This window comes from Marmota marmota, unplaced genomic scaffold, assembly GCF_001458135.2.
Source record: "Marmota marmota marmota unplaced genomic scaffold, marMar, whole genome shotgun sequence".
NCBI classification, from domain to species: domain Eukaryota; kingdom Metazoa; phylum Chordata; class Mammalia; order Rodentia; family Sciuridae; genus Marmota; species Marmota marmota.
This window is the reverse complement of record NW_026000068.1, coordinates 22,252,511-22,324,599: the sequence shown is the minus strand read 5'-3', so window position 1 is coordinate 22,324,599 and position 72,089 is coordinate 22,252,511. Positions and strand designations below refer to the sequence as shown.

The window sequence follows — 72,089 nt, the reverse complement described above, 5'->3', positions numbered from 1 at the left end:
TGAAAGTTCAAAAGATAATATATGCAAAGTGCCTCACACAGGCAGATTCCTAGTTTAAGACAGTGGATTAAAATTGTGCCAGGAAAAAAAAAAGGTGTACCTTAAGCTACTGCAACAACCAAATATTAAAACAGCCAATAGATTTCAAAATCTAGTAACCATGAACAAGAAATGCACTGTCTGAAAAGTCATGGCTCCCACACAACTGCCCTCTACCTTCTGCTCTGCACAAAGACAATTCTACTAAATCGGCTGAAGTGAGCGAAAGCCTGAGAATGTTTCCCACACAGAGATGGCTACATCCGCCACCGCTGCCAACACACAGACATAGGTGGTAGGAACCCTAACAGAAGGCATTGAACAAGATCTCAGAAAGAAGCTAATGTCCAAACCCAGCAGGAGAAAGGGCCCAGGAGAGCAGAGGTGGAGGAGGTTGCTTTAGTCTGAACGTTTGAATCACCCTCAATTCTCCAGGTTGAAACCTGATCACCAATATGATGGTATTAGGAAGTGGGTCCTTTGGGAAGTGACTAATTTACCGAAGGCAGCTCAAATGATAATTAAAGCATCACTATGAAATTGGGGGATAACTTAGGAAGGACCATGAACAGAACAGTCATTGCTTAAAATTAAATTACCAACATAATGAAATTGTTTAAGATTACAAAAAGTATAGATGATACAGGGATTTCAGGAATTAAGAGGTTTCATCAGCTTTGAGAGACAGAGAGAGCCAATCCAGCATGCAGATACTAACATTTTTACGATAGAGGGCTCAAGAGAAATAACTTAGCAATATCAGAAGTTATTATCAAATGTTAGTTTACTCAAGCTGGTTGAGTAAACTAACATTTGAGAAAGACAAATACTGAACTTTGTTTACTAGTTTGAGTAGTATGCATATTTATCACACCTCCTGGAGAGTTTTCACTTATTAAAAGAATATTTTTAAATCAATAAGGCCCAAGTTTGTTGTAGGTGATAGAGTAGTATTTGATTTTTGCTTGTTTGTGGTTATTTCTGCTTTCCTGGCTTTTTCAGAATTCTCTATAATTCAGTTCAAAACCTATGTACTGATATCCATGCCTTGAAGATTTGAGGCTAATAGAGCCTTTGAATTTCTTTTTTCGTCAGGGAAGCGCTATTTACCCAGATTCAGTTTTGCTGTTCTCCAAATTGATCATAACAGCCATACAGCTGTAATAATCATTCAACTCAATTGAACATTATATAAGCCTATGAAATAGAAAAGCAAAAATGAGCTATTTTTTTTCCTATAAACCAGGTTGGGGGTAGTTGGGGGGGGTATAGAAAGTTGGAAGAAACTTTTGCTCTTGACCTAATTACCAAATAAGCTGTATAACACTGAAACTCACTGTGGAGCTGAGAACACAAGAAACCTAAGTTAACTATGTTTCAGAAATTGGCATGCCCTTCATAGTTGAAAAGAGACCTATGGATGTTTCTTTCTATATTGGAACAACAGGAGGAAAAATTCACCAGAAATAGGTATACAGAGAAATCCACCAAAATGTTAAAGAGCATTTAATGGCCTCAGATGAGCAGGTGTGACAGGTTAGAATTCCAAGCAGCCTCTGCCTCAGATCTGCCTAGCAGTCTTTCTGTGGTGCTTACTGAGTACTTATGGGTAGTAGTGCCCAAAGGTAGAGCAGGAGGGCTCAGGAGGTACACTGCAGCCCCCGGGACAGGGGAGGAGTATGGAAGACACCCATTCCAGGCACTTAACTGCCACAGTTGGCATGGGGCAGGAAAACTGAGAGAAAGCTCTTCAAGTCATTCTGAGTGGAAGCCGCTCCTCTCCGGAGTTGGCAGGAGGGCAGCAGGGAGGAGAGAGATCTCAAGTGCCTATATCCTAAAGCAGGACTACCAGAGAGCAAGGAGAACTCTCAAGTAATTCCACACATCTGGCATCCTCCTAGCTGGAGGGAGAGAGAGAAGAGAGGAGAGATCTACCAAGCTCAGAAAGCTGGTATGGCAGTAAAGCATGCAGAGAGCGGAGGAATCTCAGTGTTCAGGGTCTTACTCCTACTGCTGGAAAATTCCTGGCTCCACCCTTCAAACATTTAAAGCCAGAAGTGAAGGGAACTGAACCAAACTAATGCTTAAAAAAAGGCCAAATCCCCTTCCCCCCTAGTCAGATTCACTGTGTCTCATTCTCATTCAAAGCAGCAAACAGGAAAGGAAAAGGAGTTTATGCTTATTTCTCAGGGTCTATATTGTTAATTTCTTTCTCTTTTATTCAAAATGTCTGGAATACAATAAAACAAACAGCAGTACTACACACACACATATATACATATTTACACACACACACACACACACATATATATATATATATACAAGCACACCCACATGTAATATCTGAAATACAATAAAACATTAAAAGAGGTACAAACAGAAGACACACACACACACACACACATACACGAGATGGACTCAGTAGAAACAGACTCAAATATGTTGAACTTACCATATCAGGACTTAAAATAACAATGATACAAATGGGGTACATTGGAAAAGGTGGAACACATTCATGAAAAGATGAGAAATTTCATCAAGGTGCAGAAGCTATTGGATAGACCCCAACTAGGGTAGAGAAGCAAATCTGCCTACTTTGTGTTGCTTTGCCCTGAGATATATATCCAGACAATTCCCAGGGAGAGAGGGGATTGTCTGAAGAATGAGAAGAAGGGAAACTGGCAGCAGACTGAGAAGGGGTGGGCGGAGGGGCAGAGGCCAAGGCTGAGGACTGTTTTGTTATAGCTCTGCAATGCTCTGGGGCAAGTGCAGATCTAAAGATGGATCAAATTGAATATCATGCAAGTGGTTGAAGATGTGTATCCCTTTACATTCTTCTTTGGCCCACTGAGGAATTTCAGGGCACTAAAAATAGCCATCACCCAGCAGGACAGTGGTTGGATGTGGAGGGCACAGCAGGTTCCTGAAAGGAGGCAGTGGTAGCTCCTGGCAGGAACCATGATATTTGCTACCTGCTCTAGTTCCTGGAAGAAGCAAAAGTCAATGAACAAGAACCCTGTGGGAATAGAAGTATAGTCAATACCTCGAGATAACACCCTCCATTTATCCACAATGTCCCCTGCATTCTCCTAGGAACATGTCCTGAGGTCTTGTGCAGTATGTTGGGGCAAAAATCTGGGATGCCCAAAATACTACTGTTACTATTATTCCATCCATAAAACAGAAGGATGAGACCTGTTTAAATTTAGGTGTCATAAATTAAATCTGCTTCCCTTGTGGAACTTCTATGACGGGGAAAGTTACCTATTTCCTTCCTGTGTATAAAGTTGCTGAGTTGATACAACATAGTCACTTAAGAAATCAAAGAATATTCAACCAGTTAGAATGAGTGTTATTGATCTGAACCCCAGATGTTGTTCTACTAATGGTTCCATTGGTTCCTTTCTTTTCAGAACTTGGCTTATTGTGTGGGGCTGTGCCTTTTCTATTTTCTATTTTCATCTTATAAAAACCACTAGGAACTGCTTAAGTTATCTGATATTTATCCAGACAAAGTCTTGTTCTCAACTCACCTGGTCTTGTTTCTGGTGAAACTTGCCTGGACTTCATAGAACCTTCTGCTTTAATTAACTACCACCTAGCACCATCTTTCCACTTCACTAGGTTAATTGCAATCAACAGCTTTAACTTCGCTATCCTCAGCTTAGGTTTCCGTGTTGTTATGGTTTGGACGTGAGGTATCTCCCAAAAGCTCAGGTGTGAGACCATGCAACAAGGTTCAGAGAAGAAATGATTGGGAGAGCCTTAACACAATAAGTGAATTAATCACCCTGATGGGATAAATTGAGTGGGAACTGTAGGCTGGTAGGTTGTGGCTGGGGGAGATTGGTCATTGGGGGTGTGGCTTTGAGACATATATCTTGTATCTGTCAAGTAGAGTCTCTGTCTCTGCTATTGATCATTGTGTGAGCTGCTTCCCTCTGTCACACTCTTCTGTCATGTCTTGCCTCACCTCAAGCCCCAAGGAATGGAGCTGGCTGTCTATGAACCGAGACCTCTGAAACAGTGAGCCTCTAAATTTTTCCTCTTCTACATTGTTCTGGTTAGGTCCTTTAGTCACAGGAGGGAAAAACTGACTAAACCACAGGTATTAAACAAACTTTTCAACTCTGACAAAAAGGGTTAACTGTATCCTTGTACCATTCTTCGCTGAGCCTCAATTGAAAGTCACTTTAAAAAAGATTTCCAGGAGGTGAGCAGTCAAGTGTAAAATAATAAAGATAACAACTTCCTTGTACTTGAGTTCAACAGACTTTGATGGAAATATTCAGGCCACACAATATTTGCCATTTTTTATACTGTATTTGCAACAACAGTTGCTTAAATAAGATAAAATATAACAATGGTGATTACTGAATTTGTAGTTATATCCAGAGTTTATAAAAACAAACAAACAAACAAACAAAAAAGGAAACCACTCTGAAGTTTACTAAGTCAAATAAGAGGATTCCTTAATGTTTGATGAAATTGTATGTGCTTTTTGGGTATCGGTGGCTAAATTCATAATAATTACAAAAAAAGTAAGACATATCTTGAACAATCAGACTGCATTATGCGTATATCTTTTGTGATATACAACAAATGCCAGATGGAAATCTGGGCTTGCAAAGCAAACCCATTAGAGGTTGATGATTAATGTCAAAAAGTTGCACTCTTGGATGCTGATCATTTGTAGGTTCTAGGAAGCACTGAGAGCCTGCTACTCATATTGCTAAAGGGAAGGTCTGTACACTTCTGCTACAGTTGAACTGAGCCAGGGGTATTGCAAACAAGTTCTGGGTCTTCTTTAAAGGTAGCCCCATACTCATAAGCTATGTTAAGGAACTTCTAAACAGGTGTTTTTATTACCAACAATAAACCTGGCATTTAACAATGGCTTTGTCTTGAAAGAATGCATTTCATGCATTTCACTGCAGTGGGCCTGGGAGGGTAAAGCTTAGGGTCTCCTGTCTGAGAATGAGCTTCTTTGGATCCTGATTTTCTTCAGCCATTTCCTGCTACTCACAGGTAGCCCCAAGAACAGAGTTTTGTGGCCTTAGGTTTCTTTACAGATGCATTGTTCAAACCCACTTGTGACCTGAGCATGGCTGGATTTTGAGCTTCTGCTACCCTACTTAAGAAAAGATTTGAATGATGAATGTGAAATTAGAAATGAAGAGTAACAACACAACAACATCAACAACAAACTAGTTCTCATGTCATAAACTTTGAGATTATTTGGAAGTGGAATCTCAAAATCAGCTCTCCCTTTTCTCAAACTAACCCAAGCACAATTGTTGATTTTGCTTTAAATCTTTCACTTTTCAATCTCTTTTTTCAAACAATTATATTCAAAACTGATGGAATATTGTGCTCCATTAAGAATTTAAAAGTGGTTTCCTCAAAACTCAAAACTTTTATGCTTCAGAGATGCCATCAAGAAGGTGAAAAGTTGGGCTAGGGCTAGGGCTCAGCGGTAGCGCACTTACCTGGCATGTGTGAGGCACTGGGTTCGATTTTCAGCACCACATATAAATAAATAAAATAAAGGTATATCAACAACTAAAATTTTTTTTTTTAAAAAAGGAGGTAAAAAGTCAACCCACAGATTGGGAGAAGATATTTGCAAGTCTTCTATCTGATAAGGAGGACTTATATTCAGAATATATAAATATCCTAGCTAAACATGGGCAAAGGTTTTAAGTAGATATTTCTTCAGAGAAATACACAAATGGTCAATAAGAACATGAAACAATTATCATCATCATTAGTCATTAGGTAAATATAAATCAAAACCACAAGATCAATTTTTCATCCACTAAAAATGGCTATAACAAAAAAAGACAATAAACAGTGTTGACAAGCATGTGGTGAAATTGGGACTCCTATATGTTGCTGGTGGGATGGCATAGAGAGGCAGCCATTTTTCAGAATAGTTTGTCAGTTTCTTTATAAAGTAAAAAAGATTTATCATGTGACTCAGCAACTATACTCCTAGATCCTGCCCACAAAAAATAAAAACATGTGTTCACACATAGGCTTGGACAGGAATGTTTGTAACAGCATATATAACAATATCCCCCAAACGGAAACAGTGTCACGTTCAAATGTTTGTCATCAAATGAATGGATAATGGGTCCATACAACAGATACAGTTCATCAAGAAGAAGGAACAAAAGCTGTATATGCTACAGCCAGGATGCAGCACCAAACTCAAAAATATCTCTGAGAAAGAGTCTGAGGTACAAGAACATATATTGTCTTATTACATTTATATGAAATGTCCAAAAAATCAAACACACATATATAGAGAAAGTAGATTAGTGATGGCATAGACCTGAGAGAGAGAGAGAGAGAGAGAGAGAGAGAGAGAGAGAGTAAATGGACAGATGTACAACTAGGTGAGTATACTAAAGTTCATTGAATTATACATTAAATGAGTGAATTTTAGGTTGTTAAGTTGTATCTTAATAAAGCTGGTAAAAAAAATGTTTATTGGGAGTTCAGACTCAGATCTTGAGGGAACAACTACCTATCAGATAGTATTATTGACTCTGTTTAAACTTGATTTATTTTACACATGGATTGACCCTGACTTGGATGACATATTAAGAAAAATCTGTCATGGAACTTATTTGAGTATTTCAATTTTGGGGGGAAAGTAGCAGGAAAAGGGTGCAAACAAGGGGCTCTCACATGAGCATCATTATTTGATGATGGCTGATAAGATTCAGGAAGGTGCCTAGGATGCCATTTTCAGGATTATAAACTCTTTCCAACCTTGAAACTCCAGTTACTTCAGGGATCTCTAATGGGTTCCAAGGAGCAAGACAAGATGAACTTAACTGCTAACAAAAATATTTCTTACTGTTGACAAAAAAAAAATAGTTCTTCTGAAATTAGAAGAGAAAGTAATCTTTAACTCTGACAAAACAAGACTCTATAATTTAAAGAGATTTCAATTTCTTCTTCCTATACACCTTGAATTTCTTGAAAAACTTATGAAACACCCTCCAAACAAAGCAAGCAACACAAGCAAACAAACAAACGGAGCCCTTGTTTGTGTTTTACTTCCCAAGAGAACAAAGACTATGCTAGGGTTGCAGTGAACTGTGCTTTCAGATGTCACAGTCACAGTTTTGTACCCCACACCTGTTTTGTTTTGTTTTGATTGCCCAAAGAAATAGAAAATAGACTCTAATAAGCTTCAGGTCTCTTTCCCAACTTATTTATTGAATGAAGTCCAAGTTCCAACATGATTTTTATTCTGAGTGAAAAACTTCTCTGAAAAATATAAAACAGGCCGATTAAGAAGCCAAATATATGTTGGTTACCTGATCCCATCCCCCACCCGTTATTTAAAAAAAAAAATTCTGCATGATGGAGGCTAAAAGGTGGCAGCTGTGCCAAAGTAGTGGACCCTAAATCGCTGAGGAAAAATGAGAGGGGGGAGACTTTGATTGCTCACAGTACAGGAGTGAATATGCGCTCTCAACCGCAAATCAAGCGAGCTGGGGAAAAAAAAAAAAAAAAGGCCCAATCAAGGCAGTAATGGCCTCCACTTCACAATCAGACAAGTGCTTCTTACTTGAAAAATCCTACCATTTATAGCTGATTGCTAACCCTGGCCTCATTTCTAATCTAAAGGGCGAGTAATAATTTAGAAAAGGAATTATAACAACTTCCCAACAATTTAGCAAATTGTTATTATCAGGGGGAGGGAGGGTAGAAAGGAGTTGCTTTTGTAACACGTTTCTCTTGTGGGCTACCATTTTTATGACATCAAATCCCATCACTGCCATGCTAGAACAGCAACGAATAGGTATTGGAAATAGGTGAAAGAAAGAAGAGAAAAAGAGAGAGAGGAAGGCGATATTTTGTGGCACATCATGTTTCAACATGGTCAAAGTTATGGGTCTCCAAAGAACAAAGGAAGAAGTGAAACTGTGAATTCTTTTATACATGTCGAACTATAATATTCTTAAATAAGTTCAACCAACTGTCCTTGGGTATTGCTGTGCTGAAAAGGATTTTGACCTTTCAGAGAATTTGACTTCATAAAAAACAGTATCTTTAAATGCTCCTCTGGGTTTTTCATTCAGTGTTGATGGATTTGCCTCAGGTAAGGTTTCTATTACTAAAAACATGTGAACATATAGTCAATTTCTACATTTCTAGTTTTGAACTTACACATTAGAATGTGTGTATGTGTTTAGAAAGTTAGATAATCATTTCAGGAACATGTTAATTCATAAAACTTTTACATAAGTACTAGTTTGGAGATTCACATGATTTTTTTTCCATTGTGCAAGATACAGACACGTGTGTACATAATATTCTCTTCAGAAAGTAGTTAAGCATAAAAAATGTAATATATAAAAGAGGTTAAGATCATGCTGTTTCCTTAGGGTAGGAAAACTGGCTATTAAGAGTAGAGGACAGAGAGATATACTGACTCAGAGGACAGAGAGAGTAACTGACTCAGAAAGATCATGGAGGCCACCTCTTCAGGCCACCCTCTTCATTCTTACACAGATGAGAAAACAGAGGCCAGGAAAGGGTAGTAATTTCCAAAAGGTCATGCACTGGCAAATGACAGAGATGAAATTTAAACTTTGGTGACCTTATCCCCACTACCATACTTTGTATTATATTTTACTCTTTCAACATATTTCCTCCAAGTGGCACTAAATTAGGCATTTTAAGAAGTATGACACATTAGCTTCAAATAGTGTAGACTTCAGTGATTTGGGAGAATAGGATATGTCAATGTCAACATGCAACTTTGAGCCTATAGTGTGAGTAACAATACTGTTTCAGCGTGCTTCCCCACTTTACATTATCTTTATAATAAACCTTTCCTGTAGTTGAGAATTCTTGTCCATAGGTCTGAGGCCATTAAAATGTCAACTATTGAAAAAAAAAACCCTCAATCTTTTTTGTTTCCCAAATTAAGAATATTAGTAGCAGAACCAAAACAACGTATTGTTGTTTAATTTCTATTTTTTAGAATATTGGCAACCCAATGTAACAGAATTCTGTAGGCAGAACATAGTAGGCCTTTGTAACCGTAGCTCTACACAGAGTAACTGATGTGTCTGGAAAATCAGACACATTTATTTATAATTATTTAAAATCATAATTTTAAGTTGGAAAAAGGAAGTCCATATCATTTTCATCAGTGTAAGCTTAATGAATATTTTTATCATTTGTTAGGTTTTAGTAGACAAAATAACTTTCTTTTGGCATTAGTATACCAAACTTTCTTTTGGTATTGGTATGTTTAGCAAATACTAGGCATAGGAAATATATCTAGTTTTTTAACCAAAGGAAATATTTTTATTTTAGATTGGAAACATTAAACATAATATGTTACACTTTCTGAAGCACAACAGACTTTGAGCTGATATAAAAATTGGATTAAAAAAACAAATATAGCTATCTTTATTTATGTGTGTAACTGGAGTAAGAAGGCTAAATTTTTCAGATACCCAGAAATGATTTATAGCTTGCAATTACACACTCCGTTCAATATAAACAGGATCATAATTCATATTACATAATCTAGAATACATTTGAAAATACATAATGCTATTCTGAAAATAAATATTTTCCTTGCGTCATTTCTCATGTTCAGAACCATGGCCTTAAAGTGAATTTTAAAAAGAAATAAGCAATATATATTATTAAAGCCCAGGGAAGAAAGCAAGAGTAATGTTAGGGAGGAGCCTGGAATTTTTAAAAACTTGTAGGAGTAAAAAATCTGAGATATTGTAATGAAAAGTTATTTGTTTTGATATGGGAAGGACAAAGCTCTGTTCTATCAAGTGCATTTACTTTACTTCACAAAAGTTTGAAAATTAGAGGAAAACAGGTCAGACTTCCATTGTGGCTCTGGAGGATCCCATTGTGAAGACATGCAGAAAAGGTAGAGCAAGTCCAAAGGCTGAGGAACATAAATGGCCAGCATTCGCAAAGCTTAAAATGAAGCCTCAGGTCCTCAGAAGCAGAGTCTGGACATTTTAGTGGAATAAACAAAAATGAACTTTAGACAGGAAACTTAGAGTACCTTTTGGTTTCACAATTTTAACATTAGAAAAAGTACCAGAATCTATTCACAGTTTGATGAGCAGGGGAAATAGGATCCGAGCCCAGGAAAATATTTTTCTAGGATAGTACTTTTCTAGAAAATGTCATACTCCTGACCTTCTCTTTTATTAAAACTAAATATCATGCACTAATTCCACAAGCTGAAATGACCCCTAGTGTTAGGAAATGGATTTTTTTTTACAATGGATCACAGGCACCAAATATCATTTATAACAATAGTAATGTTAGTACACACATTTTGTCAGTATGTAATTCAATTAGCTGCTTTAGTCAACACAAAAAGACACAGTTGAAGAGTATGATAAAGGAAATCTCTCTTGCCCATTACATAAAAGAATATAAAATTCTCAGATCCTCTCAAGCACTTTTAGATTTTTGTATTCCAAGAATGGACTTTTCTCTCATTACTGAAGGTATGTTTATAGCCATGAATTACAGCAGACGTAGCTACAGGGAGAAAAAAAAAGGCAGAAATTTTTCATAAAAGTTCTGGTAGTAGCATCAACAACAATGTGTAGAAGAATTTTAAGACAAGTTTTGTGAATAGTAAAGTTACCTATGTGTGGGAAATCCCAGATTTTATGGACTAAATGGAAAAGCACTCTAACATTTTTTTTTTGCCATGCAGATTATTAGATACATTATAAGCACATGCTAAAATTTATAAGTATTTCAAAACACTTCCATCATTAAACTTACACAAATGAATTCTGTGGCAGACAAATAATATGTTTATCTTAAAGAACAAATTTTGAGGGAGAAATAGAACATTAAGGACAAAGTTCTCATGGGGTATATCTCAGAAGTAGCAAAATAAACTGTAAATGATCTCTACCAAGAAATGCCACTGAAAGAGGGTAATATTCAGCAATTGATAACCAAACGCTATTACTTTTTTTGTACTTTTGTAAATATCAGTCGGTGTGGTTTAGAAAAGAAGGGATTCAAACAAAAATTCACAAAAAAACTCCACTGATTATAATTAATCTAAAATGAAACGTTAAAATATAAAATACAGGCATATGTTTAACCTTTATAGAAACTATCAATCATTAATTAGAGCTGCTTATTTTATAAATAAGTTTTTATTTGTGCTTCATTATTTATAAATGAAAAATAGAACTCATAAAATAAAGACTTATAATACAGGTTAAAAATTAAAATTACTTACCTAATATCCAAACACAATGTAATTAATTTCAGGGAAAAAAATAATAGTACATAAATACACATGTTAAAAATATACAAAACCATTTTCAAATAAATGTTTTGAATCCTACTCTGAGCTTTAATTTGAAAGCTTTTCTGGAAGAAAAACATACCAAGCTTCCCCTGTGCTCAATGCTACCGAGTAATTATCTAAGAAGAATACGGCATGATGACAAACTTCATTACTCAATAACATCAGTAAACACTAAAATATTTAAAGAATACTGTACTGCATTATGGTTTGTTCTATTTAAATCTTAAAATTACAGCAGCTTTTCTACTTGTATTTCTCTATGGGGTGAATTGCTAGGATTTGATAATCTGCCGCTAATGCAAACTGATATTACAGTCATATGACCTAATTAAACATCAGGATTCATATTTTAAATATATAATTACCAGAGTGTCATTTTTATAAATGTAATTACTAGTTTCTACTTTAATAGCAAAAATAGGTGTTCATGTCAACAGACTCTGGAAAGTTTTCTGGGGCATGTTTTTCTTATCCGATTGTAAAGAAACAATGAAAAATCTCAGCATTGAAGTCCATTATTAATATGACTTTTATAGAGTAGGTTCCCTTGTCCTTTATCATTGTGGTAATTTCTGCTTCTAGAATTAGATATGAATTATATGTGTGTCATTTCTTCTTGTCACTTGGAATCCATTCATCCTTTTTTTTTTTAATAGAAGCCTATTTTCATTTTTGGCATTTGAGAAATCTGTACATAACATTAGTGTGTGATAATGTAAGTGAAGCAACAAACTTCCATTATTTTAAAACAAAGTAGATTCAAAGATTTGAGGCTTTGGGAGAAAATCCTTCATTTCTGACTTGCACAAAATTATTCATAATTACCTCTTAGTGATTTCAATATCACAAATCCCTTCTGATTAGCCCTCTTAAAAAAAGAGATGAACTCGCTTCAGAATTGTTTGGCCCTGTTGGAAGCCCTGTCTTAGAGAACGACAGCTTATGTAATTAAATTGAATCGTGTATTTTCCATAGAAAGGAGGCATGATACTGGAACTGATGCAAGTTATATGCTCATTTCTATATTTAGACAGCTCAGCCTCAACAGGGCAGCAGCCCACTGACCAACCAACTGAGTAAAGGGATCATGTGCAGCTTTTTAATTTTAAAAATATGGAAAGACAGAAAAAAAAAGAAGTGACTAAAGAAATGGCTGCTGAAATGTTACCCTTTTAAAGAGCTATGCTGTGTCGCTTGAGTGAAAGAATGTCCCCACAAATAGTATTTTCCCATTTAGAGGATTGATTTACTTAAAGTGCAGTATAGAAAATCTGGAGAAACAGTTAAGTTTAGGCTTCAAAAAGGTGATCCAGGCAAGAAAGCAAAAAACTTTAAGTTCACCGAGGAAGGCGTGCCAAATACCTTCATAAGTTTATAAGTGAAAATACAAATGTGACATTTAAGAAAAATGCTCCTTTGTTTTCTAAATGAGAAGTGTAAAATGGACATTACAGGGATAAAACAAATATTGTGACTACGTGGAACATATAATTATATTATATTAGCAAGGAAACAACTCGCTGAAGATTTCTCAACATTTGATTATCATTATTGTGTGTTAAAGACGATGTTTCTTACCAGCCTTTTCTTCCAGTTTCTCTTAATTTATTTCTACTTTTCTACCACAAAATTACAATGGTCATACTAGTTCTCAGCTGTGCTGCATTTTGAAATCCTCAGCATTGCGCTCTGAGTTGAAAATGTACTATTTACATTTTATTTGTTCAATCACACAGTAAATCAGTATCACAAAGTCCCTCACAACTAAGGGGTCAAAAATTATCTATCAACGGTTGTATAAAATCTAGAGTAAGTTATCATTGAGAATCATGGCACCGTGAGATTAGAATGATTGTTCAAAACTATCAGCAATGGGTTATTTACAGACTTGGGAGTTGAATGTAACTATTTAAATTTTAAGAATTTGTTAAACATAAGGAGTAAACAGGACAGGAATAGGGACATTAAGAGTACAAAAGAATTAGACTTGGAAATCTACAATCTTGAAAAATATAACTATAATTACCCATTCTTTTCTGTATGTGTAGATTTAATACAGATATATTGGGAGAGTAATTTTCTTAGAGGGTTATACATCAATTCATGCAAATGATGTTTATTCTGAATCCCTTACACATGATGTGTGCAATATATTTAAAAATTAGAGAATTATCTTATAATTCTAACTATATGCAGATTTTAGGCTCAAGCCTAAAAATTTGGAGTAATTCTTGTTCTATCTCCTTCATTCTATTCTTTCTATATGACTTCAGTGGCATATTGAAATATTAAGTGAAAAGTTCTAGATAAATAGCTTTTGCTTTTGAAATACTGATTGGCTACATATCATTTGATGTTAGCTGATTGCCTTTTTTAGAATAGGAAATGCAAGTTGTTTTTCTAATGTTACTTTTTAAAAAAAAAATCTTTTAAAATATCCTAGGATTGATTTTATGGGAAAATAAAACGAAAACCCACACTGAGCCACGTCGATCTCAAGAGCAGCTGACTGCTCTGTCTACCATGTGTGGTGCTCTGCCACCTGGTGGCCAGTTGTGGAAAATCTGACAATGTGGCCTTTGTTTTTCTCTTTGATACTTTCTTTTACAAAATGGATGAATTAAACTTCAATTTGACAATATGCTTGTTGCCATAGGAATCATTGACTAGTTTGTGTGACTTACTCGTTTCATTTTGCCTCATTTCAAAGCATCAGTACAAACTAGCCACAAGATTAAAAAGGTTTCAAAAAGTTATTAATTATTAAGTAGAATGAAATTAGCCAAAATTTGTTGATCTCCGCATAGTGCTGTTTTCTGAGGAGTTAAAACCAGTTTTTTTTTAAAAGAGAGAGAGAGAATTTTTTAATATTTATTTTTCAGTTTCTCGGTGGACACAACATCTTTATTTTTTGTTTTATGTGATGCTGAGGATCAAACCCAGCACCCTGAGCATGCTAGGTGAGCACGTTACCACTGGAGCCACATCCCCAGCCCTAAGACCAGTTTTTTAAAGCCTTACTACGTCTTGGAAGATAGGTGGGAGAAGGTATCAAGTCATGCAAAGCTGAGGAACAAAAGGATTCATTAAATGAATATGAGACAGCATTTCAGCGTGTTAACATAAACATTCCTGTAGCTACATTACAGAGAAATGAACTTAGTAGATGTCATTTCTGTCAACACATCTCATGGATGATATAAACTACAAGATCCAACATTTGAATAATGATCATTTACCAACTAATTATTATATTCTGATGAATCGTTCTGTAATTATATTGTCATGAACATACTTAGTGTTCACAACTTAGTTTTTAAATGCCAAACTCCACCAAAAGGAAATGGTGTTTTGGCTGATTCTAGTGGCAGGGGGCAGTCAATATACAAGATGAGCCTAAAATATCTTCTAATGCAATATAACTTTTAAAAATGCCCCCAAATTGAAGGAGATATGTGAAAAATACAGAGGAGCCAACCTGTAGGGACAATATGAGAAAATATGAGCATTAAAATAATGATTGCAATGGATTATAGTTGATTGAATAAAAGAAGAATACATATAATATGCAAGAGACTATGTGTGTGTTTATGGGTTGAACAGAAAGCTTTCACTTAAAATAGAATTCCAGCAAATAAATGTAGAAGGAATAAGGGAGAGAAAAAATTACTATTTTCTAAACACAGTAATAATTTAAATAAGAAGTACAAATAAATGTTAAAATTAGTGGATAAAAGTTGGATGAAAAGCAGTTTATTTAAATATTCTCAAGATATAACACCCCTAATAAAAGAAAAAATAATACATTAGGGTGAAGAAATCAGGCCACTACCATATTAATCATGCAGTCAAAGTTAACATTATCAAGTAATAGAGCAGACTTAAATCATGTGCCTCCTAAGGTGATAATACAGTGACAAAAATACAGGGCGTGTGTGGTATTCTTGCCCATAATACATAACATGAATTTAATCATGAATGGATATGAGAAAATATGCGCTGATCCCTATTTTTAAAAAGTCTGTATTCTTCAAAATTTTCATTGTTATCAAAGACAAAGACTTTTAATTGATTATTAATGGTAAAATATGAAACCAATATGAAACTAAATGAAATTCAGTTTATACAGCCAAGACTATTGTTGGGACAATTGATATTTGCATAAGGTTTGTAAAATATATAGTTATGTTGTATACCTATTGAATTTTCTCATTCTTATAATTACATAAGAATTTCAATTCTTAGACTGTCCTTGTTGTAAAAAAAAAAATACAATTGGCCATCCATATCAGTGGGTTCCGTGTTCATAGACTCAACCAAATGTGAAACAAAAACATTTGGAAAAAAATGGATTTGTACAGAACATGGAGAAAATTTATTCATGTCATTATTCTCTAAGAAATATAGGATAAGAACTATTTACATGGCATTTATATTGTTTAGTTATTGCAAGTAATCTAGAGATGTTTTAAAGTCTGCAGGAGGATATGCATAAGTTACATGTAAATACAATACCACTTTGTGTAAGGGACTTGAGCATCTACAGATTTGATATCTGTAGGGTTCCCAGATCAAATCCCGCACTGAAACTTAGGGCTGAATGACTATGTACATTGAGATATTTAAGAGTGAAGGGGCATGGTATCTTCAACCTACTCTTAAATGTGTATATATTTACATGTAATTATATAAATATTTGTGTGTTTTTATATGCATGAGAGAGATACAATCAGTTTGGGTAAAATATATGCAAGAGTTCTTTGTATGATTATAACTTTTCTGTACATTGGAAATTATTTCAAAATAGAAAGTGCTTAAAAGGCTTGTGAGGACCTTTTACTCTTAGTCACAAAGTGTAACTTGGAATGCTGGGGTCTAGGACTTAGTATAGTTTTTCAGGAATATTACATAATATCATGCAACTCTAAGCTTTTACAACGACCCTTTAGCTTTATTAAAACTATTATCAAGATTTTCTCAACAAATAAATAGTAATAGAATTTGGTTAAGAATTTTGTCTTTAGACCATTAAATTATAAATTAAACAGTTTTTTTTATTCAAATCTCACAGCGCATTTATAAGTCAAAATAGTTTAGAAAGTACTTGTTGAAAACCAGCAATGTGCAAGACACTGGAGATACAAAACTGAGGAAAATACAGCTTTTTTCCTCCATTAATCAAAGATTTATGGTGTTGTTGTGGTGCATATTTATGTATGTGATTAATAAATATGGAGCTATTCCTGGTTTATGTGGTCATGGAGGTATCAACAAATTGCTATGTATATATAGTCATGGGAAAGAGCTATGGAAAAAATATAAATGGAAGAAGTTTATTCAATGGTTATTAGGAAAGTTTCTCAGAAGATGTATTTGAGCTAGACCTTGGGTGATGAGAGAATTTAAAGGGGAACCAAAGATCCTAGGCAAGTGTCCACAATGCAAAGTCTTTAACACTAGAATTCTATTGGGCATGACTTTATCCTCTTCTGTGTAGCAGAAGCATAGTAGGTGCTCAATAAGTATTCTTGAAGTAAATTGTTTACTTGCCATTTATCCATGTAAAAAACAAAGTTTTACTATTTCTTCATAGTAAATAGTAAATAGTTGTGCAATTGTAGATTGTAAATTGTAAAAACTTGTGCAATTGTTTCTTACATGGATAAATGGCAAGTAAACAATTTTAATAAGGAAAGATTTTTCTTTTCACTTGTGTGACATATGTGGTGGTGATAGGGACTTTCTTTTCAATTATTCTTGGAATAGAGAAATTAGGTCACTTCTGTGAAAAACAAATGTGTGAAAAGTTTAGGTTAATAAAATCTACAGAAATATCTGGAAAAGTATATATACACAGAGATAACGTCTCGGAACATTTAAGTAATCAGTCCTTAATTTGAAAAATGAACCTAGCAGAGCTTCTAGAAATAATAAAATATAGTCTTTAAAATGTAAAACTCAGTGGGCCTGTAAGACCAATTAGACTCAGCTAAAGAAGTAGCAAATTAGCTGAAAGAAAACCTGATAAATGACACAGAATGAAGCACATAGAGGTAAAGAGAAGATGGAAAAGGAGAGATGAAATTGTTGAAAGATACAGAGTAGATCTATAGTGGGTCCAATATCAGATGAATAGATCACTTGTGGTTTCATCAGAAACGAGTAAAGATGAAGAGAAGCATGAAGTATGGAGTGCAGTTTATATTGTTATGTCAATGTGGACTCATCAATTGCAATAATAGTACAACACTAATATAAGAAGCAAGGTATATGAAGTAACGTAATAGGGAAAGCTGTGTGGGTATAGGAAGGAATACATGGAACTCTCTATTTCTTTTCCTCACAATTTCAGTAAACCTAACACTACTTTTAAACAATAGTGTGTTAAAACAAATGAATGAATAAAATATACAATAAGTTGCAATTACAGTTTAACTTGAACTGTATTAAATGAAAAAATAAAAAGAGCTGAGAATCATATACTTAGCAAGGATAAAATGCATACCAATCCAAGATATTAAATGGCCATTGAGTTTTAAAACATTAGCACTTATGGTTGTTAAAAATCAAATTGCATTAAAAGAAGCCTTTGTGCTAAAGGCATCATAGTAGAGCAGGAGGAGAGACTTATAAGTCAAAGTCCGTTTTTAAAGGCCAACCCTCCCCGAAAAAACCCTAATAAAAATATCCATTATTATACATCTTATATGAGAGTGTAGATGTATTTCCCTGTCTCCCATCAGATTAAAGCCAGTTTGAGGTCCCATGATAAGAAGGATCAGAGTTGTCATTTTTTTAAGGTTCTTTAACACTTAGGTCAGGAAGCTGCTTTCTGCCTCCTTCCTAATGGGGGTGAGTTAAACACCTGTGCAAGGGAAAAGCACCCATTCTCCTCTGCAGCTCTTGTAGAACCAAGTCCTCCAAGCCAGGACCAGCTTCATGGATGTGGGATATGAGTGGTTGCATAGGTTGGTACTTAGAAGTGTCCCACTCTAGATTTCATGCTCTGTTGTTGCTGTCTTGTAATTCTTGAGCATTTTTTAACAAATGGCCTTACATTTTACTTTGCACTGTGTCCCGCAGATTATGTAAATTACATAACAAGTCCTGCTCTAATATCTTATTATGCAATACTCTACATACTACTATAGTTTAATTCTCCCCAAGATCTAACCAAGTGTTCCTACATTGAGGCTCACAGGGACCCAGATATGACTGGAGTGGGCCAGGGAGCTAGGAGTGAGTGTAGGTCTGCGGTAAACAGGAAAACACGCCTTTTCCAAAGGGGCAATTGGGAGTTGGCTGGCTAACTGTCATGTGGGAATGTGGGCCCAGTGTCGCCAGAACTTCCCTCAAAAGAGCAAACTAGAGACTCGCCTTTTATTTTCAAATGTGAAGTCATCATATTTTAAAATCTTGACTCAATTAGAAAAAAGTATCCTCTGTGTGGGCCAAATAAAACATATCTGCTCCACCCTACCATGGCCAGTGGTTTGTGATCTCTGCCCTAGAGCTTCAAAAACAGAAGCATGCTTCTTAGTTTCCCCATTTGCTTCTCATTCAACCTGACCATTTGTTATCCAGCACCTGCTCCGTCCTCTGTACTGAACTGGGAGGTGCAGAACAGTCCTGCTATGAAACAATGGAAGTGTGTGGTGGTGGGGAACAGGTAAGAGACTTGCAAGATTTTCCTTCTCTCCTTTGGGTTGGAGGAGCTCCAGTAAGCTAAAGGAAGAGCAGCAAAGCACATAGCAGAGAGGTAGAACACACGGCACTAAAATAAGGCACCTATGACCTGCTGGATGAGGTTCCAAAAGTGTTCTCAACAATATCCCATCACTGTGATATTATATATAATTTTAAAAATACCTTAGTCTTCTGATTCTGGGAAGATGGCTTAGTTATTTTTGCCTCTTCCTTTCACTAACTACAATTAAGAACTCTGGATATTATACAGGAAACTAATGTAAGAAATCTCAAAAAGGTAGAAGGGAAAGTAGACCAGCTACAATTGCTATATCTGAAGAGTAGGATAGTAGTGAGTTCCCTGTTCGGTTGGTTGCTTAATTATTATCTTTTTTTTTTTTTTTTTTTTTTTTTACTTCACATATTGTAGACTGGGCACTGGGAAAGTTGGCAACTCCAAAACATCAATGGGCTCAGATAAAAAACAGTCCCCCAAAAGATGTGCTTTCTCTCCCCAGAAAATAAGGAGAGATGTCTAATGAAAGAAAACCTTAAACAAATAAAAGCTCTACTGGAGAGGTTCTGCAAGGAGCCAAAGATTAAGAGACAGGAAGGGCAAGAGGGCTGGGTATCACTGCCTGACTGGTTAAATCTCCTGGAACGGATGAGATGGCTGGGGAGAAGAGAAGAATGCTAAATGAAGGCCAAAGACAGAAATTTGGGGAGGCCTAGGCATTATCCTTTGGTTTAATAGAAGAAGTTGGGAACAATGAAAAAGTACAATGCATTGTAACCCTCCCTAGAGATTCTTGGGTACTTTTTGTATTTTTTTCAAAATTCTAAAGACAATTCAATTCTAAAGTGTATTAAGTGTCGAAAACTTTAAAGGATGAGAGGAAAAGAACTGACAAGGATTCACCATAAGTAGGAAAATGTTTTGGAAGAGTGCATTCAGGAAACCTATAAAAGAGCAATTCATGGATGGGAGAGTGATCAACAGTACCAATGACTGGATAGCAAGAGGTTCTTTCTTGAGCAATGAAACAATAATTCGGGACTGGGGCTGGGTTTTAAGATTTCCTAAATGTTGTGGAAAACTCACAGAAATCAGATCAATAAATAAATATAGTTATCTTATTTTGTAGACTGAAAAAGAGCAGTTCAAAGGAATAAGAGAGTAAAGAAAAACCTTACACTAACTTTAGAACTGCCTCAACATCACCCCTGATTTTATTGAGGACAATAAATGTCTATGAAATCAATCTGTTTTAATAATATAAAATGCTGTCAGAAGACAAGTATCAGGGGTGCAATTCAAATATAATTGACCTAAGACATATAAATTATAAAATTTTAGGAAATGCCAGAATCATTACTCAATGTTTACTATGGTATATAATTTTTTCTTATAATTTTATTTTATGCCTTATTTGTTCTATAACTACCTACTAATTTCTTTTTAAATATATAATTTTTTGAATTGGCATCTTTTGAAATTACAATATAAAATCATCTTTATTTTATAATGAAAATAGTAATATGTGCATTTAATGGTCTAATAGTAAATATTTTCACGTTTTTTAACTTGATCCTGTCAATAGTCCTCTAGTGTACACAGAATTACTATTATGCAGAAGAGGAAATGGAAGTCCTTAGAAATTAGGTGGTTTGCTCAAGGACCTCCAACTTCTGTTAGCAGTCAGAATTCATACTTGAGATGTCTGATCCTTACAATTTTCCATAGTACCTTTGTTTTGTCAGTCTATCAGCATTTCTGATCAATCTTCATGAAAAACTATACCTATGTGTTTCAGAGACTGTGCCAGGGGCAAGCTCTGGTTTGTGAGAAATAATGGGGAAAGAGGGAAAGGGGCATCAGTTGTTCTATTGACACGGTTAAGAGAGAGGAAAAAACCTTGCCAATGGATTCCATGGCAACAGAAACGAACTCTAACCTTCCTCCCAAAGCTAGAGATTTTAAAGTTAAAATTTTTAAAAAGGTTACCATGATTTTTACTCAAATGTCCATGATGGTGAGGTTGTCTCGAAAGGAGACTATACTTAGTTTTCCTACTTTGTAGAAGTAGTCATTGAAACAAAGAAAGCAGCATTAAAAATCATAATTTTATTTTTGCAATGATTATGACTGAAAAATGCAGTAATTCATGAGCAAACATACAAGAAAAAGTCACAGAAGCTTATAAAATGGTTTTCTCTCAAACAGAGAAATTAAATCTTGCTTTTCTGAATGGCTGATATCAACCAGCTAAAATACTCTTACAAAGAGCAACTTTATAACACCTATTAGGAACATTATTTTACTAATACACTTCAGAAACAAATCAGTAATCTTTGGGGAAGATAGCAACATTGATTCCTGGGTCATTGTCATCATCAATTTCAGGTTCTTTATCATTTTCTTCAGGGATACATTTGCCACGTAGTTTTTCTGGGTTTCTCTTTTTCTTAGGAGTACAGAATGGGTTATTTTTCTCTTTGATCTTGGTATGTGAGTTAGTTGTTTCTCTCTCCAAAGCAAGCTGTAGACAGTTGTAAAACCTGTAAAGAATTAAAGTACTACTATTATATCTGTATAGTCTGAAAGTGAATGATGAAAACACACATAGATTTTGTAAATTACACAAATTTGACAATGTCCTAGGTTAGCTTTATAAATATTAAGTAAATCAAAGAAAAAAATATGCTTCCTGCTTTTATCACTGTTTAATTAGGGAAAAAAAATGCTTTCAGTTCTTTAAGAACAATTCTAAAAATTGGAATGGAATCATCCATCTCTCAACACCCTCTATCCAACCTCAATTTCCATTCTATTCTGAATGTAGGAATCAAGCAAAGGCGGTTAGGAACCCTGAATATTATTATTTTATTTTAAAAAATCATACATGTAAGAAGATCACTTTAGAGTTTGAACACCTTTACATAGATATACCGCTATTAATATTTTTTCTTTCCAATTTATTAATGTAGTCTGTATTCATGTATTTAAAGACATAAAACTGTTGCATTTTTACACAATTATATTACATATAAAGTTTTACATTGCTTTTTCAAATTTAACATTTATTGAGAACATTTTCCATTTCATCAAATGAACTACAAAATACTTTTTAATAATAGTATAACATCATGCTATCCAGATATGCCTTTATTTTCAAATTTTTCCTAACACAAACAACAATGTAAAAACCTTTTGGAAAATGATTTGATCCACGTTTCTATCCATTACTTAGAATAGATACCTAAATAATCACATTGTTAAAGGGTATGCACATTTTAAGGCGCTTGATAAAATACTGTCTGTTTTCCAGATGGATGGTCAAAAACATATGCTTCTAATAGCAGTACTTGAGACAGGCCACTTCACTCACAGATTAAATATTACCATCAAAGAACATGCCTTACTTTAATGATAGATTAATATCGTATCTCATTATTTTAATTTTCATCTCTGTTTATTAGTGACATTATTACATTTGTTTATTAGTTATTTGAACATTTTTAGACAAATTGTTCTTTTATTTTCCATTGGAGTTTTAGTGTTACATTTTTGAGTAAATCACTGAGTTTTGATTTCCTCATTTATAAAACTGGATAATATCATGTGCCTAGCAGCGTTGTCAGAAGATCACAGATGAGACAGGTAAGTATCTAGCACAGTGCCTGGCACAGAGTTTTTAATAATGACTATTTTTAAATAATATAGATGTCATGAAACGTCTATCTTGTTTTCTGTTATATTCTTAGCATGCAGTACAGGGTTGGCAAACTCAATGACAAAGTGCTGGAAAAAAATGAATGAATAACTACTGAATAAAAAAGGTAGATGTATATTATCCTAGGTTCCCAATTAGAATGATCTGGAAGTTGGAAATTCCCATGCCATTGCAGTGATCCCATTTTACTCATGTATTCTATTATAATGGGATTACAACTGGAAAATTTTGACTATAGAATATATTATTGTATTGATCAATTTTCTTTTCTTTAATTTAAGGAACAGGCAAGATTCTACTTGGACAAACTCTAAAACTCTAAAGCCCAAATCGATCCAAAAATTCCCAAATGCTCCACACAACTATAATAAATGACAAGATTACTATATGTCCTGTCCCTGTTTTAGGAACACATGCACTCACCACTGTATACTCTGATATCCAGTACTATGCATGGTATATGCATAGTATATGCATAAATATATGCAATCAATAAATATTTCTTCAATGACCAAGTCAATCTCAAAGAAGGAGGTGTAGTTAAAGGAGAAAGACAGAAATATTGACAAATAACATTTTGGGGCCTTGTCCCACAGTAACTAATTTTTATTTAATACACTATTTATATGCAACTGAAACTCCTCCAATCATCATTTCCCCTCCTCCTCCCAAGTGCAGACTGCTTATCTTTCTTGTTTTTTTAAGGTCAGTTAGAGAACCAATTAAAATAAAAAGCTAAAAATTTGGCTTCTGAATTAGGAACACGTTCTTGAGGAAATCATTCAAAAATACAAAAACAAAAACAAAAAACAGTTCTGATGTAGTATGTATTTGAATTTTAACAATTTAAGCAATAGCATTTTACTTAAAAACAGCATAGGTCTGTGGTAGGCCTGTGGCAGGTACTGAAAACACAGGTGAGAGACATATGTGGTCTGTGGTTACATCTCAAGGAGCCCTTGGATCATCAGGAGCTGCAGAGTTGTAAGGCCACATTCAATATGCCATGAGAAAGATAAGATGAAGTAGGAGCACACTGGAAGCACATTGCTCCAACTGTATATGGGATATTACACATTAGAAGCCACAGTCCAGGGGCAGAATCCTGGAGAACAATGTTTAACTAAATGGTATTTAAAAAAAAAAAAGAGAGAGAGAGAGAGAGAGAAATCCACAGGGAAGCTAAGAAGCACCAAAAGCAGAAAGGAAAGCAGCAAAGTGATGTAACAGAAATTCTTCCTCCTCTTATCCTTTAGGTAAATCAAGTCATTCATGGATACCCATTCATGGCTTAGGTATTGCCACCCCTTTTTCTTTACCTGTACTCTGGTTTTCTACCTATCATGCAATTCCCGCTTCTCTACGGCTCCTCATATAAAAATCCTAAACTTTAAGGCCTACCTCACTGATTTCTCCCATAAGGTTTTCTTTGATTACGCTTTTCTGCACAAATGAATTTAACTGTTTCTCTTTTGAAATCCTAGAGTATTCTATGCATTTATTGGGGTACTTGCCACTTTCCAGGTTGAATAGTTTTTTGTGTGCATTCATGAACTCATAATTATGCTACTTATGCTACTTATATAGGCTGTCCAAGCAGGATCCATTTTGGATTCTTCTCTGAATTTCAGTGCCTAGCAGTTCTTCAAATTTTATAGTTCTGTGTGTAATACTTGTTGGAAAAAACTAATACTTATTTATCCTCACCCAATCTATCGCCTTTATGATGGGATAAAGTCTACTCTGGAAATACCTTGTATACTTGCTGTCAAGAACCAAATACATCTACCTGGAAGGGACTGAGAACAGAGCTAGGCTGGGATACCCAAAAAGTTCACATGGAAGAATTGGAGAGCAATTGTGATTTAAAAAAAAAAAGGATGGCCCAATTTCATCAGCCCATTACTCAGTCATTTACTTATCAATATTAAAAATCAACCATTGGTTAACCCAAAATAACCCAAATGCAAGAACTAAAACTATAAAACTCTGGGAAAAATAGGGGGAAAGCTTTATGACACTGAATCTGGAAATGATTTCTTGAGTATGAGACTAAAATCACAGGCAACAAAAGAAAAAATACATACACTGGATTTCATAAAAATGTATAACTTTTATACACTAAAGAATACTATCAAGAAAGTGAAAAACTGAAACAGTAGTTGGAAAAAAAAGTGAAAAGGCAACTCAAAAAAGTGAGTAAAATATGTGCAAATCATATATCTGATAACAGACTAATAATATCCAGAACAGATAAAGAACTCCAATGACGCAACAACAAAAAACCAAACAACTGATTAAAAAAGGCAAAGGACTTGAATAGATATTTCTCCAAAGATAGACAGATGGTCAATAAACACATGAAATGATGCTAAGCATCAATAATTACTAGGGAAATGCAAAGCAAGACTATATGAGATACCACTTCACATTCACCCTACCATGATTACTATTATTTAAATATCAGAAAATAAAAAATATCAGCCAAGATACGGTTTCAATTTCTCATTAATGGTGGTAATGTAAAATGGCACAGCTGCTATCATAAACAGTATTGGGGATCTTAAAAACATGTCAAATTACCATGACTGGGAATTGCATTCTGGGTATATACCCAAAAGAATTGAAAGCAGGGACTTATACAGATATCTGGACACTGATGTTCAGAGTACCATAGCATTATTCACAATAGCTAAAGGTGGAAACAGTCCAAATGTTCACGACTGATAAATGGATTAACAATATGCAGTCTATTAATACAATGAAGTATTATCACCTTAAACAGAAGTAAAATTCTGATATGTGCTACAGCATAAAGACATGAAGACATTACATCATGAAGACATTAGCTAAGTGAAACAAGCCAGACATTAAAAAAAAAAAAAAGGACAAATATTCTATGATCTCAATTATATGAAGTACCTACGATAGTCAAATTCAGGGCCAGAAAACAGATTAGTATTTACCAGGGGCTGGGAGTTTGCAGAATTGGGAGTTATTGTTTAAGTGGTACAAAGTTTCTATTTTGGATGATGAAAAAGTTCTAGAAATGGATAGTGACAACGGTTGCATACAATGTGAATGTACTTAATGCCACTGGATAAAATTGTAAATTTCATGTTATACATATCTTACCACAGTTAAAAGAGTTAAAAAAAAACCAACCACTGGAAGTAGATTCAATTACTCTTTTAGATTTCTTTATTCTTAACAATATTATATGCCAATATATTTAGCTCTTTTATTCTATGTTTTAGCTAACATTTTCTTATTATATAGTTGATGAAAAGGAGAGCATGGTTAATTTCATTCTACTTATAGCCAAATGGTGGTTTCATCTGATCCATGCCCTGACCTCTTATTAACAGACACAAAGAAAGCCTTCCTCTTGTAGTTAGTAAAAAGATCTTCAGGCTTCCTATGTCTCACCTGGAAATCATTATGTATGAAATTATCATACTGTGTCTGGTGTTAGTCCCTGTCTCTCCCAGTCTCCAAATCGGCAGTTTGCTGCAACTTGCAGGCCTGTCTTGCCCAGCTCCAGAAACCACAGGAAGTCAGCTGTTCCTGCTGGATAAATCTCTTCCCACTGACAAGGGGCTTGGGACTTTTTTTTTTTTTTTTAAACAAATAAGATCTTTTTCTATTAAATATTATAGTAGAAAAAAATATTTTCTATTAACTTTGATCTCTATGTTTCCAGAATATCTCTTGCTGCTGAAGTGTTACACATTTTATATATTAGTATATTTTTGAGTTTTTACAATTCTCTTAGAGATATCTGAGTTGCAAAACTGGTCCTATGACAAAACATTTTTAGTATTCCCCATTGATTGCCTAACTCATCACCTCCAGTGTTTATTATTTCTTCTCTTTTCAACATCAGAAGAGTAACTCTTCTTCTGCATTTGGTTGAATGTACAGCTGTTCCCAAGGGAGCTCCCTAATTTGTTCACACTTTTTGAATTCACATGTAATCTTCTAATCAGTATCTTAAGACACTTTTACCCTTCTTTAATTTTTCCCTGATTTTATATGATGAGCATGGCTCTCTTGATAGCAGCATGCATACTATAATCTCAAAACATTTTTGAGTCAATGGATTTAAAGCATAATTTGATTTTATAGTTGGTGAACGTGGCTCAATTAACTTCACCAGGTGTATAGTTAGTTGATCTTGAGCTATATTTATCATCTTGTTGAAATTCAAGTAAGGAAACAGAGAAAACTGATTTGCTACCTCCTACATTTTAACAAACAGTCTCACCAGATTACTATCTATCAAATGTAGTAAACTTTTGGAATGGTACCAATAAGTATCTACATATATCTCAAACCTGTATTCTAGTGGAGTGGGGAACTATTCTTCTGTAGATTAGCTGAAATCATCACTTGAGTTAGAATACTTGCTCTTTGTGGCCAGGTTTTTATGGTCAGATTTTCTCTGCCAGGGTTCAGTTAGAAAATTAAGTCCTAATACTCTAAGACATCACTGTATGTAATGAATCAACTTCTCTCAGTATGTCTAAAATAGTACTTGATACATACCATACCTGGGAGAATTGAGAAACAATCTCTTGATTAATTTATGAATTCTATGGTTCAAATGAGGATCCCCAATTGAGAAAGTCTGGATGGTGGTACTGATGTGGTTACTCTCCATGAGCTAATGAAGAATAAGGGCTATCCTATTCTGAGAGAGTCCATCACATGACAGGGAGGCCAGCCATGTGCACATGTGATCAAATGAATTCTAACAATTGTTCTTTAAGGTACGTACTTCTCTCAAATTACAGATTAAAAAAAAAAACCTCTTTCACTGGGTTACAATGCTACCATTGTCACTTCTAGTCTCAGCTATTTCAGAAAAGTTCTAGATATTAAAGAATTTTAATCAGGCAAGTTAAGCAATAGGATTCCTCTGGACTTCACAGAAATGATTCTAATTATGATGTGGAGAATCACTGGCAAAGAGACATACTAGAAAATGTTGAGGAAAAAAGTTAAAATAAGAATTTCACTTGTCAGAAAGTGAAGTTAAAGAACAAAAGTATATAAGATGTGAATAGACAGCTGTACTCCTTCCTGGCTGTATAATTATGGCAATTCTAGATTGAATCTGTGACAAGAGTAGGGAATTAAACTGGCTAGAGGTGTAAAAAACTTGTCAAACAAAAAACCCAGGCTATACTCCTCAGAGGGAGATTCCAGGTAATCTCTGGTGGGTCACAAGCAGGGCAAGTGAGCGCATCTTTCCCGGCTGCCTTAACTATCAGTTATGGTTCCTGTTGCTGGTGGGCTCTTTCCTAAATGATTACAGTTCTCTCCTTAATGCCTGTTTCTGGTGGTCACATGTCCAGCTGCCTTTATGTTCCATTTGGTTCCTAATCTATTCTGACCTATTCTCATCTATTACTTTGATTGTCTTTTAATTATTTATGATAAGGCTAGACATAGACAAGCAGTTGAGATTATAAAAACTTGAGATATAATGATGGTGTGAATTAATATTTTCAAGGATGACCTAGGCATATTAATAATACCATAAAAATATCTAATTAGTATACCTTTCAATTCTTTTCTTGTTTTCCTCCATTTTCTGGTTTGCTATATTTAACAGGAATTCAATATATTCTTCTGTCACCATCAATTTTCCCTTATGGCTTAATGGAACTTCTAAACCATGTGTACTCCGGACAGCCTAGGGGGAAAAACAATTGAGATATGAAGACTTTATAATCTCCATACAATGAAGATAACTAAAGAAAAGTCCCAATCAGGCCTTAACTAAAGAAAAGTCCCAGTCAGGCCTTAGTTTGAACATAGCTTAGTTCCATTTCAGCATGTAAGTCTTTGGTATAAATTAGCTGAACACAGTTGAACCAAAGAAGATTAAATAGATTTTCCAATCATATACAGTCATTTCTAAAGAAAGCTTTCTACATATTATCTTTCACAGAAGCAGATACTATCAAAGAATCCAATAACTTTGAACAGTTTCAGTCTAACTATGGCTTAGAAAGCTTTAGTACACAATTTAAAGAAAATAAATAAATGAAACCTCAACAGAAGCCTCAAGGGAAAATCTAAAGGGACTGGATGCAAAGAATCTCTTAAGAGATTCTTGAGCCAAGAATGATTAAGAGTAACCCATGGCTCCCCTACCACACAAAGTTGCTTTCCTAATGCCTTAGCGTTGCCAATCTTAGTAACCCTGCTGATGAAACAGTTCACATATTCTAAGTAGATCCTAACACCGGAGAGATGTTAAGAAAAACAGCAACAAAAACTATTACGAGGAGTAAAATTCATTTAATGACTCTTTACTGAACATCTGTACTATTCCAGGCCTCCCATAAGGTGAGAAGAGACCAGAGGATTTTAGTCTTCTAAGGACTCACACCTTAGAATAGAAAATAGTAAGTGAACAAAGAATTGCCGGGAAACTTAAGCGGCATGATAAAGAAACATGTATGCACACATACGAGCTCACACACACAATCAATGCTAGCAAAAAGGTAGAAGAGGAACCACTAATTAAGGCTGAGGACTCAGCTTTATGGAAAAGGGTAAGTGCAATTGCACCAGACATAGAAAAGGGGAAGGGGGTGTTCCAGTCAGAGGAAGAACTTTTCTGTAGGCACTGAGCCATGGGAGAGCCTAAAGCCTTTGGGAAACATCTAATAGCTCCATATGGCTGGAGTATAAGTGTGCTGGAAGAAGATGAGCAAAAATACACAGACATAAGATGACCTGAATATCAGAGAAAATATCTGGAGACCCTGATTTTTTTAGAAGGGGGATTTTGACAGTGTTGGTTGCAGGGACTAGGACAAAACCTGGAATAGGAAAGCCAGTCAAAAGACAAATGTAAAAAGACTGAGGTGAGGAATAATGAGGGCTGAAGCCAGGGCAGAGGGCCTGGGGTGGAGAAATGAGAGGGAGAAGTAACAGGACTCCTAACTAATTAGATACAAAAGACAAAGGAGAGAAAGTGGGAAAATGGCTGTGTGGAGTCAGGTGAGGACACAAACCAGTACAGAGGGCTTTGATTTTCTATTTATTCAGGCTTTGCAGGTGTTTTCTTTCATGGGCCTACCCTATTTGGGAAATAGGCTATTTGTTAAAAATAGATTTTAAAAACTCTAGGGAGCTAGAATAGAGGATAATCTGAAACAATTCAAAAACAAACAAGACATCCCATGCCAAACAGTGAATACCACAGTAGATCAAAATTGGGCAAAATAACTAGGGGTTGGCTTGGCCATGAAAAGATAGAAAATGTGGGACTAAGGGCTTTAAAGATCATCTAGCCAGGGGCCAGCAAATATGTTCTGTGAAATGACAGGGAGTAAATATTTTTGACTTTGTGGGCCATTCAGTATCTGTCACAATTACTCAATTCTGTTGCTGTGGCACAAAAGCAACTTTGACCAATAATTAATCCATAAACATAGTGGAATCTGGCTCTCTGTGGACTAGATTTGGCCATAGTTCAGTAGTTCAATGAAGCTCTGACAAAACTGAGAAAATTCAAATGCTGAGGGATTAAGTGAGTTTGCATGAGTTCATGTGACATAACTGGGGCCCAGTGGTATCAACAGAGAGGACTTTAGACTCCTCTGTGGTTCTTGTCATTATACCATGGTACTTATTAAAGCAGATCTTGACTGCTCAGGATGAGAACAGAAATCAAGCTTAAAGTAAGCAAAGAGAATTATAACATAAGACCTCAAATGTAAATCTAAACTCTGAAATTTGCCATTTAGAACAGAATATGTTCCTGAATAAAATGGCAATAAAATTTGTACTAAAAAACTGCTTTGTGCCAAAATGCATCTTACCAACATAATTTTTCCTCTCTTTCCCACCGTAATGCCAGAGTTTCTGAAACCAGAATCAATTGCCACTGAATGCTGTAAGAAAATAAAACTTGTTAAATTCTGACACTCTAGCTAATCGGATCATCTATTCAGTTGCATAAGTGACAGAAACATAAATGACCCCAAAACTTATTAAGGTTATTTGGCTACATGGACTACGCTTACAAGTCCTAAGAGCATTCTTATTAGATATACCAGAATATCAATTTTGGAAGTGTCATTGAAAGAATAAAACTAGAATTCAATAAAATAGAGACATTTGGCTAGTAATTGTTTATATAAAGCAGAAAATCACATACACACACACACACACATCAATCCTTCCTATAACCATGTCGTTTAAAAGTAAATAAAAAATTCTTTTAAATGAGTTAAATGTTTTCTCTAAGTAAAAACAGATTATCTCAGTTTCATTTCTAAAAAAACTTTGTTGAAATAATATGAGTAAAGCATATAAAGCACAAAAATTTTGATCTTGTGGGTTGACTAAGTTACTTTATCAGTCTCTAAATGTTTCTGTATGGGGCCCTTGGGACTAAATGTGGGCCTCTTCTTTACTCCAGCTCAGGAGTTTAATCAGGAATGATTTTGTCCCCTGGGGTAAGTTTGACAGGGTCTGAAGACACTGTTGCTCCTCTGAGTTCCAGAATTCTACCCAAAAGCCAATTTGAAATTTTGATGTGTTATTATGGACTGAATTGTGTTCATAGAGTTTAAAATTCATATGCTGAAGCCCAAGTTCCCATTGTGACGAGATTTGGAGATAGGGCCTTTAAGTTGTTAATTCAGGTACAAATTTAATAGGACTGGTGTCCTAATTTAATAGGACTGGTGTCCATACCAGGAGAGACATGCCAGTGGTATACACTCACAAAGAAAAGGTTATGAGAGGTAATAGGGGGAAGGTGGCCATCTACTAGCCAAGGAGAAAGGCCTCAAGAGAAACCAATCCTGCAGGCACCTTGATATTTTTACTTTCAGCATTCAGAAATAAATTTTCTTTGTTCTAAGTCACCCAGTCTAATATTTTATTATAGCAGCCTAACAGACAAGTATCTGCATCTAAAACCAGTATCTCAAAGACATTTCAAGTAATTTTTGATTCCCACCCTAACCCACCCTCCCAGGCAACCTCAACAGTTGATTCACTAAAGTATATTTGGAATGTATCTTTTTCCCCTATTTCAGTTCTGTCATTTTAGGCAAGCCACCACCATTTCCCACTTTGATCAATGTGACCAACTGCTAATTTGTTGGAACAGATCTGAGGTTTCAGAACAAATCTCACCAAGCCAGAAAACAATCCAAACCCTTTCTACAAGGCCCTAAGTGACTGGTCCTAGTCTACCTCTCACCTTCTCTTGGTATGCTCTCCCCTTTAGACTTCATGTTCTTCCTGTTCTGTGAATACATCATGCTCTTTTTTGCTCCTGAAATTTGTAACTATATACTTTAATCTGCTTGGAATATTCATTTACCAGTTAGAGGCTTAGTTCTTTCTGTTCCTTCTAAATCTTAGCTTAAAGAAACCTCTTCAGAGAAGCCTGTGCTAAAGGCCATTCTTTTTATAAACTATTCTCTATCACCAGCCTGTTTTTTCTTTCTGAGGACATTTTGCACCTTGCTGTTACTTTCTTTATTTGCCTGTTCAGGATTTTTTGTTTGTTTGTTTTGTTTTTTGCTATCCCCTCCTCCTTGAGGGAGGAGCCAATGGTCTCTAATCATGTGCCCGACACACTGGGACTCAATGCATTATTGCTAAATGAATGCTTACAACACCATTTAATTTTATATATAAACATATAAAAGGTATAAAAATGAATAGGGAGATGAAACACTTCTGTGTAGCACAACTGAAAAGACGTTTACCTAATACTCAATTAAATGATGAGAAAAATTAAATATTCTTTAGGATGATTTTTAATGTAGTTCCATGGTGTTTTGTCTAAGAACTCAGGAAGCAAAACCAAAAGATACAATGTCGAAGTAAAAATTATAAATAGAAAGGTTAAGGAAGAAAACAGGAAGAACAATTTAGATATTATATTTTGCAAGTGATTATTATGTACTCTTTTTAATAAGAAATAAATAGACTGATCAGATAGATAAATAAATTAATAAACAGTTAAATAAACTACCATCATTATATTTTTATAGGAAGCTGAATGTTTAAAATTCAATCTACCCAGACTTCTAAATTAATTTAAAAGTCTTACCAGCATCTGTGCATCCTGCAACTGCCGACACTGCACATGAAGAACAAATGGTTCAAATTTGAAAACGGCATCACCGTTTGCTTTCTTCAGAGCTACCATCTACATCAATAAAAAGTGATAACATCAGACTCAACTATAGGATCAATAGGTAACACTTTATCTCACATGTAACTTTAATTTTTCCTAGAAATTTTCAGACAAACTCTGCATACTTTGTTTGCAATAACTTTTCATCTGCTTTTTTAATTCTTTCAGCAAAAATTGATTAAATTGCTTATTTTCTGTAAAGTCTCAATTTCCAATTCTCCCATAAACGTTAAAGTAGTAGCTTACTTTATTGAATTCCACAACAGACTTTTTTTTTTCTTTTTTAAAAAATGTGATATATGAAAGCTGTGCTACAAGAACTATTTGAATTTGTTTAGATTGAGACAGGACCATATGTGTTCTAAGAGAAGAGTCCAAGCAAATTTGACATCTCCCAATAACTCTGCTTCATATAGAATGTGCTAGTGAACTCACAATTGTATTGCACACATACACAAAATTCAGAGCAAATCCAATATATTCCAGTTCTCTCTGTATTGGGCACAAGTAAACTTTTCTTTCTTGGAATTGCTTAGTTACATATTGTATCAGTGGCCCTCAGGCATGTTCAAAATTTTCTGGATTTCAGACCCCATGGGGCAAGGGTCAGGGTCCTTTTACTTTAGCACAAAGTGGGATATATGGCCAAAATGCCCTGGACAGCTGTGTTATAGATCTGTTAGCCATGGGGCATAATACATGGCAAGGAGTTGGATCTTATACTGTCTTTCTTCTCTTGCTGTAAGTAAACATTATACTACTTAAGTCTACTGTGTGTGTTGTCTGTTCTTAGCAACCTTAAATCATGCACTAGTCTCTTTCCTGTGTGGTACCTATCTGCCTTTTGACCTTGGCTACACTTGTGTTACAGTCTATCCTGCAGCACAGCCTGACCACTTAGTGAAACATGTAATACTATGTCTGAGCTAGAATTTATACAAGAGAGTTATTATGTCTGTCTGTCAAGCATTCCTAGGTAGCACCCTCCCTCGTTTTCACCATTTGATTCTGGTATGACTGTCAATCATGACCCTGTCATTCATTACTCTCCCTACCATATCAAAGATGTCAAATGTTTATGTTTGATCAAGGACATATCATTCCACTAGCAAAAATAAAATTGAGCTAAAAGGGAGAACACAGGACAACTCAAGAGTACTTTTCTAGGACTAACATACAAATTTTAGGAAAAGAAAGTTTTTTTCTGCTGGGGTTGCTGGCAGCTCTCATTTCTGCCACAAAGACCATCTGCAGCAGAAAAGATATGGACAAACATGCAGAGAACCAGTACCAAAAAATGAAGACAGAGGGAGTGTCCTGAAGGTAATATTTGAGTACCTGGCCCAACAGTACCTGATTCCATCTTCACCTCTGTCCTTTCTGGATAAATAGATTGTGATTTCTGCATAAGATGGAATTGGATTTCTAAATTCTCTGGATATGAAAAGTTCCCGACTAATACTAACTTATATGAACTCATCTAAACACTTCAATTTAGGGAACTAACTGAGCAGATTTAAAGATTTTCCAAAAGCAATCCTAGTAAGAAATGTATAATTTATTTACATCAGTGAAGCCAGTAATGCAGGGTCAGGGCTAATCCCCTTCTCCTTCTACAATTTGTTCCAGGTTACACAATTATTAACCAGCAGAATTGAAAAATTTGGATCTAACCTGTCCAGCATCCATAAACTTTCTATTATGTCCAAAAGATTATGTTTTATTGAGCCACAGGAAGTAATGCTAGCATACATATTTATACTTCTATACTTTTATCTCTTAGGACTCAAAAAAGCCATTGTAATGAAAGCTTTCTAATCTTCAGCCATTATAATTATGCACATAAATCACCTTGAAAGTTATGTTCTTTTCATATGTATTTAAAGTAACTGTGAATTAAAGTTTTTCTAAATTTGTATATAAGAACTTACCACATCATCTTTTATGCAAGGTATGTGTGTAACTAGTAGCCAGCAACAGTTTTGTTTCTGAACCCCCAAACCATTTATATCCTAAAATAACAAAAAACAGAAATTTAATCCTAAAATATTTACAAAAATAATAAGTATACTGTGTAGTATATTAAGGGCTTTCTTAAGTTAATAATTTGTAAATAATTACTGAAAACAATTCAATGTGTTTTTGGGTAAAGTTAGCCATAAACAAAAATGAACCCAAATAATTTGACCTATGATTTGAAAGGTAAAGGTACTTAATAATTCTCTGACACATTTTTGTGAGAAAAGGATTACAATCAGTTTCCATTAACAGCATCTGAGTTGTGTGATCTTATTTGGCTAGCACTGTATTAACATTTTTTAAAAATTCCTTTTGCAGGATAGTGGTGCTTCAATAATACAAAAGACCTACCACTCTTTACTGATGCCTATGCTGTTCACATTTATAATATTTCCCTGGTCTCTATGGGCATAAATTTATTACTTCTGTAATAGACTTCATGTGCAGCCCAAAAGAGACGTAGGACTGAAATGTCAAAGTTTCAAGAAGGAACACATTTTAACAATGACATAAGTAGACAAACTTTTATTGCAAAATCCTATAAGGTATATACATATCCTACCCTTAAAACACTGCAAAGAAGAGATAGGAAACCACATACACAGAAATCACAGTACTTCTACAAAGTCACTATTTTTTCTTTTTAAAGAGAGAGAGAGAGAGAGAGAGAGAGAGAGAATTTTAATACTTATTTATTTTTTTAGTTTTCGGCGGACACAACATCTTTGTTTGTATGTGGTGCTGAGGATTGAACCCGGGCCATACATATGCCAGACGAGCGTGCTACCGCTTGAGCCACATCCCCAGCCCCAACAAAGTCAACTATTTTACAGTGGGTCTACAGGAGATTGTTCTCTGGCCTTGAACCAGGAGGCAGTATATTCTGAATAACTGTTTTGTTTTCATTGTAAAACTTTATGTGTACAACCTTGTTCCGTACTGGTTGCTATAAATCTTCCCAGACAATGTACGATCCATCTTCACTAAGTTTACAGGATCTAATTGCATGATATGAGCACTAATACAATCTCTGATTTATGTTATCTGTATTTCCTTTATTCAGATTTCCCACTTTTCATTTTTTCTTGTTTCCTTTAGATAAGTTGCTCCAAACCCTTTCTAAAATAAGGCAGAGTAAAAATAAATATAATACACAAAATGAAAAGAGATTCACATAAAGCCTGAGCCAGTCCAGAAGCAGTCATTCCTTAAGTGAGTAGTGTGTATGTGTGTGTGTGTCTGTTTTTGGGTAAAAAGTGGAAGTTTGGGGAATCATGTCTCAGATTTGTAGAGATGGGGAAAACATTTCAGAAAGAAAAACATGAGTAAAGGCAAAATTGGTAAATACAAAACAATAGTTCGGTTTCTGGGATTAACTTAATATGAAGAGGCATTGTGGAAAACAGAGTTGAAAGGTAGAGATTTGTATTCTCTGATATAAAAAAGTGTGCAATAAAGTTTCAGCATAAATAAATGATAAAAATAATTCTGCTTTAAAAAAGTTTATCTAGCCAGGTATGGTGGCCCCAGACCTGTAATTCCAGCAGCTTGGGAGAATGAGGCAGGAGGATAGCCAAGTTCAAAGCAAATTAGCGAAGGCCCAAGCAACTTAGGGGGATCCTGTCTTAAAAAAAAGAAAAAATACACACACACACACACACACACACACACACATATAAAACACGGTTTGGGGGAGAAAGGAAAACATTGGTTCAGTGACTTGTTTGGAAACTACTGCAAAAATCTAGGTGAGATAGAGTAATAGAAAGAGGGGATGAGAGAGGGTGTGTGGGCAAGAGTGTCAGTGTCTGCATGCAATGGAAGCAATATAAAAACCAACAGGCCTTGAAAACTTGGGAAAACAGCAAATGATCAGTCTATGCTGGACCTAAATAATGAGCCTATGAATATTCTATCTTCGATGCTCTGAATTCAATATTACTAATAAAATGAATACACAACCAAATTTTAAAGCACACAATATGGGTGCGTGATGCTAAATATTTCAAAAGAGTTCCCAGTTCCTTCACACAATTCCTTTAGAGCAGACACTCTATTTTCCTCAGTTCACGGAACAGAAAGGGGCTGAGTTTAAATAGCTATCCTAAGGTCATACAGCCAATAATTCCAGAAACTGATTTGGATTCTAAGTAGCATCACTCCAAAGCCTGAGAGCTTGAACCTCCTACAATATACTCCCCCCACCCAATCCCTATTACAAAATTACCAGGGCTGTAATAATGCAGAGGGCCGCTAGGAGGCAGTGAGCTCCTTAAACCTGATGACGTTCAACCACGCAGGAGCAAGGATTTGGTAGACCCAATGAGTGAGGGCTCAGGCTTCAAACTCTCCAGGCCTGGAGAAAATCAAATTCTCTAACCCTTTCCACTCAACATAGTTTTCAGGCCATCATTTGTGGACTTGTTACAAATGCACAAAATCAAGCCCTACCCTAGACATACAGAACCAGAATCTGCTTTATTAAAAGACACCCCTCCGCCCCGCGCTGCAGGAGATTCATACGCAAAACTGTCTTAGAAGCTCTGGTCTGATACACACATAAAGAAACCGAGACCACCCACCAGAGGAACACGGACTGGGTGTTCCATTGAATGGGCACAGGGCTTCTAAAGTTGGGTACCAGAGGACAGGCGCTGGAAGGGCACAAAGAAGCCTCACCCCGTCTAGGAGGAGGATGCGGCCAGCGCAGGAGCTGGTGGTGAAAAACTGTTCTCGAGCGTTCAGGAGCTGCACAAGCTCGATCACATCTTCGTCCACACTGCCCTTCCGGCTGAGATCTGCTTTACTCAAACACTGTGCCTTCCATCTCTTGAATTCTGCGCTGCGATCCATGCGTGAGGAATTTAGAGTCCCCGCTCTCCACTTCGGCATTCATCGCTCCTCTCCCTGGAGGCAGCCATATTGAAGCGAACGGTGGCCGGAGATGACCAAACTTCCTTGTCGTGCCGCCCTCGGTAGATTCTCCGGCCCTCCCCAGCAAGTCAAGAGAAGCGCGCCGGCGAGGCGGAGCCTGCAAAACTTGGAAACTGCCGACCCGCCCTCGTTGTTTTGTAGATTCTGAGGGCGCGCGGGCAAGTTTTAATCCCCACTCTAAAGGCGGTAAGTGGTTTTTAAAAGGCCTCTTAATTGTTCAGCCCGAGAATCCCCGCGACTCTCGTCCAAACTGAACGGTGCTGATTTTGTCTGCACTTTTCTCCTGCCTTGTTCCCTGACAATCAGTGCACCGGGAGCTCGACAGCGAAGCCGTTCCTCTCTAGAAGCCGCAAGTTTTCAGCTGAAAAATCAACTGGGGAGTTTTACCTTTTGGTCCTGGCCGTCTGGCCTGGTTTCCAGTAGGATCTTCGTTTGGGATGCTGCACCGCGGGTCGCTGCTGCCCGCCCCCAGCCTCCAGCTGGCCTGTCCCTGGGCGGGTGCTACCCTGGGGGACATCTGCAGCTGCGCGCGCCAGTCGGCACAGGCCCTCTGGCACTGCGCGGCTACAGGAGATTGCTCTCCCTAAATTCCCGCAGCTGTAGGTTTCTTAGCGCTCTTAGGGAAGTAAACCTGCTGTCAGGATTGCAGGCTGCCGTTTAGGAAGAAATATATAGTTTTATGTATAAATACATAGTTTTATGTAACCCTCACCTAGAATAATCTTCAAAAGGAAAAAAAAAAATCCTATTAACACTTGGCTGTATATTTACAGTTTCAAGAGGAGACTCATCTTAGTGACCCGGGAAGTGACTCGGGAAGGTTCATTAATGATTGAACCATTCAAAAGCTGAAGTCTGGATTCCTTGTCCACAGCTAATGAAAGTGGCAGTGTGAGTGCCATTGAAGCCACTGTGACTGGTTATTGCATTAGAGACTTCAGTAGCAGATCTCATCTCACACAGCTCTATCCCAGCACTGGAGAGCAGCCTGCCCTATTCCATCCAAGACCTTGGAGGGGTTCTGAATTATTAACCGCCTCCCCACTTTACCTTTCCTTATCTAAACGGACCCAGAGATCTTAGTGACAAGATCACACATCTGAAAAAAGAATTGCTGACAAACCCCCACCACCCTCCCCACCCCCATTTCTGGGATAAGAAAAGTAAGCAGTATATTTACATGAGTCATTCTTGATCAACAGCAACACGTTTTGTAATAATTGGGATCTTTTTCCAAGTTTTCACTTTTAATTTTTTTTTGCCAGAATTCTTACTTAATTTTCACCTCTGCTTTTGTCTCATAATGTGCCTTTATTCTGGCTTTATGAATTGCTGTACTTTAACTTTCATTTAAACCATGTGGAAACCAGCATAGCCTGAACACGACCAATGCTAGAAAGAGAATTTTAAGTTTTGTACATCCTAGATTTTTGAAGTATGATTGGCAACTAGTCAGAGGCAAAAATCAGAACCAAAAATTACACTGAGGTAGTCCAAATAATTTTTAAAAGTAGGCATTTGATAAATAGAAAGGCCTGTTTGAGGCACACTTTAATGAAAAAACAGAAGCAGTGGAAAGCCATGCCTGTCCACTGTGAGTCCACAAATGATTTGCTCTGAATATTCTAAAACTTAGCATATGCAAGGCTTGTGTAATGGTTAATTTGAATTTTCAACTTGATTGGATTAAGAGATGCTGAAGATTAAGAGGATTATGGGTATGCCAGTGAGGGTGTGTTTAGGAATGCTTGGCATGTGGGATAGGCACCTAAAATGGAGACCATTTCTAAGCATGGGCAGCACTGACCAATAGGATGATGGCTTGAATGGAATAAAAGTTGGAATAGCAAGGAGGCAGCAGCAGACGCAAGCTCCATTCTTCTTGATCAGGTTCTTGATTGCTGCTGCAATTAACTGAGGCTATCAGTTTCTAGCTTCTTCACTCTTCCAAAGCTGATTCTCCAGAAGCCTTTGGTCTCTAACTAGGGTAGCACTATTGATCCCTCTTGTTCTGGGACTTTAGCCTCTTGGACTGCGCAGCTACTGGTTCTTCCAGCTCTCTAGCCTGCAGAAGGCCATCAGGGACTATACAGCTTCTGGTCCTGTAAGCCAGCCTAATAAGTCCGCCTTTTATAATTATACTTCCTGTTGATTCTGTCCCTCTAGAGAACCCTTGACTAACACAGCATGCCAGAAGAACTCTGCCTGATTAGTTGCAGTTAATCTTCACAGGAGCCCCATGCTCCGGAATATTATCTCTATTTTCCAGATAAGGGAATTATTAATTTTCCTAATAGAATCATGTCTATTGTATTTCTGCTGAATTTCTTGACTTACAGGCATTTGAGAAATTTCAAACTAAGTAGATACTTAATCATAAAATATGTAATCCTACCTGAAGTTTAATTAAATTTTATATTTCTAACTCAGTCTCTCACACTGTCAACATTATGAAATTTATTTCTAGAAATTGAGGGTAATCTATGCCAAAATTTCTAAGGTTGAAGGTTAAAGGATTATATAATAAGGAAAAAGATCTGTAAAGTGTAGGACTTGGGTTCTAGCTTTGTTTCTGTGTGATCCTGGCCAAGTCTCTTAAGCTCCAGCAATGTTTTCTCATTCATAAAAATTATTTTTATGATTATTGATTTTATTTTTACTTCCACATAAAATGACACTTTTAACCACTGTTGTTTCTCTGTTGTGAAAATATTTTTATAGAGTTGAAAGACTCATGCTTTTTAAAAAAAAGTCAAATATTGTGGGAGTTTCAGAATTATCATAATTTGCTATCAATATGTCATATTATTTTATTTTTATTATAATTTCTATTGACATAGTACCTGTATTATGAAGCAGATGAGGAGCCCATAGTTGATTTAAAAGGCAGAGACCAGATTGGAGCCTGACCAATCAGAATGGCCAAGGCTCTGGGGAAATAAGATCAAGAGAAGCAGATCAGAACAGAGTGCTGTCAAGGTCATGCATCCCATCTCTGTATAAGCTCCTATGGAGGATGTGGTAGTACTGGGCAAAGCAGGTGGGTCTTCTAAATCCAGTATTAAGGATGAGTCTTCTGTCCTTTGTTCCTCCCTATTTGGCGGTTTCCAGAACATAGGGGAAACAATGTATGTTAGATATAAGGTACATATCCTATTTTAGAGCAATTTTGATTTTTATTATTACTACAGTTTTTTTTTAAGCTAATGATCTCTGCTGATGGAAAGATGTGAGCACTTGAAAGAAACAAATAGTAAATAGGTCCATACTGAAAATGGAAAGTTATGCATCTTACATGGGGTGTATGAGAGAGAGTGAGAGTACAGAGTGCACAGGATCTGCAGGAGTAGGGCATTTTCTGTGTGTCCTTTGTATTTTCTGGGTTTAGTATAATACTTCACGTATATTTAATGTTCAAAAACTACTTGTCAAATAAATAAGAACCACTTATTGGTATTAAAATTTTGTTTAAATGATTATCTAGACTGGATTCTTTGGGGATAAGACCTTGTTTTCCTAACCAGGTTCTATAAATGTTGTTATATTGAAGATGATTATAGAAAATAGAATGAAGTATATTTTTATGAATCAGAAAGAACTAATGCTATGTGCCATATCTACTGTGTAGTAAATCTGAGTGGAAACCCAGTTTTCAAATGAGAACACAAGCTCATAATGTTAACTGCCTTGCTCAAGCTATGAGGCTAGTAAATGATAGAGCTGGGATTCCAACCTAGGGCTATTGGACTCCAAACACACACACCTTCCATGGTACCATGTTGAAAACAACATTAGCAAACAAACAAACAAACAAAAAGGATAGGCAAAAGCTGTGTTCTTTTTTCTACCATTCTACCATGGGAAACTCTGATCTTTTTCTGTTTTATTTTGTACTCTTTTGTGTCTGTGAGGTACTGGGGATTGAACCCAGGAATATTCTATTGCTAAGCAACATCCTTTTATTTATTTTGACTTTTTTATTCAGAGTCTTGCTAAGTTGCTTAGGGGTACACTAAGTTGCTAAGGCCACCCTCAAGCCTGCAATCCTCCTGCCTCAGCCTCCTTCCTGAGTTGCTGGAATTACAAGTGTGTGCTACTATGCCAAGCTCTGCTTTCACTGTCTTGTCTATGAAAAGTCCCAGTTTGAGTGAAAACCTGGAAAGAACTGTAGTGAGATTGCTGGGTACGACTGTTTACCTTTTCTGGGTCCTTTGGAGTGATCCATCTACCTGCAAAACTGTGTAGCTGCTGTGCTGTCTGTGCAGCTCTGTTTATACCCTGGGTCTGCATCTCCCCCTTTGGAAAATTTCATATTTTCCTTTGGAAATTTCACGTTTGCCTTTGTGCTAGGTGCTGTTTTATAACAGATCATTTGAACTAAGGATTTTAAAATGGTAAATTTCTTATTAATTATATCAATAACTTTCCATTAATAATACTACCAAAATGCTTTTGGCCCTCCTTCCCCCACTCCAAGCACACATGGAATGACACTTTGTAACCAATATAGGCCCTGGGCTGAGTAGTCCTGTGCTGAGCTCTGATAAAAGTCTGAATTCTTTGATCACAGGTCCTACTTTTTGCAGCTCTTTCAGATTGTAGTGTTTGTGTTTAAGGAGTATGATTATTGCAGAAGTTAGCAAAGATGTTCTAAGCAGTAGCATAATCTATAACAATATTTGATTTGCTTTACTTCAAGAAATTATAATAACTCACAACTAAATTTATGGAACTGTAGTCAACACCTTTTCATTACATCTCTACAGGTACAGAGAATTTCCCAAACTTACATGATTTTATATCCTCATGCTCTTTGCCTAAGAGTTTATTTTAACTCTCAATTTTCATTTTATTCTAATATTAACAGTGGTAAGACATAAAGGTTAGCTAAGCCCTTGTAATTTACAAAAGATTGTAAAAATTGCCTAGTGTTTTTTTAGTTTTTAATGTTTTTTCCCCTTTTGTTAAAATGATCTACATAAAGCCAAGTGCTTCAGTTTGATACATCTCAAAACTTAATGCTAAATGAAAAAGCAAATTGCGTAATTAAGTACAAAACAACTTAAAGTTTGCAAAACAACCTAAAGTTACAAAATAGTAGCACAGATTGCTTACTACTGCACATGGGTGTGTTAGTGGTAGAATGTACTTGGGAATGATTAGTACTGGATTCATTAATGAAAGGTTCAGAAATGGTTTTAGGGACGAGCACAACAAGCTTCATGTTTTTAAAGATTTAGATTTTTAAAATGTTGAGGTTTGTTAAAGTTAGGTATGAAAGTGTTTAATTATATTCTCCATATTTCTCTATGCTTGACATATTTCATAATCTTATCAAAATGAAGTCTATTTATCTAATAAATCTTATATTATCTCCTAAAATTTTCAAGATGTTGCAACCCAAGCTTATACAAAAGAAAGCATAAGATATGGTATCATGTTGTCTATCCAGATGTTTCTGTTTGCATGTTTGATTACCTTGTTGAAAGCACTGAATCCCCACAGGAAGGCTTTGTAGCTGAAGGATTTGTAAGATGAAAGATTCTTAAACATGAAATGAGATCAGTGGTAAGCTCGTGACTTAAATTGTTGTTTGAAAAATTGTTTGATCTGCCCCCTCCAGGGTGGAGGTGGGGGAAGCCTAGTGATAGCCTAAATACAATATGACAATATTTTAATTTTTTTTTAGTATCTAGGTCACCATGGCAACTGGACAGAAGTTGATGAGAGCTATTAGAGTTTTTGAATTTGGTGGACCAGAAGTACTGAAGCTGCAGTCCGATGTTGTAGTACCGGTTCCAAAAGAGCATCAGGTGGAAATAAAACCCTCATTCAGGCAATGATTACACAGAATGTGAAACCCTAGCACATCAAGTTAGTGTTCAAAAGCAGCAGACTAACAATGATTTATAAAGACATTGAATTTGGACAAAGTTTACACTGGTTATATGCATGAACTCTGGCAAAATTAACATAGAGCTAAAAATTAGTGAAGTAAACATATGAAAAGAAATAACCTCTGGTTTTAAGAAAATTTTTGAAGTTGAGAATCAACTCACATAATGTAATAATTAGATTTTTCTGAATGGAGTCATACGTAGTTTTGATACCTTTTTTTTAATCAAAAACTTCCTTGGTTTTTATTTTGCACATGATGGGGAAAAAAATTCCTTCTGCATTCATACTTTTTCACTTACGAATTAGGAGAGTTTAATTGTAAAGCTTAATCATCTCAAGTGACTTTAACAATATCCTTTTGATTCAAAATCATGTGTTTTTATTATTGTACCTTCCATAGCTCCCTAGTCTAATTTCCTTAGCAAGCCTTAGAGAGTTTTCACAATTTGGCTTTAACCTACCTTTATTTATTTCTTATCACTCCCTCAATAGACAGTGCTGTAACAACATCAAACTTTATTCATTTCCCCAAGAAGCCCTTTCATTCCTTTTGTCTTTGCATGTACTATTCCTTTTGTCTAAAATGATCATTTTCCTCCCATTCCTATAGAATCTCTACTCATCTTTTAAGACTCAATTCAAACACTGCTTCCTTCTTTTGGTTTTCCTTATTCCTATCGCAGAGTTCATCACTTTGTATTAAAGAAAACTTGGCTTCTATATTAGAAGTAACCTCAAAATCTTAATGTTTCAAAAATAGAAAATTATTTCCCACGTTTTAAAATGTTTGTGGGTAGTCCTCCAGCAGTGACTTAGGAGGACACAGGCATCTGTGCTCATCGGGCTCCACCACCTTCAGCACCTGAGTTCTGAGGTTCCCAGGAAAGGATATAGAAGCACAGTGTGGATTGCCTAGGAAGGTTTTGATGGGCCAGGCCTGTAAGGGGTTTTCATCACTTCTGCTCACTGTCTGGCACTCAGGCCCCTCACTCTTCTTAACTGATAAGGAGGCTAGGAAATAATGTTTCCCATGTGCCTAGGAAAAGGAGGAAGTAGATTTGGTAAAATATAGGGTCTCTGCCACACATATCTTTAAATATTTCTTCTAGTGTTTTCCCAAAATCTTTTTAATATAGCACATAAACCACTCTGTTTTATTTTGTATTTACATATTGGTTCACAAAATTAGAATGTGAGCTGCTTGAGGGAAAGGATTAGTTTGTTTTGTTTTCTCCATTTTTATAGCTCCCATAATCCATTTGGTTATAGCATAACCTTAGACTAATGCCTAAATGCTCTGTGTAACTAAAATGCATTGTCATTTCAGGTTCTAATCAAAGTCCACGCTTGTGGTGTAAACCCAGTGGAGACATATATCCGCTCTGGTACTCATTTAATTAAGCCGACCTTACCCTACACACCTGGCACTGATGTGGCTGGGGTAATAGAGGCCACGGGAGATGAAGTATCTGCTTTCAAGGTATCACATTTTAAATTATTTCCATTTTGACTTACTTTAAAAAAAAAACATTTTAGCATATCTTTAAAACATATCTGCATTTAAGACTTTCAAAGGCCCCATTACCCAATTTCTGCCACTTGGGGGACTCCTCTAGTCAAAAAAGAAATGTCTTATCCAGAGAGTTTGTTTGTTTGCATCAGTCTGAGCAAATGCTGGATGATTTCTATATCTAACAACTCCACAGAAGGAACTGTGATCTTTTTAGTTTAATAAAAATATGTAAGAACACAAATAAGGAAATTATAGTGTTTCCAAACTCTTGGTATTACATAAGCCAGTTTTATAAATTTAGTTTTACAAAATAAAGGAAAATTGAATTCTTTTGAAGGATGAGAAAACTTGAAAACATGCGAGGTCATTGTACAGTTTCAGAACTGAGTCAGAGCAAGGTCAATGGAAATGTTTTGGTCAGGGCTTTTGTTATTTATATGCTAAAAGACATATAAAGCAGATAGTATATTCATAGCATACTCATGTTCTAGCATCTTTTCTGATAATTTCTTGACCTACTCAACTTTGGCAGCACATTTACCAAAATTAGGCTGGGATGGAGAAGATTAACGTGCCCCTGTACAGGAAGACGGGTAAATTCATACAGCTTTCCACTTCTCAGCCTGTGGCAATCTGGCTTCTGCCCCCACCGCTCCACTGAAACGATTCTTGCTAATGTCACTAATGGCCTCTGTACTGCGGAAGTTAATGGGCCCTTTTATGTCATTATCTTTCTTGACTTCTCAGTGACATTTGACACTCTTAGCCACTTAAATTTTCTTAAAAAACAAAAAACAAAAAACAACTTTTTTCTAAAGCTTCTGTAACATCATTTTATCCTGTCCTCTCTTGGCTTTCCCCTCTGAGCATTCTTTTTCAGGACTCTTTTTCTCTGTGTCCTCCTTAAATCTTTGTGCTGCCCAGGGCTCTTTGTCCCTGTTTAGATCTCGGCTTTTTGTATTTGATGTCTTTCCTGATGATCTCAGGCCCTCCCTTTATTTCCTTTATCATATGTGTTATCTTAACCTAGAATATTCTACTGAGCTGTTCAAAACAGTAGCCACTGACCCTATTGACAATTAAAAATTCCAAATCAAATAATTTAAATTCAGATTGAAAGTGCAGTTCCTAAGTCATACTAGCAGCAATTCAAATGTTTAGTATTCACATGCATCTAGCTGCTACTCTACCAGTCTTATTGTAGAGTATAACCTAGACACAGTAGGACAATATATTAATTTTTTTCTTAGTATCTACCAGATAGTACAGATATCTGAATAGATTTCTATCAGTACAGAAGTTCTGTTGAATAGCCCTGGACCTCCATAGCCAGGCTCTGGGAACCTCTTACTCAGTGAATCTACAAGAAAGCTCATCTTTTCTCACTGCAGATCTGCTCCTCTCTTATGTAACTGCTTTGGCAGCTTCTAGGGTTTGAGGCTCATCTTAGAACTGCATTCTCTCTCCTCTTTCCATACCCAGCACCTATAGTTTAGTTCAAGCTATCTTACCTACTTAACTACACCTCTGACCTGGGATTCTGTGGTAGACACTTAACTTACTACCCTCTCTCCTTTCCTTGAGAATCTACTCCTACTCTAGAATCTTTTCCTAGCATGTAATTCTGAGCATTTTATACCTCTGTTTTAATTCTTGCATTAATTCCTTATAGATTTCAGGGTATGGATGAAACTCATTGTTATGGGATAAGAGGGTTTCATGCTCTCTCCCCCTATCTTATCATTTTTATCTCCTACTCCTTCTCACTCTACAACTTACTCTTTACTAATGAACTATTGTCCTTCCCTGCACATCCCATGCTCTCTTATGTCTGTGTTTTTGTTCATATTGGTTCTTCTGCCTGGCAGAAGAACTAAACTGAAAGTTATATACATAGAGTCAAGTAACTTCATGTTACTTTTGTAACTTTAATTTCTTTCCATTTTATTCCTGAAATCATTACATACCACACATGAAGTATGTAATGCCAGTACTTACCTTTTTTTTTTTTTTGGTACAGGGGATTGAACTTAGGGGTGCTTAGCCACTGAGCCACATCCCCAGCCCTTTTTTATATTTTATTTAGAGATAGGGTCTCCTTGGGTTGCTAAGTACTTCACTAATCTGCTGAGGCTAGTTTTGAACTCGACATCCTCCTGCCTCAGCCTTCCGAGTTGCTGGGATTACAGGCATGCACAACCATGCCCAGGTTTAATACTTACCTTCCTATTGAGAATTGATGCTTATAATGTCTCAGCATTTATTCCCGCCTCTATTTCTTTGCTATCTTTGTTTTCATGACTCTTGTTGATTATTCCCAATTCTTGTTTTCAAAATCTTGTCCTATCCTTCAAGTTCTACCTCAGATATTAGCCACTCGATGGAGCAGTTCCTCCATTTTCTCAACTTAGAAGCAATTCCTTTCTTTTTCTTTTACCTCTCTTTGATGGCTCCTTGTGTTTGTTTTGCTTTACAATTATTTCTGTTCTTCTCTCTCCTCCTAGAGTTTAGGGTGCTTAAGATTAGAGATTGTGTCTTGCTATTAATTTTCTTTGCAGAACTCAAAATAATGCCTTCCAAATTGTGAATTCTTAGTAAATGATTGAAATTGAAATCAGTTCAACAAGAGTTTAAGCTGTAAAAGCAGGATTAATCTTAACCTAGGCATGCTTGACCCTTGCAGGTGACATTATTAAGTGGTAATGCTTGTCTTTGACTCTCAGGTACCTTTTGGATCTTTTCTCATCTCCATCCCACAGCATAATGTTGTTACTTTTTCAGGTTTCTTTATTATAGGACCAATTAAAGTATACTAAGTAGTCATTGCCTCCATGTTTTGCCTATTCCAAGGAATATTTACCTTTATTTCCCAAAAAAGAGGATTTAAGGGGGCTGCTTAAAGTGAGCAGAATGATTTTCTAACATGCAAATCATACTGGACCTCTAATGCCATGCATGTGCTTTTCAACAGCGAGGGCCCAGCAGGAGTTTATTGAGAATTTACATGTTTGGTGCTAAAGTGAAGAAACCTATCCTGGCTTGTCTTGCTGTTGGGATCCTGGCATGGTTTCCTGTTTCTGGATTTATGCATAAAAAATGATAGGAGTGCATCCATGGAGAGGATTTTGAACAGTTGTTTGTGTATTAAAGAAACTTCACATTTTTGTTTATTCTCTCTGGTATTTTGTGTGTGCATGTGCACGGACACACACACATACACACACACACAATAGCAGTTTGTATTAATTACCTTTGACAAATTGATTGATCTGAGGAAATTACAGAACTTCTTTGTACCTCAATTTCCCCATCTGTGTAGTGGGATAAATCTAAAGTGAAGATAATAAAAGTGCACATCTTACATAGGTAGTTGTGAAAGTCAAATAGGACCAATAAGTCACTGACACAGTGCCTAACATAGTAAATTCTCAGTAAAGATGAGTTGTCATCTTTGTCATCATCAGGCTATTCCCAGATTCCTTCTTTTATTTTTTTTCTATTTTCTTTCATTGGTTTCCATTAAGAAAACATTTAAAAATGTTCAGTATTTTAAAATTATTTTTTATGCATTCCTAAGATGTAGAAAACAATATATAAATACACATTTCTTCTTATAAAGGTTACAACTCATCTTGGCATAATTTTGAAGCCCTGGTGCACATATCTATCTCTTCCCCTAGAAAGGTGACAGAGTCTTCAGTACCAGAACAATCTCGGGGGCCTATGCAGAGTATGCTCTCGCAGCAGATCATACTGTTTACCCACTGCCTGGGAATCTGGACTTCAAACAAGGCGCTGCCATCGGGATCCCGTACTTTACTGCCTTTCGAGCTCTGCTCCACAGGTAATGACACACTCAGTAAATTTTATAGCTAGTGCCAGAGGAGGGCACTGTGAACCGCCATTCTTCCTGCCATCTGTCATGCATCTGTCTGTCACTTTGGGTTACTAGTTTTATACCATCAAACATTTATGGAATGGAAACTGCTGATTTGGGTGATTGTGCAGATCACTGGGAACACAAAGCAGAGCAAATACCATCTTCATGATGATCGCAGTAGTGAGGGAAATAGACATAAGAATAATAGTATTTCTATGTAATGGGGAAAGGACAATGGTGACATGTATGTGGGGATTTGTGGGATCTCAAAGGATGTATGTAGTGATGAGGTTTGGCCCCTGGAAGATGTGTGAGTCTTGGATTACATTAAAGACATGGTTTGGAAATTCTGTTAGCTATTGGATTCACATGTGCAGCACCTTAAAAGTGCAGCAGAGGCCCCCACCTCAGCTCTCCCCCATCTGAGAATCTATATTTTGGTCAAATCCCCTTGGCATTTGAAGAACATCAGGGAATTTGCCTGGGGAAGGGTAGCTGGTAGGAGCAAGGACATTCTCAACAATGGGAATAGAATGATGTGTGGGGAAAACAGTATGGTGTCTAGGGAGAGCTGTAGCAATTTGGTTTGGTTGGGTAAAAGACTTCAAAGAGTGGCAGAGAATAAAGTTGGAACATAACCTCTCAATAAATGATAGCTATTATCATCAAACAGGCAGATTTCAAACTGTAGAAAACTAGGCTATGGAGCTCACACATTCTTAAGGAAGTTTTGGAGGTCATAAAGTGTTTTATTCAGGAGAGTGCTGTTGTTATATTTGTGATTCATTGAGATCACTTATCTGCTGTGTGAAGGATGGATTTGAGGACAGGAGGAGCAACAGATAGGAGAATACCGTAGGAGTTTCCTCTGGACAAAATTCTTGTGATACAAAGTAAAGGTCATGGTAGAAGAGATCATGGTAGAGGATGGAGAGGAAAGGACAACTATATAAAGTTGTCTATCTAAAGGACAACTATATAAAATCAGGAGGATGTGGTAGTTTTTTGCAGGTATATAATGAAGGAGAGGGAGAGCTTAAGGATACTTATAGCTTTTTAGCTTAGATAGTATATAACTACGACAGAAAAGGAGTAGAAAGTCTTGGTAAACTGTTTGGTTTTGGACTTGAAATTGTGAGACAGTCATCCCATATCCCAATAGAGAAACTCAGTAGCCTGTAGGATAAAAGAATCTGAACCTTAAAAGCTAGAGATATAAATTTGGGCAAGTCATCATGTAGGTGAGTAGATGAAAAGTGGTGGCAGTCCCTTGGGGAGTGAGAATAGGACCCTTGTGAACATTTAAGAGCATAGGCAGATGAAAGTTACAGAGTCCTCAGGGAGCTGAAGGGAATGGATCCCTAAACCAAGAGTGTGGAGATCACAATATTCATGAAACACTCAATAAGCACACAGGCTTTGAAGATAAAAGACCTGGCTGGGCCAGAGTCCTGTCTTTGCCTAAATGACCATGGTCAAGTTACTTCCCCCTCTCAACTGTAGTTTACTTATTTGAAAAAAGTGGATAATTACAGAGTCTACCCTCTAGGGGTGTGTTGAACTATGTGTGTGAAGCTTTTAGGGTGGCATCTGGCACAGAGAAAGTGCTCAGTTTGTGTTGGTTGTGGTAGGAGTTGTGGCTTCCTAGCTAGGAAGGAGGGACACCAGCTGTCAGCAGTGATCAGGGAGGAGAGGAGAAGGTTACTGTTGAAGAGAATGGGGGAAGGGGGAAGAGGTTCTTTTTTTGGATTTTTTTTGGGGCGGGGGTGTACAAAACTTGAACATGTTTATAGCTAAGAAAGGAAGGGAGGAAGGAAGACTGATGGAACAAGATCTTGTATAAGGCCACATGGAAAGGACTTAGGACATTGTAGAGAGATTGGCTTCAAATATCAAAAGGACATATTTACCCTAGAAGGGTAAGGATCATAATTATGGAAAATTCTGTGGGGGTATAGAAGGAGCTTATGTGTGATTGCTTCACTTTTCATAATGAAGTAGGAGGCAAAGTGATCTCTTGAGAGTTAGAACTGAAGGGCACCAAAATACAGTGTTATAGGATTTTCTTCCATAGTACTAACCATTTGGATAAACATTTGAGGAAGTTAGGTTTTAATGTTAATCCAAGACTGGAATATTAATAGCAAATGGAATAGTTCAAAGGAACTGAGAGCACTGAAGAGAGAGAACTAGGGCACCCTTCCCTGGGGTCCAGGCTGGGAAGGAAAGGAAATGATGTCAGGAGCAGCAAGTGAGCAGATATAGAGCTGGTGAGTGATAGCCATGTCTGTGAGTTGAGGAAGAGGTTTTGACAGAATATGGGCTCTCAAAATCAGGGCATCAGGACCAGGGTTGTAGCTCAGTGGTAGAGCACTTGCCTAGCATGGGTGAGGCACTAGATTCCATCCCCAGCACCACATAAAAACAAACAAATAAAATAAAGGTATTGTGTCCATTTACAACTAAAAATATTTTTTTTAAAAAATCAGGGCATGAAATTCCTGCTGCAGCATTGGCTCTTGGTATCTGACATTTCTTAGGTTCAGTGATTGTTGGCGTTCATCAGATTTAGCCTGAAAGAGAATGGGTAAAGCAGAAAACCATTTAGGAATTGTGGCACTAGATTTTCTTCTTGGTGGTTGTTGAAATCTAGAATAGGGCTGGATTCAGGTGGAAGAGAAAGCCTGTATGTCAGGTGCAAAGAGTTTTCAGTGACCAGAGATAGTAGAGGACAGCAGTGTGAAGGCCAGCCCGCTGCTGGAACCCAGGCCATGACCCCAAGGGAAGAGGACTATGCTAGTCAGGGCTGTCCCAAGAGACTGAACCAACAGACCCTGTGTATGTGTGTATTTGTGTGTGTGTGTTTACACACACACACACACACATATATATATATATATAAAAGCAAATGTTTGTATGTATTGATTGATTGATATTAAGGAATTGACTCATGAAACTGTAGAGGTGTGCAAGTCTAAAATTTGATGGGATAGGTCAGCAGGTGGAGGCTCAGGAGGAGTTGCAGTTTAAGTCATGAGGCAGTTCACTGGCAGGATTCCCTCTGCTCAGAATGTCAGTTTTGTTCTATATAGGCCTTTAGCTGATTGGATGAAGCCCACCCACATTATAAAGGGTAATCTGCTTTACTCAAACTCTACCATTTAAAGTGTTGGTTTCATCTAAAAAAACACCTTCACTACCCAGAATAGTGTTTGAACAAATATGAGGCCCAGGTGAGCTGATAAATAAAATTAATTACCACAATGACTCCCTGCAGGGGCTGTGATCACAGTAGCAGGGATTTAGAAGAAGGTTTGCCTGCACTCACCCCAGCCCTGGGCATTGAGAAGAGCATGTTTTTATAAAAGTTATAAAATTTATAAGATTATAAAATTTATAAAAATTCATTGGAATGTATTTCATATTCTAGAATATAACATTAATAATCCTATGCCCTTATTTTTTATTTTGCATTTTATAATGTCAAATATTTTTAGTATTGATTATCTCAGTTTATCATTCAAACCTTCAGTTTAACTCAGTGTCCTCAATCCCCTTATCTCCAAGTGAGAGTGCTGGACAGGCATCCTTTGTTGCCATTTATCAGCTGTTGTCACACAGATACAGCAGGGCTCCAGGCTCCTATGTTCTCACTCTCACAATAAGCATGGTGTCCCTGGAGAGTGACCACCTCACATTGTTCTAGAAAGTAAGAGCTCCGCCAGAAGAGTCAGATTTGGATCACATGGCAGCTGCTGGCCGTGACATTAGCACTTGCCCATATGGAAGAGTGGCACATCCCCGTTGGTGTGTATTCTTTGTTTTCGGTGTGTCCCAGAAGTGTAATAATGTGAACCAGCAGTAAAAAGAATATGTCTTTTCACTAGAGGATCTGGACATTTGGGGGGTGGCATGGGACCTCTGTGACAGGATTTATTGTAAGTCCTTTGCTGACTCAGCACTGTTTTCTGAAATCAGAGCCTAGAGGCTGGTGCCTCTTGATGTTCAGAGGCAAAGAGAAGCAAAAATATTTTCTTATCCCTGGCCAAAAATAGGCTGGCTTCTGTGTTTACTTGAGTATTACTCTGGACCACAGAATGAAGACTTAGCTGTAATAAACCTGCCTGGAGACACTTTCTGTGGGAAGCTGGGGAAGAGAGACTCCAGTTCCTCGAGGCTCAGCAGTTCCACTTAATGTATCTACAAGGACAGTAGCCTCTCAGAAATAAATAGCACAGTGCCTGGCATATAATGACCCCCAGTAACCATTTGCTGAACAGATATATGAACTGAAGATTTCCCTTTATCTGTGGCTCTAAAGAACCATTATTTGATCCTGTGGAGTGTGAAGAATATTTTGGGCTGTATTTCAGGATGTATCTGTTCTTTGGGTAAATGTTGGATGAACTAAGGGTAGAAATGCCTTGAAGATAATGACAAAACACCAGCATTTAATTATCTTTAAAGAATAAAGAGATGGAACCTCTGCTTTCTTTTACAGCGCCCGTGTGAAAGCTGGACAGAGCGTTCTGGTTCATGGGGCTAGTGGAGGAGTAAGTATTTTTTTTTTTAAGTTTATATTTAAGTGAGCTTGGGTATATGGGTTTCACAGAGTTCAAGTTGTTTTTTAAAAGTCAAATTTATAAATACGGTCATGGCCACTTTTGTCCCTATCATATGGTGAATGAAACTTTTTCAGTCTCCTAAAGGTGATTGTCGTTACCTTATGAGCATTTTTTAGCTAATAAATTCCACAGAGCATCTCATCTTAATGTCTGTATTAGACTTTTTTTACCTATGTTGGGGGTGGACCAAGATAAACTGGCTTTGTTTTTGCCTTCAAGTAGCATGTTACAAGAATATTTATTGAGAATTTCAGACAGTTATAAAGGTTAATATTAATTCCGTATTCCCTTAGATAAGGAAATAAAACTCATTAGAGCATCCTCTGTGTGGTCCCAGACTGCAGCGAGAAGCTACACTACTCAGTCCTTTTTACCTCCCCTCCTTTCTTGCCTGCTGCGCTTTGATGACATTCATGGAGTGCACGGTATACAGCTGTGTCCTTAACACCACAACCCAGGGCTTAAGATGCTAATGTTGGGGAGGGGGGTGAGGGCTCAGAACTTGTAAAATAAGCCCTTCACAGAAATCACCCAGTACCAAGCTGTCAGAAACCTCTTCAAGAACCTGGCTGCCAATGGGCCTCTGAGGAGCTTAGAAGAAAAGTTAGAGCTCTGAGGTTGGAATTTAACAAGAAATCCACATGACCTCTATCCTGCACAGAAAGGCTTTGGAAATTTTGGAGACAAGATTTTGTGTTTTCAAAATAAAGGGCCCAGGCTGAAGTGGCTCACCTTGAGGAAGCTGGTTAACCCTTTCTGAGCACTGTGTGTTCTGGAGAGTACACTGTAAAAAGTAATCTATTATGTGGTGTATTATGCCCTGAATAATGAGAATGGTATCCTGACCTCCAAAAATGGACATGTGATTCAGAGAAGGCAGTGCATTTTTGTCTATTTCTTTAGATGAATCACAAGGTTTTACATCTAGCTTCCTGTATACCTCAGATAGATCAATTCTGAAGGACTTCACTGCTCGGACTATTTACTAAAAACACCAAGATTGTCTTTATGGGGCTTGAGAAAATATGACAGATAAGCTCTGTCAAAAATGCCTATTGTTTAGCTCCAGAGAAGAGGCTATTTTTGGGTTAGGTTAAATTTAACCCTAAATAACTGAAGGTCTGTCAAACACATGCATTTATTTAAATTGCTCTGGCTTTCTGAGAGTGACCTTATGCTCTGTGTAGTAGAGAAAGATTTCAGTAGGAAGGAGAAGAGTTTAAAGAAAAATCTCCCTTTATTCTCTTTATTCCCTTACTCTCTTGTAAAAAGCCCAGTTGCTTCACCATGGTTTTTTTTTTTTTGTTTTTTGTTTTTGTTTTTTTTTAAGGTAAAATCCACACTGTTCTTGGAGCTGGCTGTTTGTTAAATCCTTGCCTGGCAGGGATAGGCTGGCGACCTGGTGTGTGAAGCGCTTCTGATCCTCCCTGCCCTATCAGAGGGAAACAGAGTGCTGGGTTTTGCCTTGCTTCTGTTTGTACTTTCTGTCCTCATTTAATTCAAATTCCTTTGGGATTATGTTGTGTGTTTAAAATGGTGTAGGATTTATAAACACAGCTATTGTCCTGATATGTTGGTGGGGAGTGCCCTATTTTAGTGTTAGCAAAATAAGTACAAGAAAAATAGTTGCCACATAATGGTGCATAATCTATTGAAAGAGTATTGCTGGTAAAATTGTTGATGAGAAGAGAATAAACAGTGCTTTTACAAAGCTATCAAGTACCCTTCAAAGCAGAGCACAAGGAAATATACTTACATTAAATCTTTATTTTAAAATGTGGTTTTATTAGAGGTCTGTGATTTTTAATAGAAATTCAAAGTAACAAAAGTCCATAGTGATGACCCAATAGCATACTGTGTTTCATCTAGTTGGGTACCTCTGTTGTCCATCAGGTGGTGAGTTCTGTGCATTTGTTGGTGTGTTGGTTAGATCCTATAAGTGCCTGCCATAACCTGACTGTGTTAGATCATCATTCCCATGTGCATTATAATCTTTAAGGTCTATTTCAGGCCTGGGAGTCTGTGATTGCTACAATTTTAATCAGTTTCTCTCTCATCATTGTTCATTTAGATTATTTTCTGTTTTGCCCAACCAAATCCTTCCTTTAGATCAGTGGTTATCTTTGGCTTGGGTGTGTATGGGTGGGGGAGTGATTCCACATCATCTGCTCTTCCTTTTCCTGTCGATGTCTAGAGACATTTTTGGTTGTTACACTGGGGAAGAGGATTCTGGCATCTAGTGAGCAGAAGCCAGGGATGCTGTCAAACATCCTTCAATGCTCAGAATAGTTCCCCACCACACACACACAAAAAAGATATGGCCCAAATGTCATTAGCACTAAGTCAAGATTTCATAAAAGTATGTGACATTTATCTATATCATTGATTTGGCATATAGTAAAAAAATTATTTCCTGGTATTGTTATTTAAATAATTGCTCCTTTATCTATGTTCCTAAATTACTTTTCTCTTTTGTACTAAGCACCTTTATCTGGCATTCTAGTGACTTCGTCCACCTGTAAGATGATGAATCTCAAGTGCATTTACCCATCTCTGAAGTTCAAGTCTATACCCACTCTGTCCTCCTCTGGGGAGTGCTGTGCAGCTCCAGTGTGTTTCAAGTGGACTATTGCTTTCACAAACATGATGCTCTTGGTTAATAAAGCCAGTTGATCTAGCCAAAGACCCAAGAGACATCCTTGACCTTCTTCCTTGCCTTCCATATTTGATCTGTGAGGAAATCACATCAGTTTACTTCTAATTATATGAATTGTTTTTGTTCTTTCTCCTGCCACTACCTTAGTCCAAGCCAGCTTCATCTCTTATCTAAACTGTTACACTAGCTACAAAATGATCTTTATTCCCCTTTCCTCTCCTCTTTCTTTGTGCCTCGAATATAATTGGAGTGACAATTTTTAAAGTCTAAGTTGATCATATACTACTACTAGACACTCCAGTGATTCTGCAGAGTTTTTAATAAAATCTAAAGCATTTATCTCACCTCTAAGGTCCTGTCACTTTGGCTTCTCTTTGTCTCTCTGGACTCATCTTCCTCTCTCTCTCCCTTGCTTGAGTCACATTGACCCTCTTTCTGTTCTTTGAACACCTCAGGCACATTCCCACTCCACCCAGTTCACTACCTGCCCCATCCCCCTAGTGGCTGCCCTGATGTTCATGTGGTTTGTTGTTCACTTCCTTTAAGCCTCATTTCTCAAGAGTGGCCTTTCCTGATAACCCAAATTGCCCCTTTCCTTATTTCTTTCTAACCCAGTAGCCAGTTTTATTTTTTTCTTAGCATTTACCATTTTCTGAATTTATTCTATTCATTTATTTATTCATGTGTTTATTATTTTCCCCTCTCCTTAGAATGTTAAGTTTCTTACATTGATCATCTTTAACACAAGAGTAAACACTCAATAATTGAGTAGCACAGTTAATTTGCCCATGTACCTGTCTCTTTTATTTAAATGGTATAGGCCTTATTTGTTATTTAGTATATTTTTTAGTATGTTTTTTAATTAGTTGAAGTATAAAGTCAGTGAGAATTTTCAGATCATCTTTAAAGCCCATACCTTCTGCACAAAGCAGATGCTAAGCAAACATTTCAATTTTGATACAGTGGTTAAAAATTCATGTTCTATAGTCTGATATGATTTGGTCCAGTCCCTGTTACCTTTCTGTATGTGACTTGGGCAAGTTACTTCTTCTTCTGCTTCTTTTTTTTTTTTTTTGTACGGGGGGTGGGGATTGAACCCAGGGGGTACTTTACAGAGCTACATTCCTAACCCTTTTTGTATTTTTATTTTGTGACAGGGTCTTGCTAAGTTGCGTAGGGCCTTGCTAAGTTGCTGAGGCTGGCCTTGAACTTTAGATCCTCCTGCCTCGGAATAACAGATGTATGCCACAGTGCCTGGCAAGAAACTTAAGCCTCCTTGTATGAGGAATAGAGACAGAAATAATATTTACTTTAGGATCATTGTGAGGATGGAATAAATCAGTATATAGAAAGTATTTAACATGGTACCTAGAACATTATAAGCACTCAATACAAGTGAGCTATTTTTCTTATTTCTTTACAAGCTAAGTTCCTTAAAGATAGGTTAAATCCCAGAAGGACCTGAAGCTCATTTAATGTTTATTAAGTGTTTTCAGGAATGCAGAAAATATATAACTATTGTGTTATATTTTGTTTTTCAGGTTGGATTAGCAACATGCCAAATTGCTAGAGCTTATGGCTTAAAGGTTTTGGGCACAGCTGGTACTGAGGAGGGACAAAAGATTGTTTTGCAAAATGGAGCCCATGAAGTATTTAATCACAGAGAAGTTAATTATATTGACAAAATTAAGGTAAAATTTTCTCCAGTATATATATAAAAGTCTAACATTGTTGATTGGAGACTTACATTTTTTAATACATTCTTTTACCAACTACTCTCTTAAAGTTGTTTGCTTCTTTTTTTATGACTGTGTTTTTATGCTTATTTGTGTTTTAAAGTTTTAATTAATTTAAAAATCAGATGTCTCGTTTTTCTAATTTTACTATCATTTCTGTATTGTGTATAAGTACTAAATAAAATATAATATCCCTAAAGCCTTATGGCTATAAAATTTGATGCTCTTTAATGCAAATCACATTTTAAATACAACTATAGTTTTGTATTTATAGCTATGAGGTATCCTTAATATAATTTCTACTGATGTAAAATTTCCATGCAAGGTGAGATACCTGGTATCTGTCTAGTTTTCTTATCTATAAAGTATTGGTTAACTGGGTGCTGGAGGAGTCATCCATAGTGGTGAGGCAGTATTTAGTTAGCTGCTGAATATTAACAGAGTTCTGGTCAATTCTCAAGTTCTCCATTTGCACTCTAGTAGCAATTTGCTAAACACTGATTACTTTGCTAATCCTCAAACCACAACTTCCTTATGTTAGAAAGAATTAGGATTTCTCAGGTACTGAATACTTCTTAAAATAGATTAACTATGGGCTGGGGATGTGGCTCAAGCAGTAGCACGCTCGCCTGGCATGGCTCAGGTTCGATCCTCAGGACCACATGCAAACAAAGATGTTGTGTCCGCCGAAAACTAAAAAAAAAAAAAAAAAAAAANAAACAAATACCAAATGTCTTCTTTGATATAATGAGAGCAACTAAGAACAGAGCAGGGAGGAAGAGCAGGAAGAAAAGATTAACATTAAACAGATACATGAGGTGGGATGGAAAGGGAGAGAAAAGGGAAATTGCATGGTAATGGAGGGAGACCCTCATTGTTATACAAAATTACGTATAAGAGGTTGTGAGGGGAATGGGAAAATAAACAAGGAGAGAAATGAATTACAGTGGATGGGGTAGAGAGAAAAGATGGGAGGGGAGGGAGGGGGGATAGTAGAGGATAGGAAAGGTAGCAGAATACAACAGTTACTAATAGGGCATTATGTAAAAATGTGGATGTGTAACCGATGTGATTCTGCAATCTGTATTTGGGGTAAAATTGGGAGTTCATAACCAACTTGAATCTAATGTATGAAATATGTCAAGAGCTTTATAATGTTTTGAACAACCAATAAAAAAAATAAATTAAAAAAAAAAAAAGAAAGATTTCTTGGTCATATGTCCAGGGATCTAGGATCCCTTACTCAATCCTAATACCATTCTCCAAAAATATTTGCAAAGATGGAAATGGCCTGTTATTTTGAAGATGTGTTTCTTTGTTTGGCAATAATCTGATTTCAAGTCCATAAGGTCTTGTAGCTTCCATCCCTTCCACTGATTGCTTCTACTGAAGTCTTTCCCACTCTCCAAACACATCACTCTCCTAACCTATCATCTCATTCCTTTTCTTTGCTCTCCTTTTCCACCAAACTTCTCAAAGAAGTTAGTAAGTACTACTGCTTTTCCTTCCTCACCTCTGATTGCAGTTTTGCTTCCTTTCCAACTTCTTAAACCGCTCCTCTGAGGTCACAGTCTGCTCCTCTTATCTCAGTTCTCATCCTGTTTGATTTTTTGGAGCATATGACCCTGACCACATCTCCTTAAAGCTGATTCTCTTCTTGCTTCTCTGACTGTTCACCTTCATTTCTCCTTCCTCTTCATATGAATGAAATATTGGTGTTCCCTGGTGGTTTTTTTTTTTTTTTTTTTTTTTTATCCTGGTCTCTCTTTCATGTGCTAGACTTTCCCCTAATCAACCTCATTTGTCCCATGGCTTTAGGTTTTACCCATGTGCTGCTGATTTCTAGAACTGACTCTGGCCTGATGTCCATTCCTTCATGCTGCTAGACTGCTAGACCTCACCACTCATCTGCTCACCCAAGATAGGAACTCTCATTTTATTTTAATCACCATTCTCCCTTCCACCCAAGTTTGTGACCTCATTCTGCTAGTTTCACCTCTCACATGCTTTTATGCAGACCTTTTTTATCTATTCCACCCACCTGTGACTTAGTTTAGGCCTCAATTTCTTTAGTCTTAACTATTAATCATAGATTAGCTAATAGCCCCTTTTGTCTTTTCCACTTTTTAATCAGACTTACTTGTGTTCTTCCTTTAAAAAAAAATACCCAGAAGTAGCTAAAATGGCAACTGCTTTAGAAAAGGAATTTTTGACCCTCAGTCCCTACTGCTGTTGCAGAGCCTAAAATAGTGCCTGGTTCATGAATGGATGCACAAATTCCAAATCCTTTAATATGGCATTCAATGTGTTGTTGCAATCTGTATCAATTCTACAGTCCCCTCTCCCACAGTGCTGTGGTTTGGAGGAGCAATCCCCAGAGACTCATGCATGATAGGCTTGGTCCCCAGCCTGTGTCACTGTTGGGAGGTAGTGGAACCTCTCAGAGATAGGGCCTAGTGGGAATCTTTCAGTCGTATGGAGACCTGACCTTGAAGGGGATATTAGGACCTTAACTCTTCTGTTTCTCACCATGAGGTGAGCAGCATGCTTCATCATGCATGCCCCCCATGATATACTGCATTGCTATAGGCCCCAAAGCAATGAGGTAACTAACTGACCATAGACCAAAACCTCCCAAATTGTGAGCCCAAATAACCTTTTTTTAATTTAAATTGATGTTTTGTTAACATAACAGAAAGCTGAATAACATGCACCTCCTCTCCCTGCTACTCCTCCTCACCCAGATACATACTTCAGTTTTCCTAGAGTTCCAATCCTTGACTTATCAATTCCTTACATTTTTGGTATCTTAAATTGAGACTTACTCCATCTCATGTCTGGCTTCTCTCACCTGCCTTCCTTTCTTTTTGCTTAGAAAATTATTTTCCATACCCTAGGCTCAAGTCATTGCCTCTGTGGTTGCAGGCAATCAAATTTTTAATCTTTTTCTTCTATCATTTATGGCTTATTCTGATAATATAATGCTTAGGCCATTACATTCCAGCTCTGCTTAGTATTTTCTCTTTCTTCTTAACTTTTTTTTTAGCTCACTATGTCCATTCTTTGCATTCTAGTATAGTATCTGCCATGGATATTCTTTTTTTTATTGATAAAATGAATATCACGTAGATATGTCTAGCTTTTTAAAAGAGCCAGATGGAAACCAAATTCTCAGAGCCCAAAAGAAAAGAATTAGTGTGACAATCAGATACAATCAGATGATAAACCATTTGGAACAAAACTTCATGTACAAACACACACACACACACACACACACACACACAAATCCTGCAACACCAGAGTATTTGTTACTTAATAAAAATGGAAGCCCTCTGGGGTTTATGGATTTTGATTTGTTCATTTCTTTGTAAAAGACATTTTAAAGATGTGAAATCTTTGGCTAAGTAAAAAGTGGTTTATAGCACCTGAAAATTCCAGGGAGACTTTATTTCATTACATCAATTTATCCAGGACAAACCTTTATCATTTTAGATGTTGTGGCTGGTTCCTTGGAGTTACATCATCATTATATAATTAGATCATTTTAAAATTTACATTGTTATTCTTAAAAACATATCTTATGTGTCATTGTCACTTGAAGTGCATTTCTGTAAAATAATAGCTATTTTACAGTTTTTTCACTTATTATCTTACTCGCCATTCTTTTTTATTATGTAGAAATCTGTTGGTGAAAAGGGGATTGATGTGATTATCGAAATGTTAGCTAATGTGAATCTTAGCAATGATTTGAATCTTCTGTCATTTGGAGGAAAAGTAATAGTAAGTATTTTTCATTTCCACTTTAAAGTTTTACTGCAGTTTAATGCTCTCCTGCAGCAATCTTTGACTGTAGACCTGTTATTTCATAATAGGTTGTTGGCAGCAGAGGCCCTATTGAAATAAACCCACGGGCCACCATGACGAAAGAGTCTAGTATAACTGGAATCACTTTATTTGCATCAACCAAGGTAGGAGAAGAAGTGCTTCTAATTTTGTTAACTTGGACATTGGTACAGTTTGCCTAGTCTGACAGCGTGAAGTTAGGGTAGATGCTAAGCTTGGTTGTCTGACCAGAGGAGTGGGTAAGGTTAAGCGACCTGATGGGTAATGAAGGCAACAGTACAATTTATTACCCAAGTCAAGACTCATGAAAGAGAAAGGTGATACTACCAGTAATTATTCAAGACAATAGGTATTTTATAAACTAACACTATCCCAGGCAAATGGAACTTATTGTTACTCTTTAGAGAACTAGTTTTTCTGTAGTTCTGGACAAATTGACAAAAGCCACCCATTTGTAGGAGACTGTTTGTGATATAAATCTTAGAATCTAAAGTTTTTGAAAGCTTCTAAAAATTAAGTCATATAGTCTACTACAAAAAAAAAATATTTTTACTCTCTTTTAGGAGGAGTTTCAGCAATTTGCAGCAGCCCTTCAAGCAGGAATGGAAATTGGTTGGTTGAAACCTGTGGTAGGGTCTCAGTATCCCTTGGAGAAGGTGGCCCAGGCTCATGAGGATATCATTCGTGGTAGTCGGCCTCCTGGAAAAATGGTTCTTCTCTTGTGATAATTCCTTCTTCTATAGTCTTCTTGTGCAAATAGGAGGCATTCTGTCCTCTAGACTTAGCCTACAGTTTCTTTAATTAACATTCAATTGATTTAGTGAGTTTCTCATATTAAAAAACAAGATTTTTTTTTCTTTAAGGAACAGAGAAAGTGGAGGAAAACTTATTTTGTAGCTAGCCATATTTTATATGTCTTCTATCTCAATTTAAGGAGTCGTCATAGTAGGGAAACAGCATGTTGGTGGTCATATGGCATTAGTGTGATTTCAGAAATCTTGAGTGATTCTACCACTTGATTAAAATGTGCGAATTTAGCATAAGACTCTTTGATTTCCAAGCCTACTTATTTGTATCAACAGTTCACTAATCTTCTCTGATTACCCCATAGCTGTAATGGACCTGAAACTCTCTAGACATTTTCATACTAATCTCATTTGAACTTGTAATCTTTTGGAAAGGCAAAAATATGTAATACCTGGAGAAAATTTTTTTAGTTTTTCCAGTAATTCCCAAACTACTAGAATATGCACTGCATTCCTAATTGATTACCATTTCATGCTTTTAGTCCATAATGCTAGGTGCAGAGTCACCAAACAGGTATTTCTTGATTCATTAGGTTTTCAGAGTAGATTTAAGAGTTACTAGGTTTTGTGATGTGGGTCACATATTGTTATTTAAATTAATAAGTTCACTAATTTTGCACACTAAGAATGGTCTGCTCTTTTTTTTTTTTTTTAATTCTGTAATAAATCCTATAGAATATTAGCCCTGTGTTTGTCTAGTGTGTCTTTGTGCAGTACTGGTCTTACATCATTTCTGCATGACTCCTAATGGTTACTTTACAGTGTTCTCTGTTCTGGAACTTCTTTATCTGAACTGAATAAAAAGATGGCCTTAGTAATCATTAGCATTATGTTCAAGGAAATAAGGTTTGTTTTTTTTTTTTTTTTTTTTTTAGTATATTTTTCCTTCCCATGAACACATCCTTCTGTTTCTTATTATATTATATGCTTGATTATCTAATCTGATTTGTTTTGTTGAATGATAACTTCTAGTCTAAACATGTAATCCTGCTTTAGTAGTGAACAGAAAGCACTGCTAATTCCAGAAATTGGCTTCTGGCTCTCTATGCTGTGACTGAAGTGTTTTTGCTATTATCATTGTCTGAGATCATAGGCTATTTCTTTTACAGGTTAACGGTCCTACAAAATAACATTTTTGGGAAAAGAATCAAAGCAGTATCATTAATCAGAAGGTTAGCATTTTATGTGTTTCCAAAAATAGGGGATTCTTTTCTAGGCAAAAAGACAAAGGAATAATTATTCTGTAAAAGTCAGTTTAATGTGTTTGTACACTTACCAGATCCATAGAATGAGCTAACCTGTCAGTCATCTTAACACTTCCCAAGTCATTAATACAGTTCAGTTAATATTGAAGGCAAAACTAGCCAAGCTCTATGGATTAATGGCAGTGATTATGATTATATAGCTTTGGAATCATTTTCTGTATGAATATCCTTGTAATTCTATATATGGTCTTCTCCTAACTTCCAGCTGACAACATTCACTAGTTAGGGCTTTGCACTACTACATAGTCCCCTGTGCCTGTCATTGCTGTCAAGTAGAGAATAATATGTAGAATAAGCAAGCATTATTTCACGTGGCAACCTTCTGGATTTCTGTTTCTGTTTGCTTTGACTTCTGTGGACTTGACTCCTAACTATGTTTGTACAACCAAATTAAACAACTGCCCGGAGCCCCCAAATGTGAAGCAACATGCTGAAGGTCACAGGACTAGGAGATTCAAACTCAACTGACAATTATTTTTAGTAACCTGTTGATATAAAACCACAGATTCCTAAACTTTAATTCCAAGGTCTCAGGCTATGCTAGCTCACGGCACCTCTGACTGCTGTAGCAGGTGCACTCCCTGCTTTCTAGTTTCATCCTCCCTAGATTTCTAGAACCTGGGCCTGTTTGTCATCTTTGTGTCACTTGTTATGTGTCCCCTGATTTGGCAGACTTCTGGAAAGAGGTGAATATCCATTAGTTCACCAAGTACTTACAAATTCCACTGATGGAATTTGAGAATACAAAGACACAGGACATGGTCCACAACATTGAGTTTACAGTTGAGTAGAGATGAGACCAAATAAAATTTTAGAGTATAAGGACGTGTATCAATCAGACAAGGTTCTCCAGAGAAACATAATCACCAAGACATATATGTATAAAGAGATTTATTGAAGGAAACCACTCACGCAGTTGGGGGCTAGAAAGTGAAGGCCAGCAGTATGGCAATACAGGCAGGGTTCTATGTTGCAACGTTGAGATTAAATTCTTTTTCGGGAAAACTCAGGAGTTTTTGCTCCTACAGCTTTCATCTAACTGGATGAATCCTACCTGCATTATTGAGGGAAATCTCCTTTAAAGTTGACATAATTTTATGCAAATGAATAAATAAAACATGATGATTTTATGTTAGCACATGTAACCAAACTTCACATGGGATAACATGGGGACACAGAGCATAGGCACTTAATATAGCCTGAAATTTTCAACAACACATTTTATGCTTTTGTTGGCTCTCTCCATCTAAGTGGCTTTGGTGATAGTGGCAAAAAATAAATTGGGTGTTTTGGAAAGAGGAAAAAAAAATCAGGGAGCATTTTTCAGTGTCCTTAACTCAGCTTCACTGAAGTAAGAAATGATATGTGTGCCAGCTCCCTGCCAGCTTCTACAATTCACAGTGCAAAGAGCTTTTTTCTATACAAGATAACTGCTAAGAGCAGCAAAACCCATCAGGTCACTTTAACCTGGCTCTCTCAGCCTCCTCAAGCACATGCCACAGACAGGAAAACACCTTAGCTCAACCCTTAGTCATCTCTTTCTAATAGCATCAATTTTTGTGCAGCCCTTTTAAAAACTACCATTTAAAAACTGCTTTTTTTTTTGTACTTCATAGGATACATATTATGGGAACTTCCTACCTAATCTGTCAGTGGTCCATCAATGACCTTTAGGTCATACATGAGGACAGTCCATATATATTCTTTAGGAGTGAGTCTAATGCTGATCCCCAAACTATTGTATAATAAAGACATTAATTAGATAGGTACTAAACAGAAGTTCTTCATTTATTCAGTCTCAATTTCATGTAAAAATATCCACGAAGACTACAACATTTCAGCAAGCTAAAGAGGTGATCCTGTGCCAAAGTCCATTTGGAATTTCTAACTCCAATGTCAATCATTTGATTTATTGGAACAAATTAGCTGCAGGATGAGTAGGAAAAGTTTCAACTTAGTCACTGTTTTTAGCAAGGACACATGGGCTACTCTGCCTGGAAACTCATACCCTTATTGCCTAGAAATCATCTACGTTAGCAGGAGTTGACATCTGTTACTCACTCCACTCTATCCTTCAGTTCCTTGCTTTCATAGGCATTTTGGAAATTACAGGTTTCAATTTTCAATGTAGCTTCAGATAAAGGAAGGAGAAGGAATGTGTCCCCTTGGATATTGCCATATTTTGGATCTGAAACATTCCTTAGAGATCCATGTTTTAAAGCTTTTATCCCCAGCTTGGTGCTATTGGGAGGTGGTGGAACCTGTAAGATGTGGGGCTTAATGGGAACTTTTAGGTCACTGGGGACATGTCCTTAAAAGAGGATTATGGGACTCTGATTGCTTCTTTTCTTTTCATGTTCCTCTGCCATGCTGTGTGGCTATGGTGCACTGCCTGGCACAGGCCCTAAAGCAACAGGGCCTACCAACCATGGACTGAAACCTCCTAAACCATGAACCCAAATAAACCTTTTCTCCTTAGAAACTGATCGTAAGGTATTTTTTCCAGTAATGGAAACCTGACTAATAGATGTACAGTCACCACCAAGAAAACACGGAGGCTGAGAGTAGAAGATCCCCAGGTCGTAGCAGATGCTAGAAGGAGTACAACACTTGGACAAAAAACATTTGTCTGATTCTAGCAATGCTAGATTACCCAAGAACTGGATTAGAAGATGCTCATGTGTTAGTCCAGCAGGCACTGGAATTGATACAAGGTATTCAAGAGGCCACCTCACTACAGGAACAGGTCCTATAAGCTCCCTATTGACAGAGAAGAGGACCACAGGTGTGTGAAACTCTGGGGTATACTTCCTAAGAACAAAGGGTTAGAGAGACATAAACCTGGCTTTAATTCCTAGCTCTATTACTAACCAGCTGTGAAATCCTAAGAAAATTACTTATATCATTTGGAGCCTCAAATTCCTAGCATATAACATAAGGTGGGATGTAGAGATTGTATGAGTTCAATAAGAAAATTACTATGTAGTACTTAGCACTCTTGTCTTAGACAAGGAAGTATTTAATATTTCATTTTTATTAGTTATACAGAGTAAATTGAGAAAAGGGGGAGGAATGAAGAAGGGAATATTGTGAAATATGCAAAAAAATTTTAAAAAGGAACTCCAAATACAAGTTCCCAAAAGAGGTACAAATGAACATAATTACAGAAAGCCTACTTGGTCATATGGATAAACTTGATCCCAAAATGTAGAAGAACAAGAGATGAGAAAAGTATATCATAGAATAAACAAAAACCGGATGAAAAATACAAACTTCCAATTATAGGTGTGCCCCCAAAATATCCCAGAAAAATGGAAGAAATACTAATTCAAGAAAACTTTCCTGAACTAAACAAAAGAACTTTTGATCACTGATACTAATTATTTCTATGCAAAAAGTGCCGCAGTCTGGCTGGGCACAATTCAGGAGCCACTTGTCAAAAGAAAGGAACTTTATTTTTAGAACACACCACACCACACAGCTCCTCAGGAAAAACCTTCAGAGCCCAACTGCCACCACCGGCTTCCCACAAGCCTCTCAACCTCCCCCACTCCTCCCCCACTCCTCCTGCTCTTGAGGCCGATTGGCTGGGTTGTGTGGGCGGAGCCAAAAAAAAGTCCCCCAATGAGAAGCTCCATGGTCTGAAAGGGCGGGGAAACAGCCCAATGAGCATCACCGCAGAGGAGCCAATCAGTTGGCAGCTAGAAGTTTGCTGGGGCTGCTGTGAGCCAATCATTAGCTGGCAGCTGGAAGTTTGCTGGCAGCTGGAAGTTTGCTGGGGCCCCTTTCGGCTGTGGCTCTCAACAAAAAGAGTTCAATTAGTAAGACATATCCTTTAAGTCTTTTAAATTTTGCACAATTAGATTTGGAAAATAACACACAGAAGAATTATTACTTACAGTTATGTCATTCAAAACCTGGAAAAATGCAAGAGGACAACAAAAACTATTAAGGAGTTCAGAGAGATGACTGAAATAAATGTATAAAAATTAATATACAATTAGAAAATATAATGGGAAAAGGTCTTATTCATAGCTGCAATATTGCAATTAGTAATTTATAAAGCAATGAAATGTAAGTGACCAGATTTACAAAAAAATCATACAGGACCTTTAGAATGAAAACCATAACATTCTCCTCAGGGATACAAAGGAGTTCTAAAATGATTCTTTCCTGGGGAGGCCAAGGCAGGAGGATAGCAGGTCTGAGGCCAACCTCAGCAACTTAGGCTGATGCTGTGTAAAAATAAAAGATAAAAAATGGACTGGACTGGGGACGTAGCTCAGCAGTAAAAGCACCTCTGGGTTTAATCCACAGTATGACCAAAACAACAACAAAAATCTTCATCAAATTCATGTAAACATTTTCCCTTCATGCTCTCAAATTCAAAATCATATATAACAAAATCTTATTAAGAATTTTTTAGAAACTCCACAAAATGTTTTTTAAAGTTTTTAGGGGAAAAAGACAAATAGCCAGAAAAGAAATCAGAAATGAAAATTATCTGGAACCAGTCTCAACAGGTAGGAATATTTTTCCAGTGTTAGAGTTACTAGAGTCCCACGTCCCCAAGTGTAAGTAGATCAGTGGAATGTAAGTCTAGAAACACTTCCCACACTTCTGGGTGATAAAAATGGGTTCCAAATGATAAAGAGTTTACTTGATAAGAGAACTGGCTACTCAGTAGGAAAAAAAAACTGGCTTATGACTTCACTTTTCATATCAAAAATATCTTATGGTTCAAAATTTCAATATAATAAGTAAAAAGATATAATAGAATATTTTTCTAAACTTGAGAGATGAGAGACTCTTATGGTAACCATTACTTAAAGTCTCTAACTATAAAGGAAACAGCAAAATGGGAAAAGATCTCCAATAATAAACATTAATATTAAACCTAAATATGTGGATCTCCTTTGATCCATTATTTATCTCATAGGAATTTATTCCTAAAGAGCTAGACATGTCTGTAAGGACACGTCAAAATGATTTTCATTACAGCATTGCTTATCATAGTAAAATATTGGAAACAACATAAATTCTCATCAGTTGAGAGATTAAAATGCTACTACATTGATATAATGCAATACAACATAGCTATTGTGATAAGGTAGAACCATAGTTCCTAACACAGGAGTATGTTCAAGGCATAGTATTTAGAATATTAAAATTAAGGGAGCTCATAACCCACTTGAATCAAAGTGTGAAATATGATATATCAAGAACTATGTAATGTTTTGAACAGCCAACAATAAAAAATTAAAAAATAAAAAAAAAAAATTAAGAAGCAGGTATAGAATGTGGGTAGTATACTTCCACTTCTATATTACTATTTTGTGGGTCAAAAGATGCTTTGTAGATGTTTATCAAAATAATTTGTCTTAGTGTTGGGATTATAAATATTTCCCCAATACTTATACTTTTCAGGCATTTTCAAATATTATTTTCTAATTAAAAGTTATTTCTGTTAATTAAGCTAAATTCTGAGAAATACTTTCATAGATCACAAATATTAATGGGATTAAGAACTTAACAACAAAAATAAAAATAAATGACTGACTCCCAGGAGTGGTGGTGCATACCATGCCTGTAATCCTAGTTACCTAGAAGGCTGAGGCGGGAGGATTGCAAGTTTGAGGCCACCCTGGTCAACTTAGCAAGATCTAAATTTTAAGATCCAGTCTTAAAATTTAAAAAGGCTGTGAGTATAGCTCTTTACTAGAAGAATACCCCTGGGCTCAATTGCCAGTACCACTAAACAAATAGATGAATAAATGAATAAATAAATAAGTCTAAATCTCAAAATACTTATATTCATCTTATCCTCTGTAACTGTATATCTGCAGATTTAGAACTAGTTCTTACCTCTGCTGATAATTTATGGATTATTCTTCAGACATGCTCTGAAAAAAATTATAGCATATTTTTATTACATTTACACTAAATGGATCAGAATTATTTCTTTATTTTTATTATTGTTTTTAAAATAATAAATTATCCTTCAAAAATGCTGCATTTTATTTTAAATAGATAGAGCATTGTTTTGGTGATAAGAACTATATGATCTTGGGAAAAAAATTTGTGTTCACATTCCAGTAATGAACTATGAGACTTTACTTGTGGTTAATATAAAACCCAAGATGAACTTTGGTTTATCAATTTGTTTTGGATGTTTATTTTGATTGCAGCTCACATTTGAAATCCAATTGTAAGCATCATTTCTAATCAAAGCACTTTTAGTAGGTGTGACCAATGAATGTTAACAAGACTGAATCCATGTATTATTTGGTGAAATATTATTTTGCTCAAGAATTAACACTGTAATTCTGTTTCACAGTTTATCCATGTAATTTGAGTTTTTACATATCCTGCGGTTCCTTTTATCTGAGAGTAGGTTTTTGAGTTTATTAGCTGGTTTCACTTAGTGTTGTTTATGGGCCTATTACTATAGCTTCTAAGTGCTTCTCAGAACATGTTCCTTTTATGTCTATCAAACTACATTTCCACATAAATGGAAACTCTTATGTTGCTGGAATTCTTTGCCTCTTTATTGTCAGCCTGCTTGTTAACCAAATGAGGAACACTATTTTCCTGAGTTTTATTCTACCCAATGGTAGGCAATTTCTCAGGATTTTTTTTTACAATGAAAAAATAATAACTGTATTCACACTTACAAATGTATTTGCATCCTTTTGTCCAATTTTCACATTTCTTTGGAAGTGACAACTGTTCTTACTAAGCATAATTTCTTCAAATTCCACTGTTTTGGCCTCTTCATGAACGTTGCTTTATTGATTATCCTGAGTCCTGAGTCCTCTCCCTAAAAAAACAAACATCTCAATTTCTTTCCCATCCTAACTTCTAGAATATTATTCCTGAAACCCCTTAACCCTTCTCAGTTTCTTTTGCAAACATTTCTTCCACCCACCCCTTAACTGTTTTACTTTCTGATATTTTACCTCTATACACCCCCCGCCCCCACCGCTGACATCTGAACCCAGGCCTCAGCTGTATGTTGATGATCCTCAAACCTTATTTCCACCCTGTTCTGTCACCTAAAATCCATATATTTAGACGACCACTGGTCATCACGTAGATATTCCACAAACTACTCAAAATTAGTATGTCCTAAAATGAACAAACTTATTCATCCTCCTGCTATTTTTTTTTATATCAGTGAATGAAGACAACTTGTATGTAGCTAGTCAATCCTAACAGTCGTTCTCAATTCTTCCCTCTCCCAAGTCCCCAGTATAGACTGGGGTGCCCAATAGAAAGCAGCAACAAACACTCAAGTTCTTGCAAGATCTTAGCAGCTGCAAGACCAGGGGAGGTTGACTTGGTCTCTGAACTACCCTGGGCTCCATAAAAACACTAGGGAAGAATTTTCAAGGATCCATGCCCTGAAGCAGACACTAGAGTCACTAAAATAGCAAAATTTACACCCATTACTATAACTGTGACCTAATTTTCCCTATCCCCAAGCTCCTAGGAGGTGAGAACTGAGAAAATATAGGTTGCACTCCTTGATTAGAGGGAGGGAACAGCAGCTTCCAGAGCAGAGGTACTTATAATCATGGTCTTAGTCCATTTTGACTGTTACAACCTAACACTTCAGACAGCTTGGCTTATAGACAACGTAAGTGTTTTTCTAATAGTTCCTAGAAGCTGAGAATGTCAAGGTCAAGGTGCCAGCAGATTCAGTGTTAGGTGAGGACACACTTTACGGCTTTGTGGTTCATAGCAGGTACCTTCTTGCTGCAGTCTCATGTGAGGAAGAGGAAAGTACACCTTGGACACTCAGGACTTAATCATCCGCAAAGGCTCCACCTCCTATTGTCATCTCCTAGTATCACCTTGAGGGCTAGTATTTTAATATATAAATTTTGGGGGTTTGGGGCAGGCCCAAGAGAGTT

General features: G+C 36.5%; 2 protein-coding genes across 12 annotated transcripts; one reads left to right on the top strand and one right to left on the bottom strand.

Annotated features, from left to right (window-relative positions):
* Positions 1-21,183: 21,183 nt before the first annotated feature.
* Tyw3 (tRNA-yW synthesizing protein 3 homolog) lies at positions 21,184-37,909 on the bottom strand. Of its 2 annotated transcripts, XM_015490524.2 has the most exons (6): positions 37,697-37,909; positions 34,930-35,010; positions 32,912-33,010; positions 30,657-30,728; positions 28,380-28,513; positions 21,184-21,637 (listed from the first exon to the last, which is right to left on the bottom strand). In XM_015490524.2, exons 1-6 carry the CDS (start codon positions 37,907-37,909, stop codon positions 21,421-21,423), a joined length of 816 nt encoding a protein of 271 aa, XP_015346010.1. In that variant the 3' UTR covers positions 21,184-21,420. The 2 variants fall into 2 exon arrangements, with proteins under 2 accessions (XP_015346010.1, XP_048670044.1); XM_048814087.1 differs by lacking the exon at positions 30,657-30,728.
* A 90-nt stretch (positions 37,910-37,999) lies between these two features.
* Positions 38,000-63,590, top strand: Cryz (crystallin zeta). Of its 10 annotated transcripts, XM_015490520.2 has the most exons (11): positions 39,902-40,055; positions 40,792-40,991; positions 43,641-43,764; positions 45,177-45,329; positions 45,895-45,955; positions 49,043-49,206; positions 53,744-53,795; positions 58,065-58,214; positions 61,938-62,039; positions 62,132-62,227; positions 62,666-63,590. In XM_015490520.2, the coding sequence occupies exons 4-11, from the start codon at positions 45,310-45,312 to the stop codon at positions 62,825-62,827; spliced, it is 807 nt and encodes a 268-aa protein (XP_015346006.1). In that variant the 5' UTR covers positions 39,902-40,055; positions 40,792-40,991; positions 43,641-43,764; positions 45,177-45,309; the 3' UTR covers positions 62,828-63,590. The 10 variants fall into 10 exon arrangements, with proteins under 10 accessions (XP_015346001.1, XP_015345999.1, XP_015346004.1 ...); XM_015490515.2 differs by lacking the exons at positions 39,902-40,055; positions 45,895-45,955 and adding an exon at positions 38,000-38,137; XM_015490518.2 differs by lacking the exons at positions 39,902-40,055; positions 40,792-40,991 and adding an exon at positions 38,098-38,137.
* Positions 63,591-72,089: the final 8,499 nt, after the last annotated feature.

Bases quoted from the DNA above. Each gene is read 5' to 3' on its own strand.
- Tyw3 (XM_015490524.2), bottom strand. From the start codon at position 37,909: ATGCCGAAGTGGAGAGCGGGGACTCTAAATTCCTCACGCATGGATCGC. The intron at 33,011-34,929 runs GTAAGTTCTTAT...TTATTGATGTAG, and splicing joins CTTGCATAAAAGATGATGTG to ATGGTAGCTCTGAAGAAAGC. The intron at 21,638-28,379 runs GTATACTAATTA...AATTCTTTACAG, and splicing joins AACAAGAAAAGAATTGAAAG to GTTTTACAACTGTCTACAGC.
- Cryz (XM_015490513.2), top strand. From the start codon at position 43,654: ATGGCAACTGGACAGAAGTTGATGAGAGCTATTAGAGTTTTTGAATTT. The intron at 43,765-45,176 runs GTGGAAATAAAA...TTGTCATTTCAG, and splicing joins CGGTTCCAAAAGAGCATCAG to GTTCTAATCAAAGTCCACGC. The intron at 49,207-53,743 runs GTAATGACACAC...TTTCTTTTACAG, and splicing joins TTTCGAGCTCTGCTCCACAG to CGCCCGTGTGAAAGCTGGAC.